We start from the raw sequence: 72,089 nt of genomic DNA, 5'->3' as shown, positions 1-72,089 counted from the left end.
CGGGAGTCCGTTGTTCGTGACCAGGACACTGGCCTTCCCCCACCGCGCCGCTCCGCTGGCCGACGCACAACACACGCGGCCGCTTAGAGAAGAGAAACACTGGGACGCCACATCCAAGGTATCACCATCCGATGCACGACTTCGCTCGCAATAATTATACGGGCCACCTAGCGCTGCGCGTCTCCAGTCAGCTGGGCGAGACGGCGACACGAGATACACACTGCCACGCCTAATCAGACGCCGCCGCCGCCGCCGCCGCAGCAGAAGACTTCGCAAACGACACAGCTGCCGTTCTCCGAGCCAGAACATCGAGTAAGAAATAGTTGTACAAATCTTCAATAAAAGTTATCTTATGTAAAAATGATGTTTCATTCGACCTCATACCCGAGCCAAGGAAGAACCCACCCTGCCCACACGTTGTTAAGAGAGAAAAATTAATTAATTTAGTATTTTCACCCTGACATAATGCTTTAGAATGCTCATCCTGACAATTGACTAGCATCAAAAGAGAAAACCCAGTCACATTTAGTATCAGAACTGTTACAGTCCCGATAGTTCTAAAGTTCTCTTGAAACATGTACGTGTAAAACTATATATGGTTGATGATACATTAAACTGCATGACAAACGTTAAACATTTGCCAAAGTAATACTCGTGTTGTTCCACCCTTACCGTTCTGACTTACCTGAAGATACATCATACTGTAACTGGGTTTTCTCTTTTGATGCTGGTCACTTGTCAGGATGAGCATTACTGCAAAGGGCATCTGATTCTAAAGCATTATGTCAGGGTGAAAACACTAAATAAATTACTTTTCCTCTCTTAACAATATGCGGGCAGGGTGGGTTCTTCCTTGGCTCGGGTATGAGGTAGAATGAAACAGCATTTTTAAATAAGATAACTTTTATTGAAAGTTTCGTACAACTGTTTCCTTATTGGATGTTCTGGCTGGGAGAGTGGCAGCTGTGTCGCTTCCCAAGCCTTCTGCTGTGGCAGCGGCGGCGTCTGATTACGCGTGGCGGTGTGTATCTCGTGTCGCCGTCTCGCCCAGTTGACTGCAGACGCGCCTCGTGAGGTGGCCCGTTTAATTATCGATAACGAAGTCGTGAATCGGATGGTGATACCCTGGATGTGGCGTCCCAGTGTTTCTCTTCTCTAAGCGGCCGCGTGTGTTGTTTTCCGGCCAGCGAAGCGGTGCGGCGGGGGAAGGCCAGTGTCCCGGACTCGAACAACGGACTTCCGCTTGCCAGTCTTCGGCTGTCAGATCTTCATCCCAGCTCACAGGTGACTGCTGATGTGAGGCCGTCTCCTTCCCGTCCTCACGACTCACCCGGGTACGTAAAAATCAGTCTTCAAATAACTTTTACTTCTGTCTTCTGGCGGCGAGGCTGCGGCTTGCTATACCATCACAGCGGCGGACTTGGTGCTTCTGTGTACGATGTAGTCTCTTCCTGCATCACGGTCTTCAGCTCCAAAACTGAACTGAAAACTACGCCTCTTGTCGGGCCCACTGCGTCTGGCGTATTTATTCACTTCAGTTCACTGGGGGTGAACGGCTTCACGGTCATTGCCTCTTCTGTCACGTTGAAGAGCTTCTCGAAGAATCTTCTTAACGTCAGTCTTGGAATGTAGGCGAGGGCCTTTCATCACATGTGACAATTGAGAAACACGTGACCCGGTCGGGCGATGCCCTGACGGCTGAATCGACAGCGTCCACTTATGTGGGGAGGGCGATGGCTTCTCCTGAACGTGCTGACTTCATGGTCATTGGCTCTTCTGTTACTGCTGCTCTGCCCGCCGTCTGACAGCGTGTAATTCTTCGAAACTAAACTAAGTGTTTCATTTATTTTCTAATTTCTACTTCACCTCACATTGATTTCACCAATTTATTTACCTATCTTAAGTACCACTCAACAATACAGAGTCAACAGAACTTCTACATCCATGCATTCTCTTCTCTGACCCCTGTACAGTGCTGTGTTCTAATGGTTCAAATGGCTCTGAGCACTATGTGACTAAACATCTGAGGTCATCAGTCTCCTAGAACTTAGACCTACTTAAACCTAACTAACCAAGGGAGTTCACACACATCCATGCCCGAGACAGGATTCGAACCTGCGACCGCAGCAGTCGCGCGGTTCCGGACTGAGGCGCATAGAACCGCTCGGTCACAACGGCCGGCTACAGTGCTGTGTGCTGCATACTTCGTACCTATATCAGGCAATGTCTGTCCTACTCCATTAAGATACTGAACAACGGAAAAATTATTATAGATAGCTGACATTCTTGTCTGGGAAGTGTTCAGTTAATTCAATGCAAAGAAAGAGCTTTGTATGAAGTTTTCATTGCCTTAATCGGGTGTACCTACAATGGACTGGCAGTTTCGACAGGACTGCGCTGCCATCTTCAGATGCAAAGAGTACAGTTTATGAAATCGTGCAGTGCGATAGACATCACGTTCGTATTCGTGGTATCATAACGGAATCACAATAAAAAGAGAGAAGATTAAAAAACGTAGCTGTCTCTTCATGGCAAAACAGTCATATAAGCGTGGCACAGAAAGAAGTGCCTCATGTGTCTGGCCGAAACTAGCAATGCAGTTCAAATGCACGCAGTCAAGGTAAAAAAAAAACGTTATATCAGAAGCTTCCTTTACATTAGAAAAATGATGGTATGTATCTCATCTCATTCTCGCGGTCCTTTGGCGACCAACAGGATGGCCGAAACATAACTGGCACACATTCATTCTTAAGCACCAGTTCTGTAAATCTCACGAGATCAGATTAGCTGTGGCAAATTAAAGGCGTGGTGACCTCTGGTAGGGTGGTGGAGGAACCGTTCTTCGATCTTATCGTGGTAGTGTTCATGTCTCCCACACGATATTTCAGTGTTTCGATGGGCTAGCGAGGTGCTACAGCAATTCGTTGGAGGTAACGCTGGCTGCAGTAAGAGAGACGGAGCTTATGAATTCTCTTTATTGTGCCGACAACCTGGAGAAGTTACACGTGCAGGTCCAGGTCTGCTGTTGCGACGGCGGCCGCTTCTGAAGCTTCTGCACACTGACTACGCAGTGGTACGGGATACCGGCAGCGGCCAGTTGGAGCTAGCGTTGTAGTACTGCATGTGGGGGCGGCTGTGCTTGGCATAGCTGGTGGTGTGTGACGACTAATACGGCATTGCGAGCCGAACTCCGGACCTTGGAGTAAGTGTGATGGGCTGATAAGGGCTGTTCCGTGAATAGTAGGGGCTCCTGCAGAAAGGCCGCTATCTGATTGTGCTCGACAGCTTGAACATGCGTGGTAGCTTTTACGGTACGTGTAGATAAGGTCCCGGTTACTGTTTTGTTTGGTTGTCTGGCGACAAAGGAATGCACCATCGATTGGCGCAAAGATGCGTCGACTCGTCATTAAGAGGGTCTTGCCCTACGTTGACGTAACGTCGCCGGCCGTGTAGCCGAGCGGTTCTAGGCGCTTCATTCTGGAACCGCGTGACCGCTACGGTCGCAGTTTCGAATCTTGCCTTGGGCATGGATGTGTGTGATGTCCTTAGGTTAGCTAGGTTTAAGTAGTTCTAAATACTAGGGGACTGAAGACGTTATATGTGAAGTCCCTTAGTGCTCAGAGCCATTTGAACCATTTTGGCGTAACGTTTGGGGCGTTTTGGGGTCGGCTGTGTTGTCGCTTCGTGGCCTCAGAACAGTAGCTATTCCCATACCGTGTCCAGAAGTTAGTTGACGTCGCACTAGTCTGTCTGTCCTGCAGAATAACATTTTTCTCCAAAAATTCGATATCAGTTTCCCATATATCTCGGTTACACTTCGTAATGACTATGACGACCTCTCGAACATAGCAGCACACCTCTCAATTCGCGCTATTTCTGGTATCGTTACTGACAATTTTTTGAAGGTCAGAAATCGTGCTATATACTTTGTCGCGTTAATTCTTTTCATTTTCTCAGTTAATTCACCGATGTTGTCCAAGGAAATAGTTGTTCTTGGTGACTGTGAGAAGAAGAGGTAACTCGAAACGTATTGGATGGAATTGGTACTTGGAGTACTTAACGGAATGTAGCTAAATGTAAGGCTGTCGCTGCAAATATGGTGCAGGCGTCGATAGCATCAGATAACAGCATCAATCGTAACGTCTGTGACTATCATATTACTTGAACTTTATGCATGATACCATAAATAAATCATAAATGGAACGTGTATGTAAAGTCAATGAGGACGAAGATGAATCCCGATCTTAGATATCTTGGGTTTATTCTGAGAAAATACTGTGCATATATTACATTTATCGTATTTAAGTTGAGAATACTACCCGGGAGTATCGGATCTTCACCAAGGGCGCAATGGGCGAAGAAAATCAAGAGAAGGCACCTAGAGAGACATTTAGTTATAACTTGCTGGCCCCATACGAGGACAGACAGAGGCACGGCATAGTTTCAAGGATAGTCTAAAACACCACCAAATGGAAGAAGTGAACAGGAGGACGACGTGTAGACATCATTCCGAGTGCGTAACGAAGTTTTCCTCAGGTAAAGTGACGTGTTGTCATGTAAACACAACAGGTCTTCCGAATGGGATGTAAAATTGTTTCATAGAAGGTTTCACTTCTTCAAAATAGTAGTAATTACATTAGTGAAATATTGATGATGGAAAGGAGAGAGCAGCTTCGCAGGACTTCCGTCTACGAGGATAGTGCGGTATGAACGCGACTGATGAGCGCAGTAGCTGAAGGTTTATCACAGGACACTGAAGGAAGACTACTGATCAGCTAATGCGTGTTCCAAAGCAGAGGGATATGACGTGACTTGGGAATCGCTGCAGAACACGATAAGAACAAATGGAATCAAACCGTCTAGCTGCATTCTGGTGCAACGTCATGATGTCTTCGGACCAGAAGCACAGTGTGAAAGGCAGATTGAATTTCCATCTCCCGACCTGTCGCACAGACGACAAAACGGGAAATACTGAGGTACACGATCGAATTGTTTTCTCATCCACTACAATCCTTGCAACTCTTGTGAAAAGGAAGCACTACATAAGTTATGCTAACCACACTGATTAGCTGAGTAATTAAATCTTCCTTGCAGATTAAAACTGTGTGCCGGACCGAGACTCGAACTCGGGACCTTTACCTTTCGCGGGCAAGTGGTCCACTATTTGAGCTACCCAAGCACCACTCACAACCCGTCCTCACAGCTTCACTTCTGCCAGTACCTCGTCTCCTACCTTCCAAACTTTACAGAAGCTCTCCTTCGACTTGCCCGCGAAAGGCTAAAGTCCCGATTTCGAGTCTCGGTCCGCGACACAGTTTCAATATGCTAGGAAGTTACACATCAGCGCACACTCCGCTGCAGAGTGAAAATCTCATTCCGGAAGCTGAGTAATTGTTCTTTCTCAATGTATTTTAACAGTAGACACAGCAACAAAATTAAAGGACACCCTTTCGAAACACCGTAATTGTCCTCCATTCCGACGCAGGTTTGACATTTTGATCAAAGCTGCCTCCAACCTTCGGGGTAGTGCCGTGCGACGTCACCCTCGGGCTCAATGGCGCTCCAAGCAGTAATGCGTCAACACATTCGAAAAAAGGCCACGGCTCAGAAGTTCATGTGAGTTTTAAGATGGCTTAATGATGTCACACTGGCACCAAATTATACCAAAAAGTGTCCAAATCCACCGTGAACGAGTCTCATGATGGGAAGGTTGTCGTACCCCCACCCCTCCCCTTACCCGCATTTTACCGTTTCTCTTGCCGCCTATGCACTGGAAGTCAGAGCCGCGATCACGGGGTTGGACTCGGCGGTTTTTCATATGTATGGCCGAGGGAAACATTTCAGACACACGGCAGCTCAGAATCGACACGAACACGGGTGTCATAAAGCACGTCAGTGGTACCACCCCTGTCCTTGATGCGTTGGTTCCCACACAGTTCGCTGTCGAAAACGACTGCAGCGCGGTGGACAACAGTACGACGTTCTTTACAATGGAGGACTCTGCTGTCACCACTGGGCGTTGCAACCATACTGTAATGTATTTTGTGGTTGCTGCCCCATAGAACGTGGTTTGACCACTCTGGAATATAACGCGACAGCAATTTTCGCTCTGGTGTACATGGTAGAACCACTACGGACGGTAACAAAACCATTCAACGAAATTCGAAAGTGTTCCGAAGTCGCCAAGTCTGCATTTCTGTCTCGTGACCTCCTATGGGGTGATAGTCGGCGGGGGAGAGGGTAGTGGGGGATTGCTACATTAACATATGCATGAGTAAAACGGCAAAGGGTTCCCTCCAAGATATTCAGTTCGGCTACACGCTCGGTTGACTGTCGCTGGTTAAGTTCAAAATCTCTCAGAAACCTCGACACCGATTCAGCCTTATTGCTGCTCTAACATCTAAGGGTTAGGCAACCCCATCGACCCTTTTGATCTTTGCATGACTACAGGCGCTAGAGCAGCTGTGCGACTAATTTGGTGTCGAAGTTTGCAACAGGTACATTTTTAGAGTGCACAACAAAGGTGAGTGGCTGAACTGGTGGTATTAGAGGTACCGCTTGCCGTTTACTTCGTGCATATATTAATGTAACAACCCCAACGATCGCGCCAAAGGAGGGCGAGAAAAAAAAGCCACTGCAAATTTATAAAACCACTTTGCTGCTTCGGATCACGTTCATATTTCGTCGAACGGCCGTTTTTAATGGTCCCTAGTGATTCCGCCCTGTATGCTGGAGCAAACCTTTCGATCTCGTACGCCCCCTAAGGAGTCAGATTATGTTCGTCGGGTTTAGCTGTATGTTGCCACTACAGTAGGGTTGAAACGCCATGGGATGGCAACTGTGATGAACGTTGCCAAGAACATCCTATCGCTAATCACACTGCAGACTGTCGCTTTCAGCAGTGAAGTGTGTGGGAATCAAAGCCCAAGAGGAAGGGGTGGTTTCCCTGACGCCCTTTATGCCACCACTTGAGGCCTTTTCAAGTCTTTTCTGAGCGGAGTGTGTCTGATGTGTTCCCCTCTACCATCCATTATAACCATAACAAAACAGAATGGTTGTCGCGGTTCTTACCTGCATGGCAGAGGCGGAAAGGAAGGGGCGAAATGTTGATAACAGGGGGTGTAGCGACCTTCCCATCACGTGATACATCCACGGTGACGTTGGTCAGAATTGTGATGAAATCTGGGCCTATGTGACGTCATTAACTCACCACAAAACTCATATGAACTTCCGGTGAGCGGTGCCCTTTTTTTCGCATTTGTCGACACCTTGCTGTTTGAAGCGTCACGGAGCCCAAGGGAGACGTTGCAGGGCAGCACGCTTTTTCACTTTACAGAGGAAGTTTGTAGGCACCTTTGAACCAAATTTCAGCCTTGTACGTCGGAATGGGTGATAGGTACGAGGTTTCGAAAAAGCAATCCTTCAATTTTGTTGCGTAGTGTGGTTACAAATCTTTATTATAAATTTCGTATTCTATGCCTTTGCACGGTTTCTCTTTCGGTCAAAAGTTTTGTAATTATTAGTTCTTTTGTAATGGTTGGAGGATATCTCTAAGGCGTAAAACAGTAACTCTCAGTTACGTGGCTGAGATTTCTTTGGAAAAACAAGTGCTGGTAATTGCACACTGCAGAATTCGTAGCCTACTTTAAGATAATGAGATCATGAAAATATTTTTGTTTTTTAGGAATTATGAATGAAGAGCATCTTTCAGTTCTATACGTCTACATCAAGTTTCAAAACAATATTATCTAAAAATATACAGCACATAGTATGTAGGAAGGCGACGAGTTATAATGAATAAATAGCTAGTTATAAACAAATAAAAACTAATGTGTCTGCAATGAACATCAACTTGGATAAGGGTGTATTGCGGTCAAAAAATAATTCCAACACTTTTTCAAGTCTTCATTGAGTAACGGACAACGTGAACTGTTGTTACGATGTGGCGATGAGTTAGGTGTTAAATAGATTACAGAATACTGTAATCTGGTGTATATACCGTGTTGACAGTGGATGTCGAACTACTTTTTTTTTCTGAAAGCCATGAGGTAAAAATACATTTCACCTCTACGCATTCACGTGGGGATGGAGACGTAGAGCAATGATTTACCTGTCCACACAGGTTCACCATGTGATGTCTAAGTCCAGTTACGTACTGGGCTTCATTAAAACTGTTTTCTGATACAACGAGTGTAGTTTTTTTATTGACCTTGTAGCTTGTGAAGCCTCACAGCACAAGTAATTTCTAATTACGTACCATTCATTTTCATTCCTGAAATTTCCAGCCAAGCCTGCAATAGGTGTGACAGAGATACGAAGAAACTCATGAGAGATATCAAAACAATTATGCCGCAAGTCTTCCGTCCATCAGCCTTGATGGTCGTCACATTCTGTTGAAATCTTAATGTGATCTGAAGACTCAGAAATTATGACCTTACGGATTTACGTTCTCCCATAATCATAGAATGACCTTGTTTGGTATACTTCTGTAGAAGAAATTCCTGAAAATGAGATTTGTAAGTCTTGCATCCATTTTCTAGGATAATGTCACATTTTCTCATTCAACTACAAGCATTCCGCTGTCTCTTCTTATGGTTTCTAGGTATTCGTCGAGATTAGTAATAGTTTCTGAGAGTATACATAGAGCCTATAAACGTTTAAACTGAATCATTTTATCATCAGGACAAGATTTGGCGGACAGTGTTAACGTTTTGCCGATAATAGTCATCACACTGGGGTTTGATCATCGTGGATGGGGTACGCAAATGTTTAATCAGTCGAATAATTTCGTCTTCACATCCAATAGCCGCGAAAGGCGATGGTTTGATTTCGAATTCGTGTCTGGTTCGTAATACTGATGAGAAACATTGTACAGCATAGGTAGCTACTACTGCATTGAAATTTCAGACTGTAAATGCACCCATCTACGTTAAACAATCAGCCCTCCATGTAATTTTTTTCCATTCTCATCAGACGTACTTGTCTAATAGCTTCATAGAAATGCTCAAATGGGGTTATAAACTGCAGGAGGAAGATACTAGCTAATGCTTCTTTTAGATCGTTCCGTGAGCGACAAATGTTTGCACTCGAGCCCGAGTGCGGAAAAAAGTTTTAATCTGTTCATCAACAAAGGCTTGATGAAGGATCACTTAAAATAAAAAAGTCACTGTATTCTGACTGCAATGAATCGCACTAAACCCTTCTGACATTATGGTTTACTGTTCGTACGAAGAAATATGATTTCCGCTTGAAACTTTTAATGCTCTTGTGAGTCTAATTCAGACAAATGGCAAACAGCTATTTGGTGTCGCGTATCATTATTTGCTCTATTAGTCTGATAAAAAGGCTTGTCAATCTGCGTTTAATATTTCATGAGAATATCACATATGCAATGCTTTGCAGTATCTGTATAGCTTCATCAAATTTGCACAGAGCACATACCGTTATTTGACAATTTGACACACGTATTTTATATTCACTGTTCATTATCAACGAGAGCTTAATGTTCATGTCGGGGAATAGTCGTAATTTTGTATTTTATTGCTTTTTTAATGCGAGATGGTACACATGCTTTACTACTGTGGAAGTTTGACTCAGGTACAATGGAGCTCGTTTAGTAGGAACTTTAAATAGGACTTTTAGCCTCGTCACTTGGTTAAATTAGGTGGATTACTCTCATTTTCAAGGGAAAACTGAGTAACATACGGACGATGGCGTGGTGCCTAACAAGTTTTGACCTCATAATCAGCTCCTGTGTCGTTTGCAGGCTACGAAGTGTTATAAAATAAATATTAGCCGTTTCCGAGTTCCGTGTCGTTTGACCTCGCCATCTTTAAAGCAATGTTCTAAACTAAAATCTGAAAAGGGATATTATAAATCAGAGAGTACCAAATAAATATATAACAGTCTTTAAAAATAAGTTGTACGTCTGTTGGGTTGCACGGAAATGTACGCTAATTCCTTCTGCTTGCATTGTGGTAAAGAATAGTGGAAAATTTATAAAATCTGGCACACACTTCAATGATACTTGCCCGAAGCAACACGCAGCGGTATAACGCAGTATAATGTACCACAACCAATTATAGATCGACAACACCAGGCCCGTACCTCCAAAATGTTTGAGGTGATTCCTTCGCTGTTTGAGGCTTTACGAACAAAACGTGCGACCACGTTACTGCAGAAACTAAAGCTATAACGAAAAATAGTGGTCGTGAAGATGTGCCTTAAAGCCACATTCCGAGAAAATGTTCAAAATGCAGTATGATTCTTATACACCACTCTTCAAAGGGTTATCTGCTAGTCTGCCATAAGCGACAGAAGAAGTCAATGTATTTGAATTAAAATAACATAAACACGTCGACACGACCGTCTGTGAAAATTGTGACACCACGAGGGCCACTTGTGAGAAATATTAACTTTATGCAACATATTATGTGTACAATAACACTCAAATGATTACGATTATAGAATGATGCCTCTGTGACGAAATCATATTCGGTTCGACATGGCGTGGAAATATAGAGGCCTCTATATACGATCAGTCTAGTACACAATAGATAGTATCAAACTGCTCATCCGCTACAGTACTTCAGCACTGAGCGACTTATGAGGATAGCGTGGTGTGGGCCATTAGGGAGAACGCGATGACGCCCATCTCGTTTTGTTACTGCATCCATTCGTCTATATGGACGCACGTCTTCAAACACACACTGGCTTTACCCAACCATTACCGTCGTAACAGCATGTACTTCACGAACCGACCAGGTAAGGCAAGTACCATTTCCTCAGATTACTGTCATTCACGTCCGTTTCCCCTCAAAGGTTGATATGCGTCTTTTCATATTTGTTTCCACGTATCCATAACGTTTGATGGCTCATTACAGAGCTTGGCATAACATACCCAATTAAATAAGTAAATAACTAAAATTATATGCAGTAAAAAGGAACCTGCTGAACTTTATGGAACGAAAACCACCTTTCATTCCTACAAGCTCCCCTAACACTAACTCATTCACACCTACTACTCCATCGCTGTAATTCGCTCATACGCATCCCCTCCCACTTGCCTATTGTCACGCACTCACTCAATCTCTCTGTCACCTGTCACACCGGTATGGTCTACTTCGTTCTGTCCTAATGTCTCCTTTTCTCTCAGCATGGAGAAGTGCGAATGTGTTCGCACTCCACATCTTTTGGGTAAATTTTTAAAGCTGTAATGGTGTGTAGGATAAGGTAGTCAGAGTATTCTAAACACGAATATATTTCGCCCTTTTTTTGTGCTACTACAGCAACAATCTTCCACTGGTTCCCTTCTTTTCCTGGTAACAGCAGGTCATGTCACTCCTGCAGGGTGACAATTATTGAAATATATGAAAAAAACGTAAATTAGTCACAAAGCACAGTGAGCACACACTTCATTCCACATTAAACGTCACTACAGATATTTGGATTCAGGTTATGACATGTTCGGTATTGTAAGTAGGCTATTTAGGTTATCTTATTGGCAACGTTACATAGCGCTCTGTATGAAAATCACTGGCTGTGCTGTGTGCAGTCTGTGGCTAGTTTGCATTGTTGTCTGCCATTGTAGTGTTGGGCTGCTGGATGTGAAAAGAGCGTAGCGTTGCACAGTTGGAGGTGAGCCGCCAGCAGTGGTGGATGTGGGGAGAGAGATGGCGGAGTTTTGAAATTTGTAAGACTGGATGTCATGAACTGCTATATATATTATGACTATTAAGGTAAATACATTGTTTGTTCTCTATTAAAATCTTTCATTTGCTAACTATGCCTATCAGTAGTTAGTGCCTTCTGTAGTTTGAATCTTTTATTTAGCTGGCAGTAGTGGCGCAAGCTGTATTGCAGTAGTTCGAGTAACCAAGATTTTTGTGAGGTAAGTGATTTGTGAAAGGTATAGGTTAATGTTAGTCAGGGCCATTCTTTTGTAGGGATTTTTGAAAGTCAGATTGCGTTGCCCTAAAAATATTGTGTGTCAGTTCAAGCACAGTCATGTATAATTGTTCTAAGGGGACGTTTCATATGCCGACCCTTAGCCGAGGATACCTCACTGGAATCTTCTGATTTTTTCTTGTAGTTTGTGTAATTAGTGTAGATTTTGTTTATTGCTAGCGTGTAACTGTAGAGAGAATCTTCTTTGTAGTTGCAGTCTTTCACTGTTGTACGGTAAAACAGGTGTGGCACGCATGTAAATTTGCACCAAGTATTTCGCAGCTTGCAATTAACTAGATTTTATTTTCAGCGCTATGTTAATGTGTTCTCTTATTTTCTGTGTTATCGTGTGAAATATTGTGACAATAATGGCGTGTGAAAAACCTAACACTAGGCTCCAAAGTAAACAGAGAAATAATAGTGACGACGAGCGTAGCTTACCAGCACCGCTGTGTAATGAATTAACAGACATTCAAAGTAGTAATTTGGTAATTGTGCATAGGGAAATGGAGCGGGCGTCAAATAATGGTGTAGATAGTGAAACAGGTAGTGAACAGGGAAGCATTATCGATCGATCGGTCGGCAACAGCTCGCCTCAGGAATCGGGAATGACAGAAAACAATATTGCAAATACTGTAGACTCAGGTTTTGGGTTCTCACTGTTTTCTCAAATGAGTCAAGACACATTTTCCGCTTGTCAAAATGTGAATGTTGCCGGTGCAAATTCACTGCCGAAAAGCACCGAGGAACATGTTTCAGACACCAGTGCATTGTTATCACAATCAATGCAACAAATGGGACAAAAGCTTCAAAAGTTAGACACAATGGAACAAAATCTTCAAAAGTTAGACACAATGGAACAACACCAGAGACAAACACAGCAACAGTTAGACGCAATGGAACAAAATCTTCACACCACGCTTGAACAAACACGTGAAGATTTAACTACTGAGTTACATAAAACCGAATCGAAATGTCAAAAAGTCTGTAACGACGTAAAAACACAAATTTGTGAGCATTTTCAACCTATTTTTTCGCGGCATGAAAATGCATTACAGAATCACGAAGCAGCCATAAAGAACTGCAAATTATTGTTCATGAAAATCATGAGACCTTGCAAGCTAAAATTGACTCAGTTGCATCTACCGATTCGGTTACGCAACTTGCAAAAGCTCAGGAGAACTTAAAGGACACAGTAGAAAGACACATGGAGGAAATTAGTTCATTATCAGAGAAAGTAGTTGAACTTTCGGATCAGCTAAATAATTTATCTACGAAGGTAGATGATAATCTGAACGACACAAAACCGGTAGTCTTTAATGACACAGAAGAGTGCGAACAAATTAGGAAATTCAAAGAAAATCAGAATCAAATTAATACGCAACACCAAAGAGAAATCCGGGAAGTACAAGATCAGCTGACACAGGTAATACAAGAATTACGAATTTCAGAGGCCACTCGCGCTCCAATACGGGAAGAGGGACATAGAAATACGGAATAGCCACAAAATAATAACTCAGGGCACTTCGGAAATTATGTAAGACATTGGCAAGGTACACCGAATTTTGAGATGGAACCGCCGAAACGACGTAACAATGACCGACATGCGACTCGCCGACATGATGATTTTGACTATAAGCTGTTCATTACTACACGTAAATTCAAAACATTTAAGAATTCTGGCAACGACATTCATCCACAAGCATGGCTCTATCAATTCTCTCATTGTTTTCCTCCCAACTGGTCATTAGAACACAGATTAGAATTTATGTGTGGCTACTTAGAGAATGAACCAGCTGTAAGAATGCGATCGGTCATTCACGATTGTCACAGTGAAGGAGAATTTTACCATGCCTTCCTCTCAGCATATTGGTCTCAAGCTACACAAGACCGAGTAAAACTTAACATCATAATGATGAAACATTTCGAACAATCTGAATTTTCCAGTCTTGTGAAATATTTTGAAGACATGTTGCACAAGAATCAGTACCTGTCAAACCCATACAGCCCCTCAGAACTCATCCGCATTTGCTTAATCAAATTACCTGAACATTTACGACATATTATTTTGGCAGGACGTTGCAAAGACGACATTGAAGCTTTTCAGGGGCTCTTACAAGAATTAGAAATCGACACAGACAGTCGCGGGATGCGAAAACAGGAAAACAATCACTACAGGTCACATACGTCACAATTCCGTGACGACAGAAACAATAACTGGACACGACAAGTCTATTCTTACAACGCAAATCGTGACCAAAACTGGCAGAGTAATAACAGTTACAGAGAAAGATCGCATTTCCGTAGTAATGAATACGACAGAGATTACCATAGAAACAGACAATATGGGAAACAAATTAATTATTATCAAGGGAGACAGAATAACTTTAGAGGCAATGGTCCAGCGCGCAGTTACGATTCAGGGAGAAATTCTCCACCAATTAACCGACAAGAAAGAAACTACAGGAACTACCGACATGACGACAGACGATATAATCATAACGACAGACCTGAATTTCATCAGAACTGGCGGGATTTAAACAGGGCTGGGCCCTCTGGGCAAGGTGAATTTGTAGTTCTCCTAATCCTAATAACGATGCGCGCCAACAAAGAGACAGACAATGACTCACACAGCAGGCAGCCGTGTGCGCCAGCTGTCTCAGAGAAAAATAACATAGATGCTAACCTTGAGAAAAATTTGAGCATTCTTAACCGATGTACCATATACCACATGATAATTGCGTTGAAGTTGAAACTCTGCGTACTAGGAAGAGTAAAGGATTGCACCACGTTTCATATGTAAAACCGTTTATTGAAAGATAATCTGCTTTTTAACTTTGTCTTTGCCATAAAACTTTTCACTTCACATTTCTAGTATGCTTTGTCAGACTTAAGAAACTGTTAACATGCAGCAATGTTTGAAGTTAAATATCCAGTCTAGAACCTAGCGAACATTTTTGAACAGAAATTACGAATGCATTGTTATAGTGAACAGACGCCACAGTGTTGTATTTATACATTCTTGTTTGTTAGTTGCACGATTACGTAACGACTATCAGGCTTACATACTTAGGACATATACTGGTACTGCTAATGAGATTCTAATGCAACTTTTTGGTTTACTTGAAAATACATTCTGGATTTAAAGTACTTTCAGTGAGATACCAGATGACACAGTGGTTAGTTTATGTGACAGCTACACGATTTTATCACGACGCTACTAATGAGTGACAATTTACAATGTTGCTTTTGCAGTATTTCTGTTTTATATCTGCACAGTTTTCTGTTTTATTCTGGAAAGTAAAACATGTTTTAGTAGTAACTTTTGTGGTATAGCTACAATGAGACAGCCTTTTCCGTAGCACAACAATACGTTACAGTACAGTACTTTCCTCATCACAACAATAAGCGTAATAATTACGATATCTATACACAAAGCATTTCACTTTTGTTTATCATGAGGTAAGTACATTGACTTCTGCAGAACTTAGCTTTCGGAGGACGATAACTACGAGACTTCCACAGAGATTATCTTACAACATGACGCACAGTTTAGCGCTACAGTACACGTATTTGAGTGATTAATTTCGCACTTAAAACATTTATTTTTTAAGATATTTGAAGTACAATGATACAAGGGATTTCTATGATACATTTCATTCCATTGCTGTAATCTGTAACACCTGAGGGTATAATTACATTAACCCTCAGGGGGGTACACGTTTACTTTGTGTACCATGTGTTTGGCAAGCACAAGGAGCCCTAACTAATATGGTATTTCCTTATACAACTTTACACATCGGTACCATATTTCTCTAACACATAAATTACACAGATATCTGATCATTTAACTGAGAGAGACAAACATTTATTTTACTACATCAGTGACAGATGTTTACGTAATTACACTGTTGGATAACTTCACACTTACGAAATTGTATTTTGTCTGTACTTTGTGAACTTTTCATATTTTTTCGGACCCATTGTGATATTACGAGAGCTTTGAATGATATATTTGGTATGAGATCATGATTTTTAAGGTACGTTTGCGGTAGATGACACTATTGAAATGAGCAGAGAATATTTTTTAGGGTTTGAAATTATTGCAGAAAGCTACGACGTTTTTGAGATTTGACTGAGGTGTTATGATGTTATTATTACGATGACAATGTGTATTATGCTGTTGCGGTATGTTTATGATCAATAAGCTGATGCTATATGAGTTATTTGAGTATGCTACGTATCTGTTATGATGAAATATTGAAGAAGTGTCGACGAATAAGGTAAGGAATAATGAGTAGTGGTTAGGGACTCTGATTTGTGGAAAAGGATGTTGGAAACCACGAATCGTACTTTAGAATTATGAAATGCGTGTACATGTGTGAATGTATCACAATGCCACTGAAAATTTTTTGGACACTGTTATATTTATAGGATTTTGTTTCTATACATTTGCAACGCAAATTCTTGACCTGTGAAATTTTGTATGTGAGACTGTCACTGTCGTGCAAACTGGTGTCGTAAATATTTCGGTAAGAAATTTAAGTGACCTTCACGTAATGCGTCGTGGGCACCCAGATGGGCGACAGTTGCCTGGAAAGAATTCATTAGTGAGTGCCTTTCAGAGGCACAGGTGGAGAAAAAAAGAGGCCATTATCCTCGCTATTGACATTCCTTTGTAGAAAGCATCGCAAAAACGACAAGGTCGAAATTGAAAACATATGATTACACTGTGAAGCTCTTAATTTATGATATTTACTAAATTGCCTAATGAAATGACGAGAAATATTTCACGGCTATTGTCTTGCTAGTTGAGAGAAATTCCATATGGCTTGCTTTATGTATTTATTTACTCAATTTGTTTAATATCTAGTTTCTAGCTGCACTGCAACACTGGTTAAAATAAAATTTATCGATGTACTAATATAAATATTTTCTGTCTACAGATCGAGTAAATAATAATTTTTTTCAAAAAAATGAGGGAGCACAAAAAGACATTTACCTTCACAGGAACTGCATTCATAATTTTCTTTTCAAGTGCTTGGTAATTTATTTTGTAAAACAAGTTGTGGTGCACCACTTTAATGACATAGATATTAAGATGTGAATAGACATTTCCCTTATCTGCATTGTTGTCTTTACTGTAATATTTTTCTACTTGAGCTTTGTCATGTTTAGATATAATTTATTGCATTTGCTGCTGCTGTTTGCCAGGCATTACTCTGTTAAGCCAGTTTTACTACTGATTTATTTTTCTTGTTTGTTGCTCATTGCGTTATATTAGTTGTAATATTGCTGCCTGCTTGGCCAATTTGAATATTTTGTCATTGCTGTTTGTGTTAATTGTTTTGTACTGCTGCATTGCCTCGTTCCTCAGTTTAGCATCTGAGCTCAGTAGATTTAAGTTAGCTTAAGAGGGGGTAGACTATATAAGAGAATGAGTTGCGATGAATTGGAAGAAATGCATTGAGAAGTCATACGAAAAAAGTACAGAAAGTAGGTATAGATAGGACTTTTTGGAAATAATGAAGAACGAAGGGAGATCTCCGAGAAGTAAAGAAAGTTTTGTTTGCAAAATACTGCAGTAAAAGAAACCCTGTCCTTTCCTTGTGTTATCCCACTATGTGTTTGTGTTCCCTTGTGTATTTGTGTTTTTCCTGTCTTTAATTGTTTAGCTGATGAGAGTTACATTGTAGAATTTTTCTGATAATATGTTATTTTCTTTGTAAAGATGTTTCGACATTATTTATTCTGTTCTGTTTTAATGCTCATGTGTAGTTCATGTTTCAATAATTATTCTGATCTTTTATGTATTTACTTATGTCATAATTCCTGTAACACTAATGTATATGTTTATTTCTATTCTTTTGTAAAGCCCCTATTACTACAAATGTTATCTGTATTGTTATGTTCTTTAATGATGTATTTTGTACCTTTGTAGTTATATTCTTATGTTATAAAATTGTAAGTGACACCAGTTCATCATATTATTAACTTGTAAGTTCCATTTCACTGCACACGTTTCTGTTGGTCATAGTATATGGACAATATGTGAGAAGTAGGGACTGTTAGTGTTTACACGTGTGTTAATAATTCAGCAAGGGACTGGATAACAGCATTGCTGATTCTAAGGACAATTCCAAAAACTTTGTGAGGGCACAAGTGGTGGTTATGGACTTGCTATATTATCCGCAAGACTCTTGAATGGTGATTGTGCACCTGCACAGTCACAACAGATGGCTGCTGGCCATCTCTACAAGGACTACAGTGGGTCTGCATCTTTGATGACCCACCAATACCATTATTTCTATAAGGACTGCAGTGGGTCTGCACCTCTGGTGGCCCACCAATACCGTAATCTCTACCAGGACTACAGTGGGTCTGCTCTGTGATGACCTACCTACCAATATTCTTCAAAACGTCGAATGACTCTACTGTGGGTTTGCTCTGTTGTGGCCCATTACCTGTCAGCATGTCAAGAGTCAGCACTGTCTTTCCGTTGGAAGGACAACACTACTTCTTCAAGACTGCATGGAAATCCACTACTTCCGTGTGCATTTTCTTTTACTGCTCAGACTTTGAGAAAAACACTGCTATTTTACTGTGATGAATGATCAGAACTGTCTTTATAGACTGTGAGAAAATTTTAGCTTTTGACCAACATTGTATCAATAAGTGTGTGCCTTTAATTTCTTTGTTGTTGTAATTATGAAAAATTTTTTCATATCTGTATCGGCCACTGCCCAAAACAATTTGCAAAATTTTTGTGGGGAGCATGGGGGCTATGTAAGTAGGCTGTTTATGTTTTCTTATCGGCAACGTTACATAGCGCTCTGTATGAAAATCACTGGCTGTGCTGTGTGCAGTCTCTGGCTAGTTTGCATTGTTGTCTGCCATTGTAGTGTTGGGCAGCTGGATGCGAACAGCGCATAGCGTTGCGCAGTTGGAGGTGAGCCGCCAGCAGTGGTGGATGTGGGGAGAGAAATGGCGGAGTTTTGAAATTTGTAAGACTGGATGTCATGAACTGCTATATATATTATGACTATTAAGGTAAATACATTGTTTGTTCTCTATTAAAATCTTTCATTTGCTAACTATGCCTATCAGTAGTTAGTGCCTTCTGTAGTTTGAATCTTTTATTTAGCTGGCAGTAGTGGCGCAAGCTGTATTGCAGTAGTTCGAGTAACCAAGATTTTTGTGAGGTAAGTGATTTGTGAAAGGTATAGGTTAATGTTAGTCAGGGCCATTCTTTTGTAGGGATTTTTGAAAGTCAGATTGAGTTGCGCTAAAAATATTGCGTGTCAGTTTAAGCATAGTCTTGTATAATTGTTCTAAGGGGACGTTTCAGTATGTCTGCCATCACTATTGATGTTGTGACGCAGACGAATAACGAAATTCTGCATGACCCGCTGAAGTGTCGGAATATCGACGTTGTCGATAACCTTCTGAATGGCTGTTTCAGCTCAGCGATGATTTTGAGGTTACTTATGTGAACCTTTTCGTTAATATAGCCGTACAGAAAGAGGCCGCATGTATTCAGATCCCGAGAATGAGGGGGCCAATCGAGGCCAATACTAGTGGCCTCTGGGTGCCCCAGAGCCAGAACGCGGTCCCCAGAACATCAAACGGTCTTCTGCTTCAACAGGGTCAAGCTCCGTTCTGCATGAACCACATCTTGTCAAAATCAGGATCACTTTGAATAATGGGGATGAAGTCATCTTCCAAAACCTTCACGTACCGTTCGGTAGTCACCGTGTCATCAAGGAATATCGCAACGACTATTCCGTGACCGAAAATTGTACACAACACCCGTTGAGGATGAAAAACTTTTCGATAGCAAAATGAGGATTCTCTGTCCTCCAAATGCGCCAATTTTGCTGACTGACGAACTCATCCAAATGAAAGTAGGCTTCGTCGCTATACCCAACCATACCTGCGCATATTAATTCCCGTCATGCTCCGCGGCCAACCGTGCAGTTTGATCGCAAATAATTCATAATTTATGATGATTTTATTTCATGTAGTTCAACAATTGTCACCCAATATAAAAAGAACTTCATGAGTCAGTAATATTTTCATACTTAATATAAGTAAAATTTAAACTAACTATACCTGCACAAAAATTTTGGGTCTACTTCAGTACTATGTAGATGAGGTTCCCATCACCCTTGTGATGATAACGGAGACGCTTTGCAGCATATTTATTGTCCTACGTCACTATATATACTACTTTTTCGCCTGATACTGTATTTTACGTGTTTATATAACGTATACATGTAAGTTAATTTCGAACGTCTACAACTCGTAAATGGATAAAGATGTCTAGAAAACTTTCAGGGTTGTTCAAGGTCGAGATCTTATGAATATGCTATAAAAATTTCAACCATTTGTTCTGCACATCCGTCTTCGAATCAGTGGCTCTGTTTTGCTAAGAAAAATAGTAAAACTCCCGTTTTTGAGATTTTCTAGGGAACTAACTATGAACTAAGAGTACCACCATCAGCCTCTTAATGCTCACTGTAAAACACATCAAATGGAAATAGAACCAATCGATTTGCTCCATTTGCCTGGTAGAAGGACAGTGACACTAAGCCAATTCTTCTGTTAAGTGTACAAATGGTCCCAGACCAAAGGCTATCGACAACAATTGACCCTACCTCCCCATCATTAACAGAACACGCGGTATCAGCCCCAGAGCAAACCCGTGTCCCTGCGCGGCATTTTGTAATTTATTATGTAGCGCATGCATAAACCATCGGTCCCGACTAAGATTTATGGGAAGTTCCATTTAGTTGAAAAATTAATTGTAGAGTTAGTTACATTTCACCTCCCTTCTGCGACCCTCTCTGCCATTTGTATGTTATATAACTGATAAGAGCTGGGCTTCGCAACGGGGTGGGTCGCAAATAACTGGGTCTGACTCTTGAAGTAGGAATTTAATGTATTAAATAAATAGAAGGGAAATGTAAAACTCGAATAACTGACCAGTAAGTCGGCTAATTGGTACAAATAAATGAACTTCAGTTCCTTGCGTTATTACTTTAATGTGTAAGAAGCCTTTAGAATGTTTAGATACACTTTTGACGAATAATATTATTGCTGTCTTTGCAGGAGAAGTCTGATAGGCTACGATGTATAAACTGAAAACTTCGGAGCTGGGCTGAATATACGTGCGTTTTATTGGCAATGCAATTATAACCTGCACAAATCCGTTAATTAAAATTATATACAAATGAAATTGCGCTGTGCTGTATACATTTATGTATGTGTCAAATGTTATTTTCCTCTGAAAAGACGGTTATGTCATAGCCATCTGCAATGAGGGCATTCAAAGTGGAATTATCGGTTGAGCTCAGTAGTAGGAAAAGCAAGTGGGAGACTTCCTTTCAGTGGCAAGATACTGAGAAAATGCAGCCAGTCTACGAAGGAGATCGCTTGCAAAACTAATCTGCGACCCTTCCTATAACACTGCAAGTGTGTGGAACGCGTGCCAAACGAGATAATCAGGCGATTTTGGACAGATGAATGATGACAAGCTTACTTAATCTACTAGAGAGAAGCGCAAAAATACTGAAAATCCTGACCTAGCTTTAAGACAAGATGCCAATTAATGCCCGAAAGCTTGCTACCAGTAATAAATGAGGAATCTTGGAATATATGAGTACTGCCGGCCTCTAAGTACAATTCACATAGGGACCACGAAGACAAGATTAAGGTACTTACATTTACATTTACACAATGGTAGGTAATCAATCACCCGCCTCGCATTAATAGGCCATAAATACTAAGGGAAGTATCCTTAGTTACACACATCACTGTAGTTTTCTGGATTCATAAATGTAGATGTATGTACCACTGTCCCCGACAGTTGCCTTACCATCCACCCAAGTAAGTAAAACGTTTTCTATAGAAGTTCGTAAAGACCACAGACAATATAAAATTTACGAATGTATAATAAACAGTTAAATGCGACAAATATTCTACGTGTGTTCTTCGTAATTAACACTAATTTCATTCCGATTATTTTGAGTGCTGTCTATAGCATACCGCACTGAGGGTGAAAAATTTGACAACTTCTGTCAAACAGTCTTCCAGGAATTACGTTTCCTAGATGTGTTCTATCCAAGAAAATGATTAATGCACTGCCGGCCGCGGTGGTCTCGCGGTTCTAGGCGCGCAGTCCGGAACCGTGCGACTGCTACGGTCGCAGGTTCGAATCCTGCCTCGGGCATGGCTGTGTGTGATGTCCTTAGGTTAGTTAGGTTTAAGTAGTTCTAAGTTCTAGGGGACTGATGACCACAGCAGTTGAGTCCCATAGTGCTCAGAGCCATTTGAACCATTTGATTAATGCACTAGTTCCCAGTGAGGCGAACTGGGCCACGATGTGACAACATGATTGTAAATAAAACAGTGCTGTTCAACCTCACACATTACCAAAGACTGTTGGAAACCTGAAAAACTGTCATTGAGTGAGTTTAGTATTCTGTGAAATGTAGACAACTAACATTGTTAATGTCAATATTAGAAAGCCAACCATAGTGACGAACCTATTAGTGGCTTTACATATTCAGTATCTTGCCACTAAAGAAGCATAATTGTTTCGATTTAGTACACATAAGTGCATACATCACTTTACTAAATATTTTCCTCTTCATCAAATATTTGCTTTCTTTCCTATAATACTGCAAGAAAATGTACACGTCTTTTGTTGCAGAGGTATAGCGTGGTGTAAGAGCATATACATGCTTCGATATGTCTTTCTATGTTCTTCTGTGTGTATACATATGTGTTAGTATGGATTCCAATAGGTTTCTGACTAGCCGTGTATTGTGTCTATTTTAGGTCGTTGTTATTCCGAGTGCTGCTTTTGACCTGAAGTCTACTAGTTGTACTACAGCAAAGCGGCATGTTCAGTAGTCGCGTCACGTCAGTGTTCCGTCTTCCGCTAGTATATCATTCACGAGTTAAAGTTCGAGGAGTTACACCGGGTAGGAGCGGTAGCGTACGTAACGTACTCGCCTCGAACATGCCCGGTGTTTGTGTCTGTCGTGGGGAAAGTCCTATATCGGGCGATTTAACTCATTACTACGGACATTCTTCATAGATGTAAGATCAAGTAGCATCAGCATTACGTTGTAACATTGTGCATGTGCACAACGAGTTATGACTTTTAAAATAAACTGCATTATGCTGATAAATGGAGAAATAGATGAAGAAGTTTGTTTAAAGAAACAAAGTAGAAAGTGAATTGGTTGAGCATAATTGTAGCCGGGTTGATGCTGGAGTTTCCATCTTATTGTCAGTGAACTAACTTAAACACCACTGCAAATTTCAACGTTATATTTCATACTAAGGGTAACTGTAAATAAGTCACAGCAAATTTTTGTCGTAATATTAGCGAAAACATAAGACAGAAACCGCCATTTATTGGTTCTTATACAGTTTGGTTGATGACACGTACCGATTGCTTTTTCCCACTTTCGTCTTAATTTCACGATACAAAGACATTAGAGAGAAGTCTCAACATGGATATGGAATCTTTCAAAGAAAATATATATTTAGACTTTCCGTAGTAGTAGAGCGCGGGAACGCAGGGTAAGCGTGATTTGCAATTATAAATAAATTAGCTTCCGACTGACAAGATGGTGTTTTAATTTCTGTATTTCGTATTCCATCTTGGGACTACTAGCCCTATTTTCAAATTTACCTTATAATGGGGGATCATGTGCGTAAAACTGTTTCAAACAATTTTTTTCTTCCATAAAATGACTTTAAAGGCCTTCAAAGTAACCTCCGTTCTTCTAAGTAGCAGCTGCTCAGCGTTTCACCACGCTTTGTATTCCCGTTAGGACGCCGTCTTTGTTGACGTGTCTGATTACTCGGGCCATCCCATCAGAAACCAATAGCTCTCAAACTTTTCCCTCGGTGTAGTTTCTTGGAAACAAACAAAAATCTGGTGGGGAAGGATTTGTCATCCATTACTATCCAAAATTTAGCGTATCGGCTCGGCAATACACTGTCGAGCGCTATCCTACAGAATGAGAACCCCAGATGCGGAAAGTCGGACCGTCTTTATTTTTTTATTTTTTATTTATTTTTTGCTGAATATTTAGCCTGTAAAATATTTGCAACGTCTTCGGATGTTTAAAACCGACTTTCTAGTAAAATATTACCAATAACGACGCCGGTATTGCCGTCTGTTGCAGTTACCGGCCGTCCACTGCTTTCGTTGTCTATCTGGGAGCCGGCTGTAACACTGTACTTTAATCTAGTACGCTATCACTACAAAAGAGAATTTGTGTGTAGTGAGTTTCCCCACAAACGTCTGGTTTCAATGTAAGACCACTGTTAACCGCGTGAGATTTGACAGATGATCAGTCATGACGTTTAGAAGAATTCCTCTGACAGCTGTTAAATTGTTGTGTCGTTGATACACAACTGTTTCGTGGCCTGAAGCCGCGTCATCAGGTGCAACAATTAAAAGGTCATAAATGCACCCGTCGCTACTATTCAAGATACATTGTAGTCCGGTGAGTAATACATTTCCAGAATAAGAAGTACTATGTGCCAGGGAATAATTTTCTCCCTCCATTTCTGATCAGAATATCTCATTCAAAACACAAATTATCAGAACACTAAAAATTTCGTAACAGCTTAAAATCTGTCTCACAGCTTATACTTCGCATGCACGATTCGGTTTCCACCATTACGGACATTCATTCACTCTGTGCACGAATTTTATAATGGTTCTCGTGTATTATAACGTACATCGGAAAATTAGGTTTGTGCTTCCGATATCAATTCTACAATGAACAAGTTAAAAAGAATCGTTACAGTCCGAGGATAATTTATTTATAGTCGCAAAGAAAAACTGAAGGAAAATTATCATCGGTCTATCAATCATCGGAATGTAGGAAGTTGTGCCTCAGTGAGTGCCGCGTGGAATCAGTTAGTGTTAAATGACTGCCTCATGTCAGTTACTAGGCAGCAGATGTTCCTAAGTTTGATGTTCACTATACAAAGTACAGTACGTTGTACAGCTCCTCTTTGTGTTATCAAACATTAGTTCTCAGCCAGTCACTGAGAATTTTCTCCCCATTGAAGTGAACATTACGTTAACCAGTTTTCTGATGTCTTTCACTAAATAGTGACTAAAAACGCATTTTTACGATTTCTACCTTATTTTTGATTCCATAGACGTTGAAAACACTTGATGGTACTAATTCCTCTGTTTTCATTGAATTAGGTCGATTTATATACACATCAAAACAAAATGATGCATCACCCCGTTTCCCAGAGCTGCTGAAGATAGACGTTGACTGTGGATGTTGTATCACACACACAGTCCCTTTGACTGTTCAGAGATGACACTAAACTCGCCCAAAGATGTAAACAACCATGCATGAGCAGCGACTATTAGATGGAGGGGGTCCGAAGCCGATCATTTCCAGTCATTCCACCAGGAAGGAAGTACACAGCTCGTGTTGACTGTAGTTCAACTATGCCTAGACGGTCAATACTGTGGTTCGATCGCGTTCGCATTGTTACTTTGCGCCAGGAAGGACTCTCAATAAGGGAAGTGTCCAGGCGTCTTGGAGTGAACGAAAGCGATATTGTTCGGACAAGGAGAAGATACAGAGGGACAGAAACTGACGATGACATGCCTCGCTCAGGCCGCTCAAGGGTTACTACTGCTGTGGATGACCGCTACCTACGGGTTATGGCTCGGAGGAACCCTGACAGCAACGCCACCATGTAGAATAATGCTTTTCGTGCAGCCACAGGACGTCGCTTTAACTCCAAATGTTCACAATAGGCTGCATGATGCGCAACTTCACTCCCGACGTCCATGGCGACGTCCATCTTTGCATCCACAGCACCAACAACATGCCGAATGGACCGCTCAGGATTTCCATCATGTTCTCTTCACCTATGAGTGTCGCATATACCTCCAACCAGACAATCGTAGTAGACGTGTTTGGAGGCAACTCTATCAGGCTGAACGCCTTAGACACACTGTAAGCGAGTGTAGCAAGGTGGAGGTTCCCTGCTGTTTTGGGATGGCATTATATAGAGCCGACGTACGTTGCTGGTGGTCATGGAAGGCGCCGTAACGGCTGTACGATACGTGAATACTATCCTCAGACCGATAGTACAACCATATCGGCAGCATATTGGCGAGGCATTTGTCTTCATAAACGGCAATTTGCGCCCTCGTCGTGCACATCGTGCACATCTTGTGAATGACGTCCTTCAGGATAACGACATCGCTCGACTAGAGTGGCCAGCATGTTCTCCAGACAAGAACCCTATCAAACATGCCTGGGATGGATTGTAAAGGGCTGTGTAAGGACGATGTGAGCCATCAATCACTCTGAGGGATCTACGCCGAATCGTCGTTGAAGAGTGGAACAATATGAATCAACAGTGCCTTGATGAACTTGTGGATAGTATGCCAGGACGAATATAGGCAAGCATCAATTCAAGAGGACGTGCTACTGGGTATTACGAGGTACGGCAATATGGACCACCACCTCTGAATGTCTTTCTGTCTGGTGGTACAACATGCAATGTGTGCTTTTCATAAGCAATAGAAAGGGCGTAAATGATGTTTATGGTGATCTCTATTCCAATTTTCTGTGCAGGTTCCGGAACTGTCGTAACTGAGGTGCAAAACTTTTTTTCGTGTGTGTATACTTGTCTCATTTATCTTCCTTACTCGAACTAACTTTTTTCTGATGCGTTAAATGAGAAGTTACGTTCTGGGTAGTACTTGCTGAGGGTGTACGTTTTATGTATTCCCACAGGTGTAGGAGATACGGGGTAGACGTTAAAGCTCTTAAGTGGAGACATGTACATTTTATTCAAGAATACAGTTACTCTCTCCAAGAACTATTCAAAAATGTATCAGACTCTACCATTTTTGTCAATAAAACGTAGGTGCGCAAACGATGAAGAGTACACATTTTGTGGAAAAACCGATCTGTTTCCAGTCTTGATTTTACACATTACGTACCCATTGTAGATCTGTGGTAGATGTGCGGGATTTGTTAATGACTTCCGACTCACGTAAACGCAGGTACTCATCTTCCCCCTGCGCACATTTGCTGTTGTTTTATTGTACAGCAGTACACTGCAAGCCACGCTCATTACCAGTGCAGTCGTGAATCAGCTTAACTTAGTGACTGCATGGCAGTAGTACACATTATGAATATAATATTTGTTGTCAAAAGACGTTTGATGTACACGCATGACGCTAAGGTGGAAATGATAATGATATCAGGAGAAAGTAAGTTGACAGGAAATAATTTAATAAATTGTATTTTTATGTTCAGTACTCTTAGACAACACTGTTTATTATGTTATTATGTCTATTTTGTACTCTACTGTACTGTAGTTTGCTGTAGGCGGACGAAATTCTGTTCAGGCACAACTACTGTACAGCAGACGATTGCCCCACAAGCCATTTACTTCTTGCTGAATGTTTGGTCGTCTCATTTCCCGTCTATGTGAAACGGGAAGCTTAAATGCAACACCTCGAAATCTTAATAGAAGAAGAACAGACGAAGCTACTGAGGTCTCTGTGCTCGCTGCCGTAGCCGTGAATCCTCAAGTCAGCACACGTCATTCTCCAACAAAGGAATTGTCAGCATGAGAAATATGCATTATTGTTCCATCAATTGTTCACGATGGCTCCGACATGTAGAGCGTCAGTGCCCATGCAACGATAATGTTTGGTGTGGAATTATTGCAGATTCTGTTATCGGCCTTTCTTTGTAAATGGCAACCAAAATGGCAGACAATATGCCCAATTTTTAAGACACGCTCTTCCTGTTCTCTTTGACACCATGCCTCTGAATCAGAGGTGTGTTATGAGCATGATGCGTTATCAGCATGATGCGTTATCAGCATGACGCCTCATTAGCATGATGTGTAATCAGCATGATGGATGCCCCACGCTTAACACCTCACCAGCACGACGAATTCTGGATCGTAAGTACCCTTGTAGGTGGATTGGACCTGGTGGGCTTGTTAGTAGGCCTGCCCAATCTCCGAACCCTGCATGCTGGATTTTGTAGTGTTGGGAACAGTCAATGATGCTGTCTACCAAACTGTTCCAACAACACCAGAGGCCATGAAGCAAGATCCTTGTACAGCCATCAGATAGGAAGTAATAGCACGATGTAGGGCGTCCTTCATTCACTTACTGACCTATTGTATGAGCCAATGACCACCATTTTGAGAATATGATGGAAACGCAGTTTTTCCATGTAGTGGTATTACTACAGAGGTCCACGTCATTTCTGCATTGTCATAAGTACTCTAATACTGTACTGTACAATAAAAACATCCCGTTACTGTACAGTTCAGTACTGTTGCATTCAGTGTTTATTGGTAATTTGCCAAAGTTCAAACTCACCTTCAACAGGTTAAATGATTTGGTTAATGAAATGCACTGAAGTAATACTCGTATTTGAATTAGAGAAATTACATATTATTTATCTTTTCCATAAATACTAGTCTTGTGGATGCAGTGGTACAGTGTGGTACGTTTCTGAACAGCTCTTGGAGAGGGTGAGTGAATTCTTGAATAAAATGTACATGGTTCCATTTAAAAAATTTAACCTCTACCCCATATCTCAAAGATCTGAGGGGATACGTAAAACTTATACCCTCAGCAAGAACTACACAATGTTGTTAAGAAAACACTGATTAAAACAATTTTTCTTTCAATGCATCAGATAAAATTTATTTTAAGTGATCAAGATGAAAAAAAGTTTGTTTAGATGAGCAAGATAAATGGGACACCCTGTATATACTACAAACCCGTGTGGGGCTGTTAGATCCCCCATTGGACGTCTCCCTGGCTGATAGATAGGGGAAAGCCTCCTAGGTAGGGCTGGTACTGGGGAAATGAAACACGCAGGGTGGACCAAATACCAATTCAGGCCTAAAACCATTAGCGTCTGTTCTGGCACTCAGCGGCTAGTGGTCATCGTCGGCTCACCACATTGGTGCGGCTGCTTTAAATATTCTTGATCCCAACACTCAAGCCTTAACACTTGTGCTCTCCAACAGAGATCACCACAACCACTTTCAACGTGAAAAAAATGGGCGACCAACAGGAAAAATATCCACTTCCCCAGATCCCAGTAAATACACTGGATGTTCCTGATCATCTGATTCTGGGAGACCAGGAACATCAAGAGAAGGAGAACGTTCAGACCTTCTCGGAATCTCTTCGCAAACACTATGTCGGCAAACTCAGACATGTTACGCATGTTCAGGAAAAGTTTCACGTCAAAATCCTCGCAATACAAGAGATGTGTTTCACATAATAAAATATTCAAAGGAAAACCTGCTGTGAGAAGAGGAACACCGACAATGTTTGGCACAGGATTTGCGGTTCCCGCATCACTCTCAGACAACATCGTACATTTCGCTTCAGTATCAAAAAATATCTCTAGAATAACCTGCAAATTAGGAAACAAAAAATACACAATCATCAATGCAAATGCACCGACAAACGAGGACAACAGAAACAAACCACAAGAAATCAAATAGTTTTGGGAAGATAGAGAAGAAGTTACAAATAAATTACCAGAAAAACATGTTTAAATTGTTTTAGGAGATTTCAGTGCAGTTAGGCAAAGAGAAAAAGTACGAACAAATAACAGGACCATTCACAGCACACAAACGCACCAACAACAATGAGAAACATCCCGTAACTTACTGTAAAAACTTTAATTTGAAAATTATGTCAACACAATTTCTAAAGGCAAAACAAAAACTCACAGAATGCAAAAATTCAAAACATATTAGGAAAATTTAAAAAGATATCATGTAATAAAATGAAGCAAAAATAAAAGAGGAATTCTGAATATGAGAGCAGGCAAAGCTTTCTTCGAGTCTGCTTATCACTTGCTACAAGTAATGATCAGGTCAGTCTGAAGAAACAGAAAGACAACATAGAAAAAAACTACCCGACTGGACCCAGAATGCTAGAAAATACAGACAAAATTATTGAAGAAATCAATCAAAGTACAACAGAAAATTAAACAGATCTCGTGGAGACAATTCAGAATGTAATGCGTTGTGGTCAGCCTCTTAGGGAGCGAAAACATAGATGGTGGGACGCTAACTGTGATCAGACATGGCAAGAGTTCCACGACGTCCAGAACAATCAAATGGTTCAAATGGCTCTGAGTACTATGGGACTCAACTTCTGAAGTCATTAGTCCCCTAGCACTTAGAACTAGTTAAACCTAACTAACCTAAGGACATCACTCACATCCATGCCCGAGACAGGATTCGAAACTGCGACCGTAGTGGTCTCGCGGTTCCAGACTGCAGCACCTAGAACCGCACTGCCACTTCGGCCGGCCCCAGAACAGTCCTTGAAAGACATTGTAAGAGTGAAAAGGATATACGAGAAAACTGACTAAATGAAATCGGGGAAGACTTCAAGAGAAATAACACAAGAAATGTCGGGGAAAATGTACAGGATTATCAGCCTCCAAATATTTCTTTCAATAGAACAGACGGATCTCTGGAAATAAATACTAGAGAAAACTGCAAAATTCTTAAATATATTTCGATAAAGTCCACCATTGCCAGAAGCCTAAAGAAAACCTACACTCCACGAAAACAGTACCAAACCCAGATTCCAGAAATCCTTCAGTAACAGAGGTAGAAGACTTTAAACTAAAAAGCAACCAAGTCCCCGGTGAAAGACGGTGTTATCTCCCAGATTTAGAAGCTAAGAGGCCAAACCATAGAAAACAAAGAAAACCCGTATAATTCTGACAGACATATGGAATACAGAGAAAACTCTACAGGAATGGAAATGTGCGCTGATTCACGCATTCCACAGAAAGACAAGCAAAATAGACCCTAACGACTACAGAAGTATTTAAATATTACTGGTTCAAATGGTTCAAATGGCTCTGAGCCCTATGGGACATAACATGTGAAGTCAGAAGTCCCCTAGAACTTAGAACTACTTAAAGGCGTTACTCAACAGACTAGAATCACAAGCCGATACAAAGATACTTGAATAACAAGCAGGTTTCAGAAAAGGAAGGTTCTGTATTGAACAGATTTGGAACCTGCGAACGCTCTTGAAGACTGCCGGCCGATGTGGCCGAGTGGTTCGAGACGCTTCGGTCTTGAACCGCACGACCGCTACAGTCGCAGGATCGAAACCTGCCTCGGGCATGTATGTGTGTGATGTCCTTAAGTTAGTTAGGTTTAAGTAGTTCTAGGTTATAGGGGACTGATGACCTCAGATGTTAAGTCCCATAGTGCTCAGAGCCATTTGAACCATATTGGAGATCAGACAGATAAACAACACTGTACTCATATTCATGGACTTTTAGAATGTCCACGATTCCACAGACAGACAGATTCTCTTTCACACATTAAAAGAATATGTAATAGACAGAAACACTAGGACTCTCATAGAACAGACACAGATACCACATCCAAAATAAAATTTTTGAAAGAAATCTCAGACCTACTCGAGAAACATACCAGGGTCAGGCGAGGAGATGGTATCTCACCGCTTTTATTCAACATGATCTTGGAGAAAATTAGGAAACAATGGGAAGAAAAAGTAAAGGGAATTCAGTTGGGAAGAACTTCTGCAAAGAAGGCTATAACAGAATTCCTAGAATTTGCAGATGATCTGGAAATATTTAGCAACAATAGACAAGAAGTACAAAGAGCAGTGGAATGCTTACATGATAAAACAGGTCTACATATATCGTATGAGTAAACGCAATACATGGAAAGAAAGAACAACAACTACCAAGCAATGTAGACAAAGTACAGAAAGGTTAACAGAGAGGAAAAATTTAAATGTCGTGGGTAATATATGCAAATAGGTGGATCAATGACGCTATCCAACATAGAGAGAACATAAAAACTTCTGAAAGGGTACAAACTGACATGGACACAATACAGTACAAGAAATATTTCGAGACAAGCCAGACTCATGCATTACAGTACCAGAAGCACTCTATGGTTCACAACCGACCACAATCCGACAATCAGGCGCCACAGAGGCAGAAAAAACAGAACACAAAATCGTCAGAAAATCTTTTGGAGCAGTACACAGAGATGATACTTGGATGAAGGGACCAGTCAAAGAATGATATGAACATACAGGCTCACTAACATGATCAGAAAAAGCCATCTAACAATCTATGGACACATACATAGAATGAATAACAACAGGCTCACAAAGAGGATTTTTGGTTTAGTAAACACTTACGTCAAAAAAACCAGTTGGTTTCAAGAAACAGAAGAAGACCTAAATTAAGCAGTGATCAGAACTGAAATGATACATAAAAGAGACAAATTCAGAAACAAAATTATGGACGCGAAATTAGAAATAAAAGAAAGGGAGAAAACAGGTAAGATATGGACAAAGCAAAGGAAACAGGAACACAGCCAAAGAGTAAAGAGGGTTTGGGAAGAGAGGAAGAAGAAACAAACAAAAAAAGCTGAATAATCATGTAACATTCTAGTTAACAACTGTCCTAGAGGCTAAATAGTTATAATAGTAATAACAATTGATAATAATAATAATAATAATAATAATATATGTTACAAAAGTCCAAGATGATGGCTTTCTGTTTTAAACTATATAAAACCCTTTTCTCTTTTCGTTGATCTCACGACGATAGGACGGATGGATTTAAAACATAAAGTCTCCTCACAGAAAAATTATTATTTTCTAACAGTTCTGAAAGCACATTGACAGCCTCTCTTTCCGTCAGCTATTAACTTATAACAAGGGATTTTTTTGTAGTAGACGAAATGTAGAACCAATAAAGAGGAAGAATACGCATACTCCAATGTCGATGCAAGGGAAGATGTTAGGAAAGAAGTAATGTATTCAGTGCCGGACGAAGTTCGTACGGTTCTATGAATCAACGCGCAGCAATATCAGAAACTACCGCACGCCGTGTGACACTCCGAATTTGATCTGTAATACTGAGTTACATTTCGTCTCTGTCAAACTTCAGTCTTCACCATGTCGCAACAGTGGAAACGTTAAAGGGAGTTGCAAATAATGTCGATGGCTTTATCTACGTCTTACTTATTACATTGACGTAGAAATTGCGTCACACTTCTTGATAAATGCTATGTTCCAGGTCATGAAGAGCCAACATCACAGAGGGGCTTTTCAGAGTAGTGCACTTAAGCGATAAATTTCTGCAGACATCCCTTATAGGTACAGCAGTACAAACAGAGAACGTTTCTGGAATTCGAGAGAAAGCGACAGACGTTATTTCGAGAGAGAGAGAGATGATTATCTTAGAGAGGTACAGTGGATCCGTTGCTTTTAGCAACTCCAATTTCACGTCTTTTACTCTTCAAACAAATTAAAACGACTTTAACTGTTTATTCTTGGGATCTGTTTCGAGTTACTTTAATTTCTCTCTATATAGAATACCTTGGAGCTGTACGAAAACAATTCTCCGATTTCGAGTTTCAAGGAACAGAGAGCAAGTACCGTAATTATTGTCGTGTTGGAGCTAGCAGGTACGCTGTAATTTTCTTCTCTCACGGACGTAACATGTATCTCAATGGGAGGTATCACGATTGCCTAAGGAAGATACGACCTGCAGTAGCAATTTTCTGCTTGTCGCATGAATACAGTAATCAAGGGATCAGCCGTAACCATAGCAGATACAGTATAGAAATATGCAAACAGTTTCGTAACTGATTCGTAGCAAACATTTTAGTTCCAATTTTTAACACACATACTGCAATTACGTGAAGGCATGAATCATCGCAACCTCCATTAAATACCATAGACAAAATTCTTTTCGCATTTATCTGGATGACAAAAGTAAGTCCACATACAGACTAATTAATTCAAGGCGACATTTTCGTCGCAAAGAAATTTTATTTCTTTCACTCGAAAGGTTACATTATTGCCAGATGCAATTCGTTATATTTTTGAAGCATCCACGGTAGTCTGTGATGCGCATTTAGCTTCTCATTCTATGTATATTGTAGATACGTAAGGAAATAGTCCGACAGATGTGTATATTTTTGTCATTAGCCTCTTACGATAAGATTTAAATCAACTTATGGCGCAGACGTTCAAGGTTTTGCTTATACATAGGAGTTTTATTGGTCCTCGATTGAACTCTGTTCAGTTATCATAAACGGATCACGAGTTCATAGCATCTTTCGCTGTAAACAGTGTTCTGACGAGTGCAATTTTAAAATACGTGAGTGCTGTGTGTTTTTCTGCATGTGGTATTTCCAACTGGAATGGTGCGTCTGGTGTCGTCGTTTTTTGGTGTTCTGGTTGCTACTTTCAATGCAGACCTCTTTCATCTTTTTTTTAATGGGTAATTATGGTTATATTAGTATGTGCTGCATGGAAGGAATTGGACGAAGAGGAAGAATTTTGGTGTAGTAAATCGCTAACTTATCTCTTTCTCTCTCTCTCTCTCTCTCTCTCTCTCTGTATTTGTGCTGTGTTCTCGTTTAGTACTGATGAAAGATGAAACTGGAGTGGAGGAAACTTCGGGTGAGTAAAAGCATCAGTGGTTGATATCGTCCATCTGGCCTTTCATTCGTTGAACGGCCTTTTTGTGTATCGAAATATCAGGCAATATTAGCAGTTTCCCGCTACGGTAACTCCTTTTGGTAAAGGTCAAACTACGTTCCATGTTTGATGGTTCATTTCCATGTTTTATTGAATGGTCATTAGAGGATGACTGGCTACACTTACACTTAAAGATTTTTTTACGTTATTGGTACCTTCTTTTCAACTTTCTGTCATCCCCAGGTCCAATGAACTGGAGTTTTCATACTCTTAAGTGGATTATACAGGTCCCGTGATGGTTGCTAGGTTACTCTGTTGATGTGCAGAAGGATACCTCGAGTGAGTTTCTTTATTTATCTGTCCTGAAATATCTTTTAGTTTGCAGCAAAAAAATATGTCATCATAGTTCCACCATTCACCATTGTCAAGTATAGCGAAATATTGCCATTACGTGCAGGTAGTGGTATTGCCACTTTTCGAGCATTTTAATTCCCGAGACGTCTGTCACTGATTATGATTCACTGTGCGGTAACATGGCGTGAAACACCGATCATTACACAAACCTCCACCCTGACGGATTACTCCCAAAATTCAAAATTAAACACTCCTCCATCCTATCGTTATGCCTTTTACATCCGTCATGTCTTCAATATTCTGGATTAAATCTGTCTTTGGCATAGAAAGGGGTGAATTATGCTGCCTCAAAAATCTTCGGTCATTTGGTAAACAGCAGAAAAAGTCTGGCAATATGCAACCGACATTTAAAAACAAATTGAATGAATTTCTAAATGCCAACTCCTTCTGCTCAATACAAGAATTTTTAGATTTGTAGTAGTGACAGTAAAATAAAATTATTTTCTGTAAATAAACTTTATGTTAAAGTGGCACGTTCCACATCATAACGAAATATCGTATTCATTCGCTATGGAACAAATAGTAATGTATGTATCTATGTATGTCCATATGTCATTATTTTCACTCTCAGAACAGGAAATACTGTTATACTAACACATTACTCCGCATGTTTGGGGGACCTAATTTCTCTGCAACGGTGTCTACTCGAATAGCTGTTTGTATCGATAAAACAGCCATCTTCTATGCCCCAGAACGCCTAAACTGATTTGTCACAAATCTAATTTTTTCAAATCCATGTTGGAGGCATTTCTACCCTAAAATTCATTCTATCAGTTGCAAGAGTAATTAAACTTCCCTTGACTGTGTTACAAAATGAAATAAATAGTAGAAAATGTTGTTCGTATGTTGCTACCTAAATATTCTATGCAACTGGTTTGTTCAACGTAACTGTAAATCACTGGTGATCGGGAAGTCCAAAGATTCACAAAGCAAAATGGAAAGTCCTTAATCATTTTTTAAGGTCACGTTCTAATATTTGCCTGCTACTAGTGTTTTACAATAACATTGCTCTGCTAAATAAGAAAGAAGGAGCGTATGCTGAATATACACTCCTGGAAATTGAAATAAGAACACCGTGAATTCATTGTCCCAGGAAGGGCAAACTTTATTGACACATTCCTGGGGTCAGATACATCACATGATCACACTGACAGAACCACAGGCACATAGACACAGGCAACAGAGCATGCACAATGTCGGCACTAGTACAGTGTATATCCACCTTTCGCAGCAATGCAGGCTGCTATTCTCCCATGGAGACGATCGTAGAGATGCTGGATGTAGTCCTGTGGAACGGCTTGCCATGCCATTTCCACCTGGCGCCTCAGTTGGACCAGCGTTCGTGCCGGACGTGCAGACCGCGTGAGACGACGCTTCATCCAGTCCCAAACATGCTCATTGGGGGACAGGTCCGGAGATCTTGCTGGCCAGGGTAGTTGACTTACACCTTCTAGAGCACGTTGTGTGGCACGGGATACATGCGGACGTTCATTGTCCTGTTGGAACAGCAAGTTCCCTTGCCGGTCTAGGAATGGTAGAACGATGGGTTCGATGACGGTTTGGATGTACCGTGCACTATTCAGTGTCCCCTCGACGATCACCAGTGGTGTACGGCCAGTGTAGGAGATCGCTCCCCACACCATTTTGCCGGGTGTTGGCCCTGTGTGCCTCGATCGTATGCAGTCCTGATTGTGGCGCTCACCTGCACGGCGCCAAACACGCATACGACCATCATTGGCACCAAGGCAGAAGCGACTCTCATCGCTGAAGACGACACGTCTCCATTCGTCCCTCCATTCACGCCTGTCGCGACACCACTGGAGGCGGGCTGCACGATGTTGGGGCGTGAGCGGAAGACGGCCTAACGGTGTGCGGGACCGTAGCCCAGCTTCATGGAGACGGTTGCGAATGGTCCTCGCCGATACCCCAGGAGCAACAGTGTCCCTAATTTGCTGGGAAGTGGCGGTGCGATCCCCTACGGCACTGCGTACGATCCTACGGTCTTGGCGTGCATCCGTGCGTCGCTGCGGTCCGGTCCCAGGTCGACGGGCACGTGCACCTTCCGCCGACCACTGGCGACAACATCGATGTACTGTGGAGACCTCCCGCCCCACGTGTTGAGCAATTCGGCGGTACGTCCACCCGGCCTCCCGCATGCCCACTATAAGCCCTCGCTCAAAGTCCGTCAACTGCACATACGGTTCACGTCCACGCTGTCGCGGCATGCTACCACTGTTAAAGACTGCGATGAAGCTCCGTATGCCACGGCAAACTGGCTGACAGTGACGGCGGCGGTGCACAAATGCTGCGCAGCTAGCGCCATTCGACGGCGAACACCGCGGTTCCTGGTGTGTCCACTGTGTCGTGCGTGTGATCATTGCTTGTACAGCCCTCTCGCAGTGTCCGGAGCAAGTATGGTGGGTCTGACACACCGGTGTCAATGTGTTCTTTTTTCCATTTGCAGGAGTGTACATTCTAATTCGCAGCAATTGGGAATGCGTTAAAACTTAAACATTTATACTAAAAATATTAAGATTGTCTTACGAAGCAAATCAGAGATGATCTCAGTATTGAAAGAAAATAAACATGAAAATATAACGAGTATTGTTGCTTAGCCACCATATTTACAGAAGGCAAGAAAAGCTACCTCGGAATTAAAATTTTAAATTTACGAAACCAAGAAGACTATTGCTAGTGTAGAAACAGTTTCATAACGAATAGAAGAAAAACGACCATTTGTGAAGACGTTTGTCAGGTATGCGAAGAAATCTCACATAAACCATTCAACAAAACAAAAGGCAACGGCATAAAAATTTATAAAGATGCGATTTAATTTTAAGGAAAGAAAAAGGAAATGTTTTCGGAAAGATAACGAAGGGGATGGATGGTGAAGAAAGAAAAGTGTGGAAGACAGATTGGAGGTAACAAAACGTCAAAATTATCAATAAATAGAGACAAAACGAAACAGTGAACAGTGGTGGTAGTGGTAAATCTTAGCCTTCAGGAAGTGGTGATGACAAACGGAGTTTGCTATTAAATTATTATCTTATTCTGGCACGACATTTCAGTAGGTTTATTTCATAGAACGTCTTGATTTATTTGTCTTACTTAGTGATTTATGTTTTGTCAGCATCCAGCAACTCTATATGGAAAGAGTATACGATTTATATTCTGCCCATTGGGTTGTCCCGCAGACTACGACTCGCTTGTACACAACGTTGCCGTCCAACATAGAAATTCAGAAATTTCAACCTCAAATTTAGAAGGGAAACAACGAAGCCCCTTTTGTTGAAGGAGGCATCTTTCGCCCACCACAGTCTATAGGCTAATATTACACTCCGATCACTTTGTAGTAGAAGGAGATCCGTACATGGGAGGCACGTTCCTAAAACAAAAACAGGTGGACACACATAATTTGTATGATATGTGATAGAGGGAGGGATAGTGAGAGTGTGTTATTATCATGCTGACTGTTTTGGAAATTACGATTCTTGGATGCAATTTATAATTTTCAACTGGATAGAGTGCCATGTGACATGCCAGATAGATACAAATTAGAGGAGAAAAACAATGCAGCCTCTGTTATGAACCTAGTTTTATTCATTCTCGAGTCGTATCGTATTTTGTACAGAACAGGAAAAATGCTGGTGATAATAAATGAAGTCTACAGGATTTGCTAAACGAGATGTCCAGCACGTAATAAGATTGTTGTTATCCGCTTCACCAATTCCTTACGGACTATAATCAGCAGGTGTACTGAATGAGCGAACGAGCACCAACAATTCTCTGGCTCAGGTATGCAAGGTTTCTGATAATCACATTTACAATGGCCTTCACATGTCCTCCAGAAATCTGATTGTCCGTACCCTTATCCTGTAATAATGTGAGGGACCACCGTTAGATAATTGGTGGTGGTTATTGTACGCTGAACGATGAAGGACCCAAGAAAATAAGAACCTCATATTGGTCTTTTACACATCACTTTAGATGGACCAACTACCATCGATGGATATGTAATGTGAGTGATGACATCTGGCCAGTGTCTGTGAATATGTTTACATTTACGGAAGCATATAGATTAGCCTCATCCATTCACAAAACATCGTAGGAGAAACGACGGTTTTTGTTTAACCTGCGTGTTACCCGTACCGAAAACTGAAGCCAAAGATCTGCTGCGTCATCCATTAGATGTGCATTTTGTAACAATAGCATTTATGTGAACAGAAAATTCTCATTACTTATGTACAGCTGACCACAGTTTCCTCCTAGATGTGGCGCTCTGGAATCTTACTGAGCGACGTCGAAGCATCGATTTATGTTCCTTTATTCATAGCTGTTTTCTCCATAACAGTGCGAGTAAATAGATGATCTATCCGGGTGACGGTCTTCTGGGAAAAACATGAATATCCCTTTCTGCTATAGTCAGAACTAGGTGAGTGTAATGGACTTGTGGTAAAGCCGTCAGGTTTGAAGTCAAAGAATAAATAAAGTTGTGCTGAAACGGAACGAACTGTCGGTTGTCTTGTGTAGTTCGCTGTCAGATGTTTGAAAATTATGAATTCATCGAAGACTTCACCTTCTGAAGTGGCCACCTTATCTGTAATATGGCATGATCACCTCCCATCTCATGCTATTTGACTTTAAATATGGGTTTACCCACCATTTTTACCTTAGAAATATGGTTTTGTACTTATGAACTACCTTATGTACTGATCCATAATAGGTGAAATTTCAGTCACATAGTTGTCTAAATTTCAATATTTTAGATCATCACTTCAGTATCTCTCTTTACTGTCTATGAATTCAGTTACCTGCCGTATCGTTCAAACATTTTGATTGCCTTAGATGATTGGACTGAACAGTTGACTTTACTATAATAATCGTCACGTAACTATATGGTAAAAGTTCATATCCACTTCTTACACTGTCAGTTAGCGATAATGTCAAAAATTAATAAAAGTCCTAAAAAATAATAGACATACTGTATCTGTTTTTCGTCTACAATGCCATTGACCACTTTTCAAAATAAAATGCCTAAAAGTCGTTACGCAAAAAGTTAAAAATTTATATTACAATAACTTTTCTGATCCTTTCGTTTTTATTTTTTTTTATTTTATTTTTTTTTGTTCAACAAGTGGAAATCGCCTGCAGCGCTAAAATATTTGGTCTGAAAATTTGCGAACATTCTTAACTTTTATAAATTAATGGGTTAGATATTTAATAGCGAAAAGTAAAAGTAATCTGACATAAAAAAAATTCCATGAGAGGAGTAACATTCTCCATTGCCGTCGTGTTGAATTTGCGTTCTGCAATTTTCATTGCCGTCGTGTTGAATTTGCATTCTGTCAGACCTCGTAGAAACTTCTAGGGGAAAAGTTGTTAAGCAAATCATAAAATTAATACGGTAATATCTGAGTGATCGTTATTGTATCATATCACCTGTGAAAGAGATATACTTGACTCTCCTTGTGCGGCAGAGCACTAGGTCTTGCATGCAGCCGCTGGGATTCTTTTATAACGACTCGTCTTAATAGGACCGAAAATTTCCCATACCTATCCGGGAAGATCAGATCTGCACTAATAACCCAAAACACTATTTACCTTAGAGCCCCGGCCAATTTATTTGTTCGCATGATTTTATGAAACCCAAGTTTCGTTCAGAAACTACAGGCCTTCCGTCCTCCGTATTAAACAAATACAGTCCGCAAAAATTAGATCTATAGGTGGCAGCATCCCTTTGTTCCATAAGAAATTTGCGTTCATCGTGCATTTTCTGAACTTCACTGTCTTTCAGAAGGGGAAGAACGACGTTCCCGGACCCTCATATTCAATTTTGTATTGTGATTGGTCACAGACTGTACTGGCCGTAACGTACAAGGTGACAATAATTAAACTACATGAAATGAAATCGTCGTTACTTCTGAACGGTTTGTGTTACGACGTTCAAACTGCACGATTAGACACGAGGCATAATGGGAATTAGTATACACATGCATGGTTTCGTTGAGCGACGAAGCCCACTTTCTTTTGGTCGGGTTCGTCAATAAATAAAACTGGCTCATTTGGGGGATCGAGAATCCGAATTTCGCGATATAGAAGTATCTTCGCCCTCAGCGGGTGACTGTGTGGTGTACAGTGTCGAGTCACGGAACAATCGGCGTGATATCCCTTGTTGGCACAGTGACTACCAAACGGTGCGGGCAGGTTTTGGAAGATGATTTCATCCCAGTTATCCAAAGCCACCCTGATATCGACAATATGTGGTGAATGCAAGACAGAGCTCGATCCCAGCGAAGCAGGAGAATGTTTGATGTCGTGGTGGAGCACTTTGGGGACCGCATTCTGGGTCTGGGGAAGCCATAGCCCACTAGCTTTGGCCTCGAGTGGCCCCCATATTCTCCGGATCTGAACGAATGCGACTCCTTTTTGTGGAGCTATATTAAAGAGAAGGTGTACAGCAATAACTGCAAAACTATTACTGAGCTGAAAACAACTATTCAGGAAGTCATCGACATCATCGAAGTTTCGACACTTAAGCGGGTCATGCAGAATTTCACAATTCGTCTGCGCCACATTATCGCCAATGATGGCAGACATATGGAACATGTCATATTGAAAGTCCCAATATTTGCATTGACATTTACCTTTACATGTGGGAACGCCGCAGTTTGTAAGTATTTTACGTTTCTTTTTTTTCATATGGTTCAATAATTATCACACTGTAACATACTGTACTGAAGTATCATAAGACCGTCCGGCGGACTAGTTGTTTATTAAAATCGTCCGTTTGAGATAATCGACTTTCTTGTTTATATCCATTTCGTGATGAATCAAAAGCAGCACTCATACGTGCAATATCTGAAGAAGTTACGATTCTGCGAAGACGCCGCACCTTTTTTTCTGAGACTCCACATTCTTATGCCGTCAATTTTTCTACTGCGACAAAGTTAATGTTTGGTCTAACATATTTGTCAACAGCTATTACTTTGACAAATTTTAAGAAATTAGATACTACACATTTTGTAAGTTTTCTATTGTACATTCGGCTCGGCATATACCAAAACACGTGGGCTAGAAACTATGCTGTGCACAGGTCGTTGATCTCCAGTGACTCTCATAACCATCAGTACAACAGAAAGATTTGACGGAACAGAATGAAACAAAAACACAAAAGTAGTGAATTGTGAAGACTGACAAGACGGTAATAGATACGGCAACACTGCTGGGGTGAAATGGGGTGGAAAACCCGGTTCGTGGAGGCAACTGTAGTGGCTTCCACTCGCTCATCTTCTCATCTACATATGACACTATACATCAACACTGAATTGATAGTGCGGAAGAGAGGACTTCAAAAAGTAAATTACACATGTCGTCCCATGCTATGGCCATTGCACAATAAAGGTGATGCGTTGTCAGGAGAGAGTGCATGTTCCGGGTTTCCTGCAGACACAGTTCTAGTGTTTTACGGATAACAGGTGCACAATGCTGTGTGAATGAAATGACGCAGTCGTTCAAAACTTACCCCAAAGTAGAAGTATGTCAGACAGTACGATTCTTGGACGCAAGACGTCAAAGCTGCACATAGATTCTTCGTGAAATTGTGGACAAAATGCACTATCGCGACCTGCCGTAGCGAAATGGTGCCCACTTGTCCAAGGCGGCACAGATTGATGACTGGGAATGTAGGCCATTGACATCGACCACAGGTCCGAATTTCCAAGCAGTGAAGGAACTGTTTCGCACTGATTATCCTAGACATCGCTCTACAGATGCGCATCTCAACAGACAGTGCACATTCCATCGTTCGAGACTATTTGGAGAATGGGAAGTTGAGTTCACGCTGGGTTCCGCGATCAGTGTTACCTGTGCACCGAGATGCGAGCTTTATGACGTCTCTGGACTTCGTTGAGCGTGGAACGCAATCAGTTCCTAAGCCTGACCAATACGATCGATGAGATGCAAGTCCATTATTTCACACCTGCAACAGAGCATCTATGGAAGGGGTTCCCAACTTTGTTAGCCCATTACTCCTGAGTGCAATCAGACATTGGCTAGTACCCCTGCCCTTGCCACCCCCCTTGTCATCTGTTGCTCCCCCCACCCCCACCCCACTTTTCCCCCACATTATCACCAACTTCAGCACCTAACTAATCTGTAAAATGAAAGACTTTTCCCTGGAACACTTTATTTTTAAAATGATGAAAGAAGAATGATATTTAGTTTGTGTATGGTTTTAAAATGAATGACGAAGGAATTCGTGGTGCATTGCACGTGCTACCCAAAACTTCTTCTCAGAAAAGGAAGCTAACTATCCAAAGTGAGGTACTCACTTGTTACAAAACATGCTTCTCCTGCATTACTCCTCTCCATTTCAGCACTTGCTTGACCTGCAACCTCATTTAAAATGAAACGAGTTCAGATGTGTGCACTATATGTCTGTGAATTACTTGATTGCTAGACTCCTTACTTCTTGTCGACTACAAGCTGTTAATGCATTGTGTCTAACCAGTCTGATAATAGTAACAACGATAGTAATAATAATAACAATAATAAAACTGTGTATAACACTATAGTAGCCCTTATGTACACTGCTGGCCACCGTAAATGCAACACCCTGAAGGAAGCATCCGAATCAAGTGAAATTTACACCATGGATTTGCAGCGATGAGATATGCAACTGATTGGAATTTCAGCGCAGACGCACATCACCCGCGCCTGTGGCGCCACCTCATAGCGCCATTTAAGGCTTGGCGATTTCGACGAGTGTACGTTCGGCACGTGTGTTTACCTTGTGGTTGTTTCACAGGACGATCAGTTATGCCTCGTAGACAACAGCGAACATCTTTTGATCAAGTATCCGAGTTCGACAGAGGAAGGATAGTGGCTTACCGAGATTGTGGATTATCATACAGAGAAATCGCTAGTCGTGTTGGACGAAACCAAACAACTGTAATGCGGATATGTGACCGTTGGATGCAGGAGGGTACGACGGACCGACGTGGTCGATCGCATTCACCTCGGTGCACCACTGCACGTGCTGATAGTCAAATTGTGCGCATGGCAGTGACGGATCGCTCAGTGACATCCCGAACCATAGCACAGCACATTGCGTCTGTAACGCATCATCCAGTGTCTGCGCGTACCATTCGACGCCGTTTACAGCAGAGTGGTCTGTCCGCAAAACGTCCATTGCTTCGTCTACCATTGACGCAGAACCACAGACGTCTCCGTCGCCAATGGTGTGATGACAGACGGATGTGGACGGCAGAATGGAATGACGTTGTCTTTACTGACGAGGCACGCTTCTGTCTGCAGCACCACGATGGTCGGATTCGAGTGTGGAGACACCGTGGAGAGAGGATGCTGGACAGCTGCATTATGCACCGCCACACTGGTCTTGCACCGGGTATTATGGTATGGGGCGGTATTGGATATTACTCTCGCACGCCTCTAGTACGCATTGCCGGTACTTTAAATAGCCGGCGCTACATATCCGAGGTGCTGGAGCCAGTTGTCCTTCCTTACCTTCAGGGCTCGGTCACAGCCATATTTCAACAGGATAATGCGCGACCACACGTGGCACGCATTGTCCAAAGGTTCTTCGTCAATAACCAGATTGAATTGCTTCCCTGGCCGGCTCGCTCTCCGGATCTTTCGCCGATAGAAAACATGTGGTCCATGGTTGCTCAACGAGTGACCCAGATTACATCCCCAGCTGCCACACCAGATGATCTTTGGCAACGTGTGGAAGCTGCTTGGGCTGCTGTACCCCAGGAACACATCCAACGTCTCTTTGACTCAATGCCGAGACGTGTGGCAGCGGTGATCTCCAACAATGGCGGCTACTCTGGCTGCTGATTCTGGCAGGAACGAAATGTCACAGACGTCTGTAAACGTAATAATTTGATACTTGGTCAATATGTTATCTACAAAATAAATCTTGTTGTGCTACCTCTTGTGTTTCTTGGTGTTGCATTTACGGTGGCCAGCAGTGTAGTTACTACTTATCATGCTGAAGCGATTAATGAAGCAATTTATGGACTACTGCAGGTACTGTCTACAACTTGGGGAAGACATATTCGTCAGGCATTTAGACAAAGCACAACATATGTGTGGAACCTGTAACCTCCATCGCATTAATGCTAGTACTTGAGAAAAAGTAATTATTAATGACTTATAAAATCAGTGTTAGAATCTTACAAAATTGTGATAGTGTGATGATATTTTGAAAATAATTTAATATCGTGACTGAGACAGAATGGAATCGTTTAGTTTTTACCCCTCAGAAAATTTCATTTTGTCTCTCAGTGGGTAATAACCCCTAGGTTGGGAGCCACTGGTTTGTGGAATGGAGACACATTCTCGCCTCCGTAGAGGATACGCGAAGGTTCACTACCGTTTTCCGCGGCTGTGAAGGAGTTGTGTACGCAGAGTTTACGGCAAAGAGCACAAACACTAACGTCCATTAGTGCTCTGGAACTGAGGCGTCAATGCGCAACGTCATAAGAACAAGAAGTGTGGAAAATGTAGCAAAAGCATATTTGTTCTGAACAACAATGCAACAACATACATGGCGCGCACAACACAAGCCCTGATAATTTTTCGATAGGAGGCTTGGAAGCGTCTCTCATTGCACTCCAGATTTGTCTCCACGCGGTTTACATCTTTTCTACAAGCTGAAATACGATATGCGAAAAGATATTTTCCAACGCAATGAAGTTGACGTCAACGTAGCGATTGTGGAATGGCTTCGTGAAAAAAGAGTTGATCTCTGTCGTTGATCTACATCTACATGACAACACGGCAAATCACATTTAAATGACTGGGACAGGGTTAAAAGGACCACTTCCACACTATTCCTCTACCGTTGCACTCTCGAATAGCGCACGAGACAAAACAAACCTTTAAATCAGCTCTTGAGATCTTTAGTTGTTCTTAGTTTATGACGATGATCGTTCCTCCGTATGTAGGTTGGCACCAAAGAAATATTTTCGCATTCGAAGGAGAAAGTTGGTGAATGAACTTTTGGGGAAAGATCTCGCCGCAATGAAAAACACCTTTGTTTGAATGGTAATGAAGCTATACCGCACAGCGTCTAGGAGACAACGGACAAGAACAGTGAAGGCAGCATCTTCAGTGGATTGATGAATATTCTATGCTTTCTGCCAACAAAACTCACTCTTCGGTTCGCAGTCCCCACAACATCATCTATGTGATGGTTCCCATTTAACTTGTTCCTAATGGTTGTCCCTAGATATTTAGTTAAATTGACAACCTTTAGAGACAGCCGCTGTGGGAGAGCGGTTCAGTCCGGAACTACGCGGCTGCTATGGTCGCAGGTTCGAATCCGGCCAAGGGCATGGATGTGTGTGACGTCCTTAGGTTAGTTAGGTTTGAGTCTGTGGGCCTGATGACCTCAGACATTAAGTCCCATAGTGCTTAGAGCCATTTGAACCATTTGAAAAACCTTTAGAATTGTGTAAACTATAGTGTAAACCAATTTCAGCGGACTCCTTTTAGTACTCATGTGGATGATGCCATACTTTTCGTTGCTTCGGGTCAGTTGGTACTTCCGGCACGATACACATATCATGTCTAAATCATTTTGCAATTTATTTTTATCTTCTGATGTCTTTACTCGACGGTAAATGACACTACCATCTGTAGTCAGTCTAAGACGGCTCCTCAGATTGGCTCCTAAGAAATGTACAAGGAAATGTGTTCGTTTGTTTACTTGTAGTTCATAGAAATCTATAGTTTCATTCCGATCTTGATGATATTTTGCGCACTTTATCTTCAAGACAAAAGGAAGATCACTGTCTATATAGGACGTCGTAATGTGACTTGAAACATATATGTGTGTAATATATGAAGAGCAAACGTTGTTACCAAACTTCTATAAAAGTATTTGGCCGATTTACTAAACATCTCGGAACGTACTTGACCGATTTACTTCTCATAAAACAATGAAGAAAATTACTGAAAATTTAAATTCCTAACAAATGAAATATATCATAGTAAACTGACTGTAATTCGTATGGAGAGATTAAATTACAGCCTAAATACCGTCTTGGACATAGTACCATCAGTTGTCAATTGAGTGGCCCGATCGATAGCTCGAAAATTTGACAGAAACATTTGACACACGCCCTAGAAGATATTTTAGACCTCGTCTCACTGTTATTTTTATAATTAAAATCCACAGTGCTGTACAAACTCTAAGGCAGGTCGTATGCCACCACTAAAACTCAATAGATCGCGGGTCCATCAAAAGGTCGAACAGAAGGCGATATTTTCCGAACTGTGACGTAAACCTTCCCAAAATTTCAAGTCCCTACTTTGAACAGCGAAAACTGAACTGAAAAAATAGACGGCGAATTCTCCAGTGACATACACTACTGGCCATTAAAACTGCTACACCACGAAGATGACGTGCTACAGACGCGAAATTTAACCGACTGGAAGAAGATGCTCCGATATGCAAATGGTTAGCTTTTCAGAGCATTCACAACGCGCTGACATGAGGAAAGTTCCCAACCGATTTCTCATACACAAACAGCAGTTGACCGGCTTTGCCTGGTGAAACGTTGTTGTGATGTTTCGTGTAAGGAGGAGAAATACATACCATCACGTTTCCAACTTTGATAAAGGTCGGATTGCAGCCTATTGCGATTGCAGTTCATCGTATCGCGACACTGCTGGTCGCGTTGGTCGAGATCCAATGACTGTTAGCAGAAGACGGAATCGTTGGGTTCATGAGGGTAATACGGAACGCCGTGCTGGATCCCAACGGCCTCGTACCACCAGCAGTCGAGATGAGAGGCATCTTATCCGAATGGCTGTAACGGATCGTGCAGCCACGTCTCGATCCCTGAGTCAACGGATAGGGACGTTTGCAAGACAACCACCATCTGCACGATAAGTTCGACGACATTTGCAGCAGCACGGACTATCAGCTCGGGGACCATGGCTGCGGTTACCCTTGACGCTGCATCATAGGCAGGAGTCCCTACGATGGTGTACTCAACGACGAACCTGGGTGCACGAATGGCCTTATGATAGTTAGTGTTCTGGTTACCTGCCCTAGCCGCTAAGGTTGTTTTTAGGCAGTGTCCTCTCCTCACCAGTTGTTGGTGCCCAACATGGTGTATAGTTTTGGCAGCTCAGTTCATATAGGCGTTTGTTTGGGGATAGTGATATTTTTAATTGTTTGGGGCTTTGAATTCTCGTCTACTCCGTCGCGGCAAGCAAGCGGTTGGTCGGTAGGTCCGTCACTGTACCTTGTTTGGGTTCGCACGAAGTAAGTGTTGTTGGACTCACCACCTGTCTCACCTAAGTGAAGGAGGGCAGACCGATCCACTGGAGACTCTCGAGTGCCGTTCTCTTAATTATCCTTTTGGCAGTGTTAATGTTGTTGTAATTTAACTGAAACTAATTTGGCAAGGTTGGTTGTGGGCTTTCAGCTCTTGAAACTTGGTTTCAGAGTTTCCTTCTAGTCCAAACATTATCGCCTTCTGTCCTTGAAAGGTTATTGTAATTTTCTCAAAAGATTTTACAAGTTATTGTGGGTCTCCCGCCGTTGGTGTTTCAAAAAGGAAGTTTTTAAACTTATTGTATTGTTTTACCCATTGTTGCAATATATATTTCGTTAGTTTACAGAATTTAACGTTGCGGCCTTCAGCCATCCTATTGCGTTTGTTTATCTCTTTCTATGCACTTTTGGGGCTATAAGCTCTGTTAGCATCTTAAAACATTGTGGCCTTTTGCCTTCAGTAATCATCGTAGTATATTTGGAATTTTGAAGTTTTAAACCTACAGCCTTCAGCCACTACGCATGCTCATCTCATATACGTATACGATTTATCTTATTCGTAATCTTAACCGTGTGTCGTGTCTTTTCAAAATTGAACTTATTCCAAAGCATTTGTTTGGAGGCCTTCAGCCCCTGAAGAAATTTAATTCTTTCAAAAGTGTATTTGTGAAGTAAATGATAATAAATTACAATTGTGAAATGAATCCGACCGCAACTCCCTTGGTCCTTTCCACAATCCTAATTACCTGTTATCCCTGCGTGGTTTAGTGGGCGTCTCACTTGTTATCACTGAAACTCATCATAATATCTTGGAAAGAGCGATAGCATGTGACGATTCTTAGATTTTCATTTATGATCCAGAAACTAAGCGTCAATTCATGCACTGGGAGAGTCCAGCTTCACCGAGAGCAAACAAAAACTCGAAAGAGCGAAAAATGATTGAAAACGATGTTTTTTTTGCTTGTATTTGTGGAACTGTGTGTATTTACTGGCTTCCTGAAGATCAAACTATTTATCGACGTTACTACCTTGAGACTGTTGTTTAAATTCGTGCGAAAATAAGGAAAACACGATCCTAATCGTGGGAAAACAATTCATCGGTTCTGCATTAAGACAATGCACCGGCTCATACCACATTACCTTTTGCATAGCGAAGTACATCCCTGTGTTAGTCCCACCCATCGTATTTGCCTGACGTAGCACCATGTGACTTTTATCTACTTACCATTCTACATGAAAAGAGACGAGACTTCATTTGATTGAAGCTGTATAAAAAAATAAAAGTAAAAGGCGGCAGATGTCGTTAAGGAACTCACAGAGGAAGACTCCCAGCATTTTCTCCATCAATGGGAAATTCGTATGGAGCGTTGTAGGGATGAAGGAGGGAAGAATGTCGAGGGTGAAAACAGCTAAATAACTATTTTTCAAATGACATTTTTTACATAAATAGTCCCGTTATTTTATAGTCACACCTTGTATGTTCCAAAATCGTACTGCTATTTGACGTCAGTCCGTAATTCAGTGGATTACACCTATTTCCTTTCTTGAGTATTGGTGTGATCTGTGCAACTACCCAGTATCTAGGCACGACTCTTTCGTCGAACTAGATGTCGTATATGACTGTGTGGAGCTATTACATCAGCATACTCCTGGCAGAACGTCCAGACCGTAGTTTACACAGACTTGGTGGCTATGCTGAAAACTAGTGTCATGCGTCTGTGGCACTCCGAAGTCAGATTCAGCATTCAGAAAAGTATAATTTTTTAAGTATTACATTTACAAACTAAGAATTTTCGGATTTTTTTCCTTTCATTACACTGTAAGACCATGCTTTCTGCCATTTATAACGATTCTAGGTCACCGGAAAGTGCGCTAGAGGTATTGGTGAGTGAATTGCAGAGTAAGATCTATCTATCTGTATCCGGATCCCGCTCCAGCTACTGCAGGGTCTGGGTGCAGACGCGTCCTCTCAATTTGGCTCGGTACTCCATCACTTTCTTTCCTCCACTTGCTGCCACCTCACACCTCTCCTTTCCACAGATATTCTCACTTTTCCACCGTGTTATTGGGCGCCCTCTAGGTCTTTTTTCCATCCATCCTTAGTTCTTCCATAATTTTGGGGAGTCCCTGCCATGCATCCTCTTAACATGCCCATACCATCTTAATCTCTTTTTTTCAATTTCTTCTCACATACTTTCTTCTTTAAGGTCCTTTCTAATTTCTGCATTCCTTACTCTGTCCACTCTTGTTTTTCCCTTAACTGCTCTGAGAAATTTCATTTCCCCTGCTTGCAGTCTGCTCCAGTCCCATTCTGTCATTTCCCATATTTGTCCACCATAGGTGACAATAGTGAAGTAATAATTATTATACATGAGGAGTTTTACTTTTCTGAAACTTCCTTATTCCAAATCAAGTGTTTTATTGTTTGGTAACCTCCTATTAATTTCGTTGATTTCTCTTCCATCCCTAGATAGAGAAAAATATTTAACATAAGTGGCCGTATCTTTCGACTGAATTGACTTAGAAGCTTACATTTACTACATCGCCAAAGATATACGGACCTTAAAATGAGACATAAATTTCAGATTGACACGTCCACCCATCCCTGACAAAACGTTTTTTTTAACGGTCGGATAGACAGACAGACGGACAACAAAGTGATCCTATAAGGGTTCCGTTTTTACCAGTTGAGGCACGGAAACCTAAAGAGGTAGCTGGTCTCCCAGAATAATGTGTAACGTACCTTTTGAAGTTCCTTCGCATGACATGGCACTGCAAAACAGGCAAACAGCCGCCCGGCAGCAGGGAACAAACGCGCTTAGCACGCGAGCCCTGCCTACTACATGACGGCTGAAAGGATCGCAGCGAGCCTCAGTGCGGCGGGAACAGCAGAGGTACGCACCTGCCTGGTGACAGGAAATCGAAGGCGAGCGGCGGGCCGCGGGTGACACGGCGAGACAGAGCGGCGGCGCCCCCGGCGGAGTTATTCACCGGCAGGGGGGCTAATGCGCGCCCATCAGGGGCGGCGCTGAGGGCAGCCGGGGGTTGAAAGGTCGGAGGCGGGGGCGCCGGCCTCAGCGGCACGGTGAGGCAGAGGGGCTCGGCTAATGCCGCCGCAGGGGCGGCGCTCTAGGAGGTAATGACAGAGGTCATTAACTCACGTCGAAGTCTCGACAAATGTGGGGCTAAGGTCTTGTGGCAATTTTTCTAAAATAGGTCTACAGCCTAACGTGCCGGTTGTCATTGATGGTGAAATCTTCTGGCTTGTTAGACATACACTTATTCTTCACCCCCACCTTTACCTCTTTGATAGGCAGGTATTTCTTACCTCCCAACAGCGATTCTTTACATTTGATTGATATTTGTGACAAGTTTGGTTTATACCGATCCTCTGCTTTTGCAGGAGATATGGAACATACGTACATGTGAAGTATCGGGTGATCAAAAAGTCAGTATAAATCTGAAAACTTAATAAACCACGGAATAATATAGATAGAGAGGTAAAAATTGACACACATGCTTGGATTGACATGGGGTTTTATTAGAACAGAAAAAAAAGTATTGCTGGACGCGTGAAAGATCTCTTGCGCGCGTCGTTTGGTGATGATCGTGTGCTCAGCCGCCACTTTCGTCATGCTTGGCCTCCCAGGCCCCCAGACCTCAGTCCGTGCGATTATTGGCTTTGGGGTTACCTGAAGTCGCAAGTGTATCGTGATCGACCGACACCTCTAGGGATGCTGAAAGACAACATCCGACGCCAATGCCACACCACAACTCCGGAATTGCTTTACAGAGCTGTTCACAACATTATTCCTCGACTACAGCTACTGTTGAGGAATGATGGTAGACATATTGAGCATCTCCTGTAAAGAACATCATTTTTGCTTTGTCTTACTTTGTTATGCTAATTATTGCTATTCTGATCAGATGAGGCGCCATCTGTGGGGCATTTTTTGAACTTTTGTATTTTTTTGGTTCTAGTAAAAACCCATCTCATTCCAGGCATGTGTGTCAATTTGCACCTCTATATCTACATTATTCCGTGATTAATTCAGTTTTCAAATTTATACTGACTTTTTGATCACCCGGTATGTTAGCGGCAAGAAACAATCAATGCCTTCTCTGCATGATAGCAAAGGAGATACCATCGAAGACAGTGATGCTAAAGCAGAGTTACTAAACACAGCTTTCCAAAATGCCTTCACAAAAGAAGACGAAGTAATTATTCCAGAATTTTATAACGAGAACAGCTGCCAACATGAGTAACGTAGAAGGAAATATCCTCGGAATAGTGAAGCAACTAAGGCGCTGCAGTCAAGGACTGTGCGGCTGGTCCCGGCGGAGGTTGGAGTCCTCCCTCGGGCAAGGGTGTGTGTGTTTGTCCCTAGGATAATTTAGGTTAAGTAGTGTGTAAGCTTAGGGACTGATGACTTAGCAGTTAAGTCTCATAATATTTTACACACATTTGAACATCTTTTACTGAAGCAACTTAAATCACTTAATAAAAGCAAGTATTCTGGTCCAGACTCTGTACCAATTAGGTTCCTTTCGGAGTATGCTGATGCATTAGCTCCATACTTAACAATCATATACAATCGTTCGCTCGACGAAAGATCCGTACCCAAAGACTGGAAAGTTGAACAGGTCACACCTATATTCAGGAAAGGTAGTAGGAGTAATCCACTAAATTACAGGTCCATATCGTTAACGTCGATATGCACCAGGATTTTAGAACATATATTGTGTTCGAACATTATGAATTACCTCGAAGAAAACGGTCTATTGGCACACAGTCAACATGGGTTTAGAAAACATCGTTCCTGTAAAACACAACTAGCTCTTTCTTCACATGAAGTTCTGAGTGCTATTGACAACAGATTTCAGATCGATTTCGTATTTCTGGATTTCCAGAACGCTTTTGACGCTGTACCACACAAGCGGCTCTTAGTGAAATTGCGTGCATATGGAATATCGTCTCAGTTATGTTCAAATGGCTCTGAGCACTATGAGTCTTAACTTCTGAGGTCATCATCCCCTAGAACTTAGAACTACTTTAACCTAACTAACCTAAGGACATCACAGACATCCATGCCCGAGGCAGGATTCGAACCTGCGACCGTAGTGGTCGAGCAGTTCCAGATTGTTGCGCGTAGAACCGCTCGGCCACACCGGCCGGCCATCACACACATCCATGCCCGAGGCAGGATTTGAATCTGCAACCGTAGCGGTCGCGCGGTTCCAGACGGTAGCGCCTAGAACCGCTCGGCCACTCTGTCTGGCGCCTGTAAGCAACTAAAGGTCCTGATTTCATTGTAATTTCATTCTTCGAGAGCTGCAAGATGACCAAAAGTAACAGTTCTTTCGGACATGTCCGAAAGAACAAATAAGATCTTCATGCTGATATAAGTGGTTTTGACAAAGGCCACATTGTTGTGGTGCTGCGGCTGGAAACGACAGTCTCTGAAATGGGAATTCTGGTCGGCTGTTTCCGTCCTACTGTCAAGAGTACTTAAGAAGTATGGGTAAAGGTTGGTGAAATAACGAGTAGACCGTACGGTATTGGAAATCAACGTCTCATGACAGAACATAGCGGTCGTAGGATTCGCCCCCCCCCCCCCCCCACTCCCCCATGTTATGCGGGCCAAACAGCCATTTGTGGCAGATATGACGACACAGCACAATGCTGATGCTGATAAAAGTATTTGGGAGTACACAGATGAAAGGCCATTGTAGAACATGGGGCTTCACAACACACGATGGTCCCATCGGAGTTTAGAGCCCTCCTTCGGGCGTGTGTGTGTGTGTGTGTGTTTGTCCATAGGATAATTTAGGCTAATGTGTAAGCTTAGGGACTTATGACCTTAGCAGTTAAGTCTCATAGGATTTAATACACATATGAACATATGAACAACACACAGCTGCATGTTCCTGTGTTGACCTAAAGACATAGTCAGTCATGGTTGCAGTGGGCACAGCATCACTGAGTTTTTACTGTGGGGCCGGCCGGAGTGTCCGAGCGGTTCTACACGCAACAGTCTGGAACCGCGCGACCGCTACGGTCGCAGGTTCGAATCCTGCCTCGGGCATGGATGTGTGTGATGTCCTTAGGTTAGTTAGGTTTAAGTAGTTCTAAGTTCTAGGGGACTGATGACGTTAGCAGTTAAGTGCCATTGTGCTCAGAGCCATTTTTTTTAACTGTGTGTCAATAGAATCATGTAGCCTGTCGAATGACTCGTATTTCTTGTGACATAAGCTCGATTCTTGAAACATGCACCACGCTACAGATGGATACCGACGAGAGCAGAATCATGCTACGGGAACACTGAGTTGGGCTTCTATGCGACGTACGTGAACATTAGTGCGGACTACCCGCATCCCTTCATGGTTGAAGTCTTCTTTGATGTCGATGACGTTTTTTTCAGCAGGATAACTCCCCGCGACGCAAGGCCAGAATCGTGCTGCAGTAGTCTGAGGATCATGATAGTGAACTCACAGTGCTGTCTTAGCCAGGAAGTACTCCTGATGTACACCCATTGGAACACATGTCGGGAACCAGGTGCTTGTCCACAAACCACTGTCTCGTAACTGGAGGGAACTTACTTACCTGTGAGTAGACATCTGGTGCCACATACATCTGGAATCCAGCCAAGAATTTGTAGAATCCATGGCAAGTGGACCAACACGCTGGTAAACATCTAGTCACAATGTTTTGGCTCATCAGTGTACGTGAATACTGTCTGGAAAATGTATTGCGAATGGAGTTAGTAGAAAAGAAATAATAAATTTCAAAGTCAGGCACAATGTGGCACCTTCCCACGCGTCTCGGAGTCTGTGACGCTATATCTCTTGAACTATGTGTGGTACCATGATGTACTATTGTAGGTGCATTTGGAGGCATATGTGGACACTGCCTGCGACATTTATTGCGAATACAGTTAGTTGCACGAAAGTAATACACTACTGGCCAAGAAGAAATGCAGTGGACAAATATATTATACTAGAAGTGACATGTGATTACATTTTCACGCAATGTGGGTGCATAGATCCTGAGAAATCAGTACCCAGAACAACCACCTCTGACCGTAATAACAGCCTTGATACGCCTGGGCATTCAGTCAGAGCTTGGCCGGCCGAAGTGGCCGTGCGGTTAAAGGCGCTGCAGTCTGGAACCGCAAGACCGCTACGGTCGCAGGTTCGAATCCTGCCTCGGGCATGGATGTTTGTGATGTCCTTAGGTTAGTTAGGTTTAACTAGTTCTAAGTTCTAGGGGACTAATGACCTCAGCAGTTGAGTCCCATAGTGCTCAGAGCCATTTGAACCAACCAAACAGAGCCTGGATGCGTGTACAGGTGCAGCTGCCCATGCAGCTTCAACACGATACCAGTTCATCAAGAGTATAGACTGACGTATTGTGACGAGCCAGTTGCTCGGCCACCATTGACCAGACGTTTTCAGTTGGTGGGAGATCTGGAGAATGTACTGGCCAGGGCAGCAGTCGAACATTTTCTGTATCCAGAAAGGCCCATACAGGACCTGCAACATGAGGTCGTCCATTATTCTGCTGAAATGTAGAGTTTCGCAGGGATCGAATGAAGGGTAGACACAAGGGGCGTAACACATTTGAAATGTAACGTCCACTTTTCATAGTGCCGTCATTGCGAACAAGAGGTGACCGAGACGTGTAACCAGTGGCACCCCACAACATCACGCCGGGTGATACGCCAGTATGGCAATGACTAGTACACGTTTTCCAAATGCGTTCACCGCGATGTCGCCAAATACGGATGCGACCATAACGATGCTGTAACCAGAACCTGAATTCATTCGAAAAAATGACGTTTTGCCATTCGTGCACCCAGGTTCGTCGTTGAGTACACCATCGCAGGCGCTCCTGTCTGTGATGCAGCATCAAGGGTAACCGCAGCCACGGTCTCCAAGCTGGTAGTCCATGCTGCTGCAGACGTCGTCGAACTGTTCGTGCAGATGGTTGTTGTCTTGCAAACGTCGACATCGGTTGACTCAGGGAGCGAGACGTGGCTGCACGGTCCGTTACAGCCATGCGGATAAGATGCCTGTCATCTAGACTGCTAGTGATACGAGGCCGTTGAATGCTCTGAGAAGCTAATCATTTGCATATCGGAGCATCTTCTTCCTGTCGGTTAAATTTCGCGTCTGCAGCACGTCATCTTCGTGGTGTAGCAATTTTAATGGCCAGTAGTGTAAATGTAAACGTTATGCATCATGCGTCAGTTTTTCATGCATCTCATTTTTTATGTCGTTCTGATACGACGGGTTGCGTACGCATTACTATGTAGATGATTGAATTTGATAAAAAATAGTCGTATTACAAAAATAATGAAATACTCATGCAACAGAAACAGTTGCGTAACGGAGGTGGTGAAAAATGTGATAAGTTTTAAATTAATTCCCTGTCGGTGTATTCCATTTCGTGAACGGGGCCAGAGCGGGGTAGCGTCCGGCTGACATTACGTAAGACAGAGTCCCTGCCGTGTGTGTGCGGCTGTGGCTGGGGATGGGTGGGGGGGGGGGGGCGGGTGAGGGGAGCAGCAAGCATTTCGCAGTCCTGCGGGTTGGTCAGTCTCATTAGCCGATGTGTGAAGCGGCTGCCAGTGGCGCCTGCAAATTAGGACCAGACCGCGACCACCATCGACCCACATCCTGCATGTGTGTGTGTGTGTGTTGTGTGCAGAGCAGCCACGTTCAGCAGCGCCTAGCAGCAGCTCCCGAGTATAGCGAGGGAATTGCCGCGCCTCTGGCCTGCCTTTCATGGCCGGCATTCTACCGTTAAACAGCTTTGCCTTTCATTCGGACGTCGCCGCCACGCACACGTCACTCATTGACTGCGCGGCTCACTTGAGTTGAGCAAGCGTTTGTGTCCCCGCTGCCGAGAGCAGCGCTAGCTGGCGTTTCAAAGATTCGCGATGCGTGCGGCACATCGGTTAGCGTACGCCGCTGCACTCCGCAGGCAGAAATGCTGAAAGCTTTTAACGAGAATTTCAGGCTCACGCTCGTATTATCCAGTGAAGTGCGTATGAAAACTGCACTGCACTTTTCGGATCTATTGCAATTACACTCTGTTCATCATCGGATACTAGGAGGAAAAATTGCCTTTAGCGATGACAGTAGATCCACGGTCATAACGCCAATTACCATTTCAAAGGTAGCAGAACGCTGTTTCGAGTATTCTGACAACATTTCCGTAAATACCACCAAGGTAAAGTAGGCTGCTCAGAGTGTTCTTTGTACTTTATCAAAGCTTTAGCCTTGAAACAAGTAATTTTATAAACTTTACAAAACAAGTACGCAGCTTTTAAAACATGGGGATGACCTGTTTCACACAAAAACGCACGTAACATTCTACATTTAAAAACACTAGTGAATTAAAGCAAGTTTTGTAAATAAGATGTCAAAAAAGGTTCAAGACCTCAGGTAGAAAAACGTTACACTCGCTGCAGGTAGCTACTCACATCTGCTGCAACTCTTCGAAATAGTGTATTGTGTAAGACAACGAAATGCTATCTCTAAATCCTGAACTTTTCGTTTTACAGATTTTATGGGGTGGTATACAAGTATACGCATTAGCAGAACCCAAGTTACTAATAGGGGGCTGCATACAATGGACGTGTAAGGACGCGCTAAAAAGGAATCATTCCGAAATTTTTTATGTGAAAACTCTGAAACCACTTCAATGAAACAATCTTCATTCATATTCTGCACTTTTATTTTTCATGTATAGATATTTACACTACTGGCCATTAAAATTGCCACACCAAGAAGATGACGTGCTACAGACGCAAAATTTAACCGATACGAAGAAGATGCTGTGATATGCAAATGATTAGCTTCTCAGAGCATTCACACAAGGTTGGCGCCGGTGGCGACACCTACAACGTGCTGACATGAGGAAAGTTTCCAGCCGATTTCTCATACTAAACTGCAGTTGACCGGCGTTGACCGGTGAAATGTTGTGATGCCTTGTGCAAGGAGGAGAAACGCATACCATTACGTTTCCGACTTTGATAAAGGTCAGATTGTAGCCTATCCCGATTGCGGTTTATCGTATCGCGACATTGCTTTTCCCGTCGGTCGAGATCCAATGACTGTTAGCAGCATATGTAATCGGTGGGTTCAGGAGGGTAAAACGGAACGCCGTGCTGGATCCCAACGGCCTCGTATCACTAGCAGTCGAGATGAGAGGCATCTTATCCGCATAGCTGTAACAGATCGTGCAGCCTCGTCTTGATCCCTGAGGCAACCATCTGCATGAACAGTTCGACGACGTTTGCAGCAGCACGGACTATCAGCTCGGAGACCATGGCTGCGGTTACCCTTGACGCTGCATCACAGACAGGAGCGCCTGCGACGGTGTACTCAACGACGAACCAGAGTGTACGAATGGCAGAACTTCATTTTTTCGGATGAATCCAGGTTCTGTTTACTGCATCATGATGGTCGCATCCGTGTTCGGCGACATCCAGGTGAACGCACATTGGAAGCGTGTATTCGCCATCGCCATACTGGCGTATCACCTGGTGTGATTTTATGGGTTGCCATTGGCTAAAAGTCTCGGTCACCTCTTGTTCGCATTGACGGCCCTGTGAACAGTGGACGCTACATTTCAGATGTGTTACGACTCGTGGCTCTACCCTTTATTCGATCCCTGCGAAACCCTACACTTCAGCAGGATAATAAACGACCGCATGTTGCAGGTCCTGTACTGGCCTTTCTGGATACAGAAAATGTTCGACTGCTGCCCTGACCATCACATTATCCAGATCTCTCACCAACTGAAAAAGTCTGGTGTATGGTGGGCGAGCAACTGGCTCGTCACAATACGCCAGTCACTACTCTTGATGAACTGTGATATCGTGTTTAAACTGCATGGGTAGCTGTACCTGTATACACAATCCAAGCTTTGTTTGACTCAATGCCCAGGCGTATCAAACCCGTTATAACGGCCAGAGGTGGTTGTTGTGGGTACTGATTTCTCAGGATCTATGCACCCAAATTGCGTGAAAATGTAATCACATGTCAGTTCTAATATAATACTTTTGTCCAATGAATACCCGTTTATCATCTGCATTTCTTCTTGGTGTAGCATTTTTAATGGCCAGTAGTGTATTTCTCAACAAAGTCACCACACCGACGAAAACATTTCTCCCAACGAGAGATCAGTTTGTTTAATCCGACACAGAAAAAAAATTACTTCGTTGACGGAGTCAAAAGCTCACCTCTCCTTGCTCCGCTTCATCACTATCAAAGTGAGGCACTAAGAGGTATTCTTTAAGTTTTGGAAACAGATGATTATCAGATGAGTTCAAGTCGGGACTGTATGAAGGATGATGCAGGGCAGTGAAGCCAAGGCGCCGGGTTGTTGCATACGTCGCAGCGCTCGCCTGTGTCCTCGTATTGTCGTGCTGAAGGTGATGGTGCTCCACTTGTGGACGAACTCTTCGAATTCAATACTCGGCCACAGCACTCTGTTTCCCACATAACGATATAGTTCTTACGAACCGCCGCCTTACATACTACAATTCGGAACCATCTAGCGGCAGGGGGCTGCAGATCTGTAGGTATGAAGAATAAAGATGTAGAATGTTAATAACATTTGTTTTATTTACAAAGATTTCAGAGTTTTCATGTGCTTTTCAGTATGTCCTCGTAGTTTCGGAGGGACTGTAATTATGTTTCAAACTTTGTTACAGAGTTAACTTGGGCCTAGTCTCGCGGCCTTAGACGTTAATATATTCTCTACTAGCTACAGCTGCGTCAAGGTTAACTCCCAAGATGGGTATTCTGAGCTCTCCTCTATCATTGTCGAATGATAACTGACTGCCATGTAGTCGCTGAGCTCGTTCATGTACAGTCGTTTTGACATATTTCCGTTCTAAGCAGCGTCACTGCTATATCATCAGTATATTCCGCATCAGAGGCAATCTCGATTACCATTGTTTTACTTCCACTGCTTTTCGACCCCCACGCGCTGTAGAGCAATAACTTGGACAGTTACCCATTAAGACGACGAGTGTCAAGTGTCAAATTGGCGTAGTACTGTGTGTTTGATTGTGAATGTGATCTGCATTTCAGCTCAGTCGTATAAACGAAGTAGGAGTAATGGCATAAAATGAAAGATTACGAAGCGGCTTTCTCAGTAAGAAATCGAATGTCAGTGTTGTTTGTTTGTGAAGAGTTCGTGTTATCAATAGAAGACGTAAAGTCTGTATGTGAGTTGGAGATCATTTTATTTTTAGCACATTTATTTTCACATGTTCGTCTTGATCGCATAGATTTCCTTACACTTTATGACCGGTTTCGACTTATCGCCATCTTCAGATAGTTAAAATATTCTGATATAAATCAATGTCAAGTTAGACATGTCTAACTTGACGATGATTTATATCAGAATGTTTTAACGATCTTAAGATGGCGGTAAGCCGAAACCGATCATAAAGTGTAAACAAAACTATGTGATCAAGACGGACTTGTGAAAATAAAAGTGCTAAGGACCGTGTTATTTTTGGAATAAGGAGGCAAAAAAATTACCAGCACGTGTCAGAGTGAAACAGCGGGATCATGACATCTAAAGGCTCAAGGGTCAGGTCATTCTGCTATACTGCTGACCGCATTGGCCGAGTTCATCTCAACTGTCATGTGATAATGGAAGCGATGCATTCAGAAGGCGCCGCAAGGAGTGGCGCCTCGCTTTGAGGCTCCATGTCACGGATTGCGCGGCCCCTCTCGCCGGAATTTCGAGTCCTCCCTCAGGAATGGGTGTGTGTGTGTGTGTGTTGTTCTTAGTTTAAGTGAGCTTAAGTAGTGTGTAAGTCTAGGCACAAATGACGTCAGCAGTTTGGTCCATTAGGAATTCACACGTAATTTTACATTTACTTTCAGAAGGCCCGTACTCAACTCCATGCAGAATCTCAGCTGTCCCATGCGTCTAGCGCCAGAGAGGACACACAGAGTGCGTGCTCAGTTTTACAGAGTCATGCAACCACATAACGAAAGTTAGTTAGTTAGTTAGTTGCGTGTTCCATTGATCAGTCGCACGGTACGGTAGCCGCTGTGATGTGGAACGTGTCAAGTGCAGAAGAAATGCACATGCGAAACAAGATTTTTTAATATACAGGGTGAGTCACCTAACATTACCGCTGGATATATTTTGCAAACCACATCAAATACTGACGAATCGATTCCACAGACCAAACGTGAGTAGAGGGGCTAGTGTAATTGGTTAATACAAACGAAAAAAAAATGCACGGAAGTATGATTTTTAACACAAACCTACGTTTTTTAAAAGGAATCCCGTTAGTTTTGTTAGCACATCTGAACATATAAACAAATACGTAATCAGTGCCGTTTGTTGCATTGTAAAATGTTAATTACATCCGGAGATATTGTAACCTAAAGTTGACGCTTGAGTGCCACTCCTCCGCTGTTCGATCGTGTGTATCGGAGAGCACCGAATTACGTAGGGATCCAAAGGGAACGGTGATGGACCTTAGGTACAGAAGAGACTGGAACAGCACATTACGTCCACATGCTAACACCTTTTTATTGGTCTTTTTCACTGACGCACATGTACATTACCATGAGGGGCGAGGTAAACGTACACACGTGGTTTCCGTTTTCAATTACGGAGTGGAATAGAGTGTGTCCCGACATGTCAGGCCAATAGATGTTCAGTGTGGTGGCCATCATTTTCTGCACACAATTGCAATCTCTGGCGTAATGAATGTCGTACACGCCGCAGTACATCTGGTGTAATGTCGCCGCAGGCTGCCACAATACGTTGTTTCATATCCTCTGGGGTTGTAGGCACATCACGTTACACATTCTCCTTTATCGTACCCCGCAGAAAGAAGTCCAGAGGTGTAAGATCAGGAGAACGGGCTGGCCGATTTATGCGTCCTCCACGTCCTATGAAACGCCCGTCGAACATCCTGTCAAGGGTCAGCCTACTGTTAATTGCGGAATGTGCAGGTGCACCATCATGCTGATACCACATACGTCGATGCGTTTCCAGTGGGACACACTCTATTCCACTTCGTAATTGAAAATGAAAACCACGTGTGTACGTTTACCTCGCCCCTCATGGTAATGTACATGTGCGTCAGTGAAAAAGACCAATAAAAAGGTGTTAGCATGTGGACGTAATGTGCTGTTCCAGTCTCTTCTGTACCTAAGGTCCATCACCGTTCCCTTTGGATCCCTACGTAATTCGGTGCTCTCCGATACACACGATCGAACAGCGGAGGAGTGGTACTCAAGCGTCAACTTTAGGTTACAATATCTCCGGATGTAATTAACATTTTACAATGCAACAAACGGCACTGATTACGTATTTGTTTATATGTTCAGACGTGCTAACAAAACTAACGGGGTTCCATTGAAAAAAACGTAGGTTTGTGTTAAAAAATCATACTTCCGTGCATTTTTTTATGGTTTTTATTAACCATTTACACTAGCCCCTCTCCTCACGTTCGGTCTGTGGAATCGATTCGTCAGTATTTGATATGGTTTACGAAATATATCCAGCGGTAACGTTAGGTGACTCACCCTGCATATGTATTACAATACAGAGTTAAACATTATTTACCCTATTCCCTCAAATGGCACAAAATGCATACACTACAATTATAGATTTATTTATTCCTATTCAAGAATTCATCTATGGTATAGAAGGATTTGTCAAGAAGATATGATTTCAATTTATTTTTGAAGTTATTACTGCTGTCTGTCAGACATTTTATTTTCTCTGGTAATTTGACGAAAATTTTAATGGCAGCATATTTTACCCCTTTCTGTGCGAAAGATAGGTTGAGTAAAGGATAGTGTAAGTCTTTTTTTTTTCTTGTATTATAATCATGAATGTCACTGTTGTTTTTAAACTGGTCCATGTTGTTGAGAACAAATTTCATTAGTGAGTAAATGTACTGTGAGGCTGTTGTAAGAATTCCCAATCTTTTAAAAAGATGCCTACGAAATGTGCGACTATGCTTCTCTGCTGCAAGAGATCTAGAAGTTCAGAGTGAGGAGACTTATGCGGCTTCTTATAGTAACCGGTATTGGGCACAGCAAGGAAACAACGGCCGACCGGCTAAGGACGTCGATGGTGAGGCCTCAAAACACAGAAATACAACAAAGCAATGGACGTACAATGAAGACGTAAAAGGCAGAATGTCAAGTTTGGGAGTAAACCAAACCTAGAACCTAGGCGTAGCAATATCGGGAACCAAAAAGAACAATGCGTACAAGGGATGATGCGAGAGCACAGCCGGAATACGACGGAGCTCCGGACCCCTGCGCTGCTAGCTTTGTAGCGTGGCTGTGAGCACCGATTAGCTGGCATCTGGAGCGTGGCCCGCGCCAATTGCTGAGGCGGCGAGTGAAACGCTCGGAAATACACTCCTGGAAATTGAAATAAGAACACCGTGAATTCATTGTCCCAGGAAGGGGAAACTTTATTGACACATTCCTGGGGTCAGATACATCACATGATCACACTGACAGAACCACAGGCACATAGACACAGGCAACAGAGCATGCACAATGTCGGCACTAGTACAGTGTATATCCACCTTTCGCAGCAATGCTGGCTGCTATTCTCCCATGGAGACTATCGTAGAGATGCTGGATGTAGTCCTGTGGAACGGCTTGCCATGCCATTTCCACCTGGCGCCTCAGTTGGACCAGCGTTCGTGCTGGACGTGCAGACCGCGTGAGACGACGCTTCATCCAGTCCCAAACATGCTCAATGGGGGACAGATCCGGAGATCTTGCTGGCCAGGGTAGTTGACTTACACCTTCTAGAGCACGTTGGGTGGCACGGGATACATGCGGACGTGCATTGTCCTGTTGGAACAGCAAGTTCCCTTGCCGGTCTAGGAATGGTAGAACGATGGGTTCGATGACGGTTTGGATGTACCGTGCACTATTCAGTGTCCCCTCGACGATCACCAGTGGTGTACGGCCAGTGTAGGAGATCGCTCCCCACACCATGATGCCGGGTGTTGGCCCTGTGTGCCTCGGTCGTATGCAGTCCTGATTGTGGCGCTCACCTGCACGGCGCCAAACACGCATACGACCATCATTGGCACCAAGGCAGAAGCGACTCTCATCGCTGAAGGCGACACGTCTCCATTCGTCCCTCCATTCACGCCTGTCGCGACACCACTGGAGGCGGGCTGCACGATGTTGGGGCGTGAGCGGAAGACGGCCTAACGGTGTGCAGGACCGTAGCCCAGCTTCATGGAGACGGTTGCGAATGGTCCTCGCCGATACCCCAGGAGCAACAGTGTCCCCAATTTGCTGGGAAGTGGCGGTGCGGTCCCCTACGGCACTGCGTAGGATCCTACGGTCTTGGCGTGCATCCGTGCGTCGCTGCGGTCCGGTCCCAGGTCGACGGGCACATGCACCTTCCGCCGACCACTGGCGACAACATCGATGTACTGTGGAGACCTCACGCCCCACGTGTTGAGCAATTCGGCGGTACGTCCACCCGGCCTCCCGCATGCCCACTATACACCCTCGCTCAAAGTCCGTCAACTGCACATACGGTTCACGTCCACGCTGTCGCGGCATGCTACCAGTGTTAAAGACTGCGATGGAGCTCCGTATGCCACGGCAAACTGGCTGACACTGACGGCGGCGGTGCACAAATGCTGCGCAGCTAGCGCCATTCGACGGCCAACACCGCGGGTCCTGGTGTGTCCGCTGTGCCGTGCGTGTGATCATTGCTTGTACAGCCCTCTCGCAGTGTCCGGAGCAAGTATGGTGGGTCTGACACACCGGTGTCAATGTGTTCTTTTTTCCATTTCCAGGAGTGTATTATTTTACTTGCCCAGGCAGGTGGCATTTTCTAAATAACATCTAACCGTTCACTTCGTGGCTTTCTTGGCGATTGTCCTCTTTACAGTTCACTTCTGTTAGGCAAGTTCTCGAAGATGAGTGCTATAGTAAATATCTGATCCAACAAAACGGCTCAAATGGCTCTGAGCACTATGGGACAACATCTGAGGTCATCAGCCCCCTAGAACTTAGAATTACTTAAACCTAACTAACCAAAGGACATCACACACACCCATGCTCGAGGCGAACCGCACGGCCACCGCGGCCGGCTCTGCTCCAACAGTTTCATAGCTTTTCAAGTATCTGAATTAAAATGTATGACACCCAAAAAAACCAAGAACCCGTCATCATCGAACCAATATACTTCTACACCATTACTGTGATTATACTACATAGTGCCTTCAATCCACACGACTGTGCAACGATGCTTGTTTTGTAGAGCATATGTAGCGGAGTAAGAATCAGTCTAAAAAGCTTGTAAAGCTGTTGCAGGGTGGGTTGTGCTGAAAAGGTAAGGAAAAAATTCGATACGTTGTGCCGCTACCGAGTTAATTAGCATTGAAATTAACCAATATGCCGTTACGCGCTGTTTCAAGCTGCCCACCAAAGACGGTGTCGCCAAACGTGTTCACCAAAGAAGAGAACGGTGAGTGGTGCAAAATACTAAAGTAGAACAGTAGTAAGGATCGAACCTGAGCCAAAACCTCAGCAGCCTTCTGCGCTATCATCTACGCTATGGGAACAACAGCCCACTTGGACTTATGTGTGCAGTGACCTGACTGTTTTTATTTTATATATATATATATATATATATATATATATATATATATATATATATATATATATATATTTGTTTCTGAGTAATCTCTATACTGACTGGTTGGATGCGGCCCTCCTGTGCCAAACTCTTCATCTCAGAGTAGCACTTGCAACCTACGTCCTCGATTATTTACTGGATGTATTCCAATCTCCGTCTTCCCCTACAGCTTTTCCCTTCGACAAGTCCCTCAACTATCGTGAAAGAAATTCCCTAATGCCTTAACAGTGTTTTCCATACATTCCTTTCCTCACTGATTCTATGGAGAACTGCCGGCCGCGGTGGCCGTGCGGTTCTGGCGCTGCAGTACGGAACCGCGGGGCTGCTACGGTCGCAGATTCGAATCCTGCCTCGGGCATGGGTGTGTGTGATGTCCTTAGGTTAGTTAGGTTTAAGTAGTTCTAAGTTCTAGGGGACTTATGACCTGAGATGTTGAGTCCCATAGTGCTCAGAGCCATTTGAACCATTTCTATGGAGAACTTCCTTATTCCTAACCTTATCAGTTCAGATAATTTTCAATAATCTCCAGTAGCAACACATCTCAAATGATTCAATTATCGTCAGTTCTGGTTTTCCCGCTAACATTCTCAGAAATTTCTTCCTCTATTTGACAATAGTAGGTTTCTCTACGCCAGGAATGCCCTTCGTGACAGTGCTATTTGCTTTTTATGTCCTACTTGCTCCGTCCATCATGGATTATTTAGCTGCCTAGGAAACAAAATTCCTTGACTTCGTCTACTTCGTGATCCCCAACGCTCATGTTAAGTTTCTCGCTGTTCTCATTTCTGTTACTTGTAACTGACTTCTTATTTCTTCGATTTACTCTCAATCCTTATTCGTACCCTTTAGATTGTTCATTTTACTCGACAGATCCTGTAATCATTCTTCACTTTCACTGAGGATAGCAATGTCATCAGCGAATCTGATGAATGATAACTTTCTTCCTTCAAAGTTAACCCCACGCTGGAATCTTTCTTTTATATTCAACACTGCTTCTTCGAAGTATGTGGATTGAATAGTGGAGGCGAAACAAAACATCCCTGTCTTACCCCCTTTTTAATCCGAGTACTTCGGTCTTGTACTATTATTATATCCTCTTGGCTCTTGTACAGCTCCTCAAAAGTATCCGAACGACCTGAATTGCATTTCGCCTGATTCGCATGCAACCCGCATAACGCAGCTGTCTAGCAGGTCGTCTAATCGCTCCTTGGTACAGTCGTTTGACTATTGAAAATTGTTCCAACAAGTCACCACTAGAAAACACTACTCTGTATCACAATAACTCAAGATGTCAAGTAATACTACGATACTACAAACATAAGGAGCACCTTATCACGGGTAAGTCTGTCCTTAAGGTTTGTAGCCTCACATTTATTACAATAAATGACATACCTGAAATGTTACCACTCTCATTATTACGTCAGATAGGTAATGCACGTAGTAAGTTCGTCATATTCATGATTTCCTATTCAAAGTAACATACCGTACTTATTATTTAACAACAAAATGACATTAAAATTTTAAGTAATTCACGAGCAGCTAGTTGAGAATATGTATGAACATCAAATGACACGACGAACCGTCTCGTTTTGCATATGGATTCAAACCCACGTCATGCAGACTAAGCAAAGATTTCGAGACTGACGGAAACTAACAGTCATTCCTGATTAGGCATACAGAGAGTGATACACCTCGATTTTTGACAGTATCAGCAAATACCAACTTTAAATCACATAACGCAAACATTTTTAACGGACACGAATTCCTGCACAGCACCTATTGTCCCTGTTAACGAACTACGAGAGATGTTAAATACTGCTTCTTAACAAGTAACTTATTTGAAATGCCGTGAGGTAAAGCTTTGTGTTGCACAGGGATTCTAACCCACAACCTAATCGGATAGATATCGAAGCACAATCAACTATAAAATATCACATTTTCACGGCAGTAGCTAGATGTTTTAACTGAAATAACGATACGAAACATTAATTTTTTCCTTCCCAGGACTCCAACCCAGCACCTATCGCTGTTTTATTATACAGAAAACGAACGTTAAATACGGGATTGTTGCACCAGCAGTGACATGTGAGCATGTTTGAACTAGAAATAATATGACGAAGAGTTCAGTGCTGACTGTGAATAGAGTCCCACACATATCGTTGTTGACTACACACAAAGAGACGTCAGCTACCGAATTTTTCTTCACCAGCAGCTCGGAATAACATCTTGAACTTACAGTGGTCTCGCAAATAGTTCTGTGTCTCACTGGGAGTCAATAACGTCAAATATCGTTAGTGTTGACAACGAATGAAAATACATTAAACATCGAAATTATTATCCACCAGTAGATAGGTGTTCTCATGGTAGAGCTTGATAATACGTAAAGAAATCTTTAGTGCCGGGCCAGGATTCGAACCCATTCAAGCGCAATATGTGGAGATGTTCAGGAATCAGCAGTTTTGAACAAACAACAAATTGTAGCCGAGCTGTATTGTCACGAAGGGAACAAATTCCGCGTTAAGGGCGGTCTGAGTTGCATTCCCAGTTCAGAACCAATTTTATCGACATACAGAAGCTCAGACAAATGATGGAATAAGTACCCTGTGAGCCTACATAGCGTTTGTTTCGTCACTAGAAATAACTATTATAAGATAGGTTACTGGTAATATAGTTTCTACATGTCGCCACTCCATACATTATTGTGGCTCAACCTCACGTCTACTTGGTAGAGAAGAAATATCATTTTTAATGTGAATGTCAGACCAAAATGCCATTATATCTTCTTCACTTGGTGTAACCAGAAGAGAATGGAATCTGTCTCTCCCTATCTAAAATCACTGACCAAAGTTGGAACCAAACCCAGACCATATATATATGAACCTATCATCAGCCCAACAGACCACCAAATCCTCTTCTCAGTGGCTCATTTTTCTATCATAACGCCGTTATGCCACACTGGATGAGAATTCTGGCACAGGCTAGCTGTATCAATTTGCAGCATGTTCAGTAAATTCTTTTACTTGGTTGACCGAATCACCATGAACTAGCTGCCTCGGCTACCCAGTGCATACATTCAACTTTATTTTGTAATCACCAAAATAAAATCACGTAACTGCCACCTACACAGCACTGTCAACAGTGTAGGATGCAGAAACATAAATAGGATGTGTTCCTTTCCACTTGAGCTACTCTATTGCGCTATCTGTTTGTTGGGAACGTTGTGCAGTGGAAAAGAAAAGGTATATCTGTTTGTCTCTCGTAAGTATTGACCTGGCCATATGCATTATCCCGTGGCGCTGTGGAATACAGAAGTTCTGGAGGAATTCTTGTTGACTTCTGGAGCTGTTACACATACGTTTCAGCTAGTAGTGTAATGGTAGGTATTGTGTACGGTAATTAGAGGTCGGGACTTCGAGTACATTCACTGCTATATTTTTTAAAACGCAATTCTGCTGTCTGCTAAAGTTACCAATCTAATGGAACTTGAAACACAATTCCCTTCACTTCTCAACCCAAAATAGTCGTATGTGGAAAAACGGCCAACTTCTGCGACAGTTTGTTAATTTCAGGTTTAACAGACAGCCAGACAGTAGATGCATCTCGAAACTTTTGTATTATGTATGGGTAGAGCGCATCGTGCCAAAATACGTCAGAAAAGTATTTTCTACATTAGCTGTCGTCTGGTAGTGGTTCAAATGGCTCTGAGCACTATGGGACTCAACTGCTGTGGTCATCAGTCCCCTAGAACTTAGAACTACTTAAACCTAACTAACCTAAGGACATCACACACATCTATGCCCGAGGCAGGATTCAAACCTGCGACCGTAGCAGTCGCACGGTTCCAGACTGCGCGCCGAGAACCGCGAGACCACCGTGGCCGGCTGTGGTAGTGGCATTTTATTCTTCTTCAAACCTTGTTTGACAGCTTTAACTCAGAACATGTTTTCTACATGCATGTAATCAATAAACTGCATATGCATTTTCACACTGTTATAGTTAACATCAGAGAATTCGCATATATCGTTGATGATTAATTTATCTCTCATGTTTACTACTGTTTTAATAACATTAAAGGAAACCTTACGAAAATTGTGAACTGTATTATAAAAAATAAAATAAAACTACCCATGATAACCTTACGACGAAAGTCTGTTTTAATAAAACTGAGTATCTGTACACAAGCGTGCCTCTATCGACACGAATTCGTAAAATACTACTCACTTAGATTTTGATTGGGTCTGTGTTTAATTGGTATGCTGTGTCATACTCAAGAGGTAGGCAAATGTGGCATTTCATAAATAAAGTTATGTATTCCTAGTAACCCAAAATTTGCTTGTCAGCAGCGGAAAGAGGCGTTACCTGTTGTGCAGCATTGTTAAGTTTTTTACCATTGCACTATGAGCCGAAAGTATTTTCTTGCAATTTCCTTATCGATGTTTGATCTGACTGTTTGTAGTTCCTTTACATAAGGGATAAAAACGCTACACTCGGTGGGGCTGGAACTGCGAACCATAACAGACGCTTTTTCACACGTCAAATGTTACCACAGAGCTGGCGAAGAAGTATGTGTCTCAGCGTCCTCTTACAAGACCAATAGTGGCTAGAACTCGTACACCGCTATTTAAAAGACGAGATTAGTTGCGATTTACACGTGCAACGACTTTCCTGGGCTGAAAACCGTAAATATACAATCTTTTGTTACACCTCAAGCGATAATAACTCAGATTATTCAATGGAAATGACAGGTAAAATCAAGTGAACTTTGAGGGTTAATTCCGTGCACACCAGGAAGTAACTCGTCGACGACAGAGTTGCCAAACATACAATGCCTTGTTGCCAAATCTCAGTTACATTACCAGCAGGAAGAAGACGAACTGATGTGGTCTTAACAGCAGGCTGGGAAGTGACCATAGCTGGTGTCTCCAATACTCAAAGCTGACTGCAAAATAAGCATCATAAATCAGTAACTCTCATAGTTGCTTTTATATTTCTTTGGTAAGTGTACTCAGAACTAAGAAACTCATTCACAGACGTTTTCGTGCCTCGTTGATAGTCGAGCGCTAAAAACAAATAAAAATTAAAAAGAATGTGTGTGTGTGTGTGTGTGTGTGTGTGTGTGTGTGTGTGTGTGTGTGTGTGACAGAGAGAGAGAGAGATTGAGAGAGAGAGAGATAAAAATCAAAAAGAATGAGAGAGAGAGAGAGAGAGAGTAAAATATTGTAAAGAAATTTAATCATTGTATGTAAAGAAATCTTTCATTAAAATGCCACGTTCCACATCATTACGAAATATCGTATTCATGATGTGTGAAACAAGAATTAATCTAGTGTAATATAATCTAATCATATCTTATTGATGACTAGCCATGAAGAGTCATGTATTACCGAAGTTTTTGCCAATACCTGTAACCAAATCTAAACTTGAAAATAAAAGACGACAATTTTTGTAATAATCCGGGACTTCTGCCAAGACCCTTTCGACCCTTTTAATTAACCACGAAAGATGTCTGATATGCCTCTATTCTGAAGTAACAAAGTGTGCATGTATTTAAAGATGAAGTGCGTGATGTGAAGTTCTGTGACAGAGATACGAACCCAACACGGTTCTTTCCCTGTCTACGGAATCCTTTTAATGTTAATATCAAACAGCAGCAAGTACTCGTAGATTACATTAAAACTAAAGTAATTGATGAAGACGTTACTTGACAGCAAAAACGCGCTGCCTTTCTTCATTTACTTGTGCCTAGAAATGGCTCTCGAGTACCGCCAAACCAAAAGGCAAGAGATCTTACTGCCTTCCGATATACGTCGATGTCAGTTCTTCCATATGATTTGGTCGACATGACCTGTTTCAAGTTGTGTATGACAGACAATGTTTTAGAAAATCAATTGTTTTCCTTTGCAATAAACAGAAAGTTCTTCTTTCTAAGCTATCCAAGTACAAAATTTTCGCAATATCTGTTCAAATTTAATATTCGCTTCTATAATGTAGGAAAGAAATTCACAGTTGCAAAACTCGCATCCGACTCATTGACCTTACACTTAGTCGCTGACCATAAATTCTAGCTCAGAGTGCACCAGATTAAGTAACCTAATGTAGCGAAGACTGTTTGCCAGTGCTCTTTCTCACCGGAAAATACGCAATTCACTCATTAG

Source organism: Schistocerca nitens, chromosome 4, assembly GCF_023898315.1.
Source record: "Schistocerca nitens isolate TAMUIC-IGC-003100 chromosome 4, iqSchNite1.1, whole genome shotgun sequence".
NCBI lineage: Eukaryota > Metazoa > Arthropoda > Insecta > Orthoptera > Acrididae > Schistocerca > Schistocerca nitens.
This window is presented reverse-complemented; position numbering follows the sequence as displayed.